This window comes from Lithobates pipiens, unplaced genomic scaffold, assembly GCF_037356315.1.
Source record: "Lithobates pipiens isolate NorthernLeopardFrog02 unplaced genomic scaffold, aLitPip1_a1.2 Scaffold_18, whole genome shotgun sequence".
NCBI classification, from domain to species: domain Eukaryota; kingdom Metazoa; phylum Chordata; class Amphibia; order Anura; family Ranidae; genus Lithobates; species Lithobates pipiens.
In genome coordinates, this window is record NW_027507758.1 from 586,776,787 (window position 1) to 586,848,875 (window position 72,089).

Here is a 72,089-nt window from a genome sequence, read left to right on the forward strand (position 1 = left end):
ATATGAAATACTGTACACTGCAGCTAACTGAATATCTGCCTGCCTGGTCAATCTAATTGACACTCTCTCTCCGTCCACACCGGCAATGACACACTACACGAGGCTGACGTGCAGTCAGCCATATAAAGTGTGGGCATGGACTTAGTCCCCCTGTGCCATGATTGGCGAAAGGCACCCTGCCTTTGGCCAATTATGACTCTCTTAGCTGAGGGCGCTGTGATTGGCCATGGTGCATGTTCGGGCCAATCATCATACAGCAATGCACTGCACTCCTGCAGTACATTATGGGCCATTACAAGCCCCTCAAATTTGGTGCGAACGGCCCATAATATTCGGTTTTCAACAAACGGGCAAACAGGCAATGTTCGAGTCGAACTCATGTTCGACCCGAACAGAAATCTCATCCCTACTAAATAGTCACTCTTTGGAAGTTTAGGGCATTAGTGCGTGAATGAACAATGTCAATGGTTGTTAAAGTGGTGACTGACAAATTTTTACAGTCCTTAAAGGCCCGATATGAATTATGGGAGACTCTTCACACTGTTTTGTTTGAGGAGGTTCCTCATTAACATTTAGCAAGACCCCCATCTAGGAAAAGGGTCTGGTATAGATGAAGGGAATCCATAGCCGCTTTGTTTACAAACAGAACAATGTGGTCAGGAACTATCATTTTGCTGGCAATTTAAACACACTTGATTCTTTGTAAATGTCAGCGTTACTGTAATGGGTTGTATACATTGTACAGATTTGCCACTTACATAGGGTCAGAGCATCCCCCAGCAATGTTATTTAATAGAGTTTTACATTTTTAGTGCTTCATTTTAAATATTATAAAAATTGTTGTTCTTTGCCAAGCGATAATAAAATTACCATTTGTTTTACATTACCTTGCCTATTTGCCTAGAAAATGCCCATTAGTGTTTATTAACATTCTTCTTCAATTGACTTCAATAAGGTTCGGATTAAGAATCCAAACTGATGTTTCTCTATCCCTGTTCAAACAGGCATGCCAAGCTCATCACTATCCATAATTCTATCATGCCGTGTACACACGGTCAGAATTTCGACCAGAAAAAGACTGATGAGAGCTTTTCATCGGAAAATGCGACCATGTATGCTCCATCGGAATTTTACTGGTCAAATTTCCGCCAGCAAAAGATTGAGAGCATGTTCTCAATTTTTCCGATGGAAAAAGTTTCTATCGGAAATTCAGATTGTGTGTATGCAATTCCAACATGCAAAAAAACACGCATGCTCAGAATTAAGTACGAGACGGAACCGCTTGGTCTTGTAAAACTAGCATTCGTAATGGAGATTGCACATTCATCACACAGATAATTTTTAAATCTTTCAATGCAGCGCATTCTCTTCTTCTTTATAATGCTAGAAGAATGAAATTGTTTTGCTGCTCATATTCACACAAAGTTCTTCATTATTTCTCATGATCTCATGAATAATATTTTTTTTTTAAACAGCCAGATCTCCATAATAATGTTTAGAATAATTATTTTTTTGTTATTTTTATTTTAATCAGGATCTCCTGTTGCTTTGTTTTTTTTGGGCAAACTATTTTATAGTGATCTCCACTTTTTTTTGTATGTCACGTTTCCACAACACCATTATTACCCTGTATTTGTAAATCTCAAGGAGGTTCCTTGGTGTTGGTGTCCCTTGTTAATTTGAGCTTGTATTTTTGAACTGTACCTGCCTACTCACAAACAAACTGTCCTTTTTGAAGAAAAACACATAGGCAAGTATTTCAGAAATAAAAATAGCCATTTATTCTGGGTCATAACAAAATAAAGAGGAAGGCAACGCTGGAGAAACTGGTGAAATTTGCAAAGCCTTTGTACCCCAGGGCACGCATCAATTATTTTACAGTCAAAAACACTTTTTTGTGGAAGTCAGAGGGGAGGGACCTGCGATTCTGGCAGGCTACTGGGCCTGGCCACCTCCTGGCTGCCACTTTCCTCGTCCTGGCTGAGGCTTTCCTGTGTATGAAAATGCTACATGGTTTTAGGGTTTTTGATCATCAGTCACACACAATTTTCAGCTCATGACTGTTGCAAATTGAATGTTAATAAATAGATAAGACTTTTATTCTGACCCAGCATTTTTCATTCTTGACACAATCATTTGTGGCCACTACTCTCTATTCATATGTAAAATGCTTTGTGAAATCAGAAATTAGTGATCAAAACTAACATATATTTCACATCATTAATTTGACAAACAGAAATATTTTGAAGAATGCTATACCTGACTCAAGCTGGGCTCCTCCACATGTTGCTGCCTAGAAGGCCTAGGTTGGGCATCTGAAGCCTCAGCTGGGGGGGGGGGGGGGGGAAGCCTTGAAGGAAGACTGGAGAGTGCTGGCCTGGGTTCAGTCTGGCCTGCCAGAAAATGCAGTCTGTCATAGTACCACAGCCTGGGTACATCTGCTGCAGCACCTGATCTCAGGGAATCCTGGAACTTCTTGTGCTCCCTATTATAAGTGCTCCTCAGGCCACCAATTAAGGACTTCAGATAGGGGATGTCTGCCGTGGGGATTTAAACAGTGCCATTTGAAAATATTCAGGCAGGCCCTTGCATTTCATGCTTTGGTGAACTCATACATTAATATTAACACAAAAGAGGTCAGTATAGTGTGTATGGGTATGACAAAGTCAGCAGATAAAGGATGGGTATCAGCTGACTTAGCGGTTGGGATAGAGGATTCCAAATGATTTTGGGCCCCCAAAAAAAGCCTCTGCCACTTCGCCTGAATTTAAGGACACAAATAACATTTGTACACATTTTAGAGGGTGTTTAGGGTAAATGACTACAATGGAGCTGACTAAATACATTGTTAAGTGATTAGACTAGGTGTATATGGGCCCAGGATAGGACAAAAAAGGAACTTTAAAAGCTTCCAGCATGCACGAGGATAAAGGGGACATTCACAGCATATTCCAATCATAGTAATTAGGGAATGATAAAAGGAACACAATAAATTATCAAACATTAAATACATATAATGTGATTTTAAAGGATACAACTTACCCTAATATAGTCCCTCTGCAGGACTTGAATGATAGCAGAGCAGGTCTCTGGAATAACGATCCCCAGAGCCTGGGAGGAGATGCCTGTTGAGAACTTGAGGTCCTGCAGGCTTCTCCCAGTCGCCAAGTACCGCAACGTGGCAACGAGCCTCTGCTCCGGAGTGATGGCTTGCTGTATGCAGGTATTCTACCTGCTGATATAAGGGGTGAGCAAAGCCAACAGATGGTGAAAAATGGGCTCCGTCATCTGGAGATAATTCCTGAAATGATCAGGATTATTCTCACGGATCTCACGAAGCAAAGGCATGTGAGAGAATTGGTCATGCTGGAGTAACCTATTCTTCATCCATGAACTCCTCCCCACCCTGTTCATGGACTGGGCTTGTGTCAAAGTAAGAACCCCAACACCAAGCCCCGCACAGCACGAGCACGTATCCGCAACATGGCTTCAAAACGGTCGGCTGGTCAGAAAGAGCTGAAAATCAGAAATTAGTGGACCAGAACGCAATGAAAATAAAATAATGTACTACTATAAATAGCACGCACTGACAAACAAATGTGAACTGACTACATGCACTAGAGAACAGATACAAACCCACAAGCACAAACTGAAGAGCAGCAATGATCTGAAAAACACGAGGCTGAAAAGCACAAATCCTCTCTCACCAAACTTCTACTAACACGAGATAAGCACAAGATTAGCAGAAGGAGCCCAAAGGGTGGCGCACTGGCTATTGAACTTGCCTTTTCTAGTCCCATCATATGTGGTGTACGTAACCGTGTTCTTGACAGTTGGAAATTGGTGTGATCATGTGTAGGCAAGACCCTTGAACGGAATTCGAGTCTGAACTCCGTCGGAAAAAACGTCAGAGTTTATTCCGATGGAAAAACCGATCGTGTGTACGCAGCATCAGTCTGTGTCTCCTCCTCTGCTCAATTGTAGAATTTTATAAAGTTTTAGAAAAATCTGCTTAAATATTTTCATGTTATTTCTTAAAAATTCACTGATTCACACAATTTGCAAATCTATTCATTCATCACAACTGACTGTCGTTAGACCAATTTTAAATGGTGTTTATCGCAATTGTACTATGGAATTCTGTCCAGCAAGGGTAAATGTTGTTCTGTGTTTGGGGATTAATATTTTATTCTCCTTAACAGGGAGATAACTCACAGTGGTTGTAAAAGATCCCCATGACTAGAATAATTAAAGGTGTCTGTTGATCGAATGTTGATTAATCTCTATGGTACATTTATCGGTTCCAATAAAATATATATATATACCTTCATGAAGAAAGAAGAGGATGGCTATATGTAAAGTGTGCATTGTGCTCTTAATTCATTGCCTATTTATTATCACTTGCTAACTGTGTGCAAAGTGTGTGCTGAAATTCTGGCAGTAATTTGCCATATGCTGGTCATTGGATATTTACAGGGATGATAAGAGGTAATCCATTGGATGATTTTAAAGGTTTTGTGCCATATTGTTCTCATTTTGTTTAAATAAAAATTAAGTATAATACTCTAGTTTAAGTTACTATTTAATGACACAATTAGACACGTATCTATAGAATTTAAGACGGCCTCTTATTTAGGAATGTACATATGACATTTTTTATGTGTAGATGCAATCCTAGGCAGCCAACTGACACAAAGCTATACAATCTTATTTAACCTTGGGTGAATAAGATTTTCATACAAAACACAGAGACACTAACACACAGCTTTAAATGTCTTCATGAATAAAATCCTGATGAGTGACATTATACAATTTTTTTTTTAAGTTTTCATGAGCTCAAGTTTAGTGACTTTTTCTAGGCTGATGCTTAGTCTGCTGCAGGCAAAAGGAAGCATATCCTCAGTCCCCTCAACCCCTGCAATATTTTAACTTTGTAGCAAGACACAAGGTTGTGGGTGCAACAGAAGATGATCTTCTGAACGCAGTCAAGAACTGCATAGGCACCAAGATTTACAGAACATGGAATCCTCAGCGCCTGTGTGGACCCACCTCTGGACAGCCAACACCATCCAGACGGTGGACAATCTGTCTCTGCAGTGAAGAAGAGAGAAGATTTCGGACCCAGAATGTCATGTGACTACAGATTTAGGCGAGTGAAAAGGGGCTATACGATTAGGATTCTCTATGTTTTGTTTACGTTAATCTTTGTTTCCTATAAAAAAAAATGCAGCGTAAAGGCCCATTGACACCACTCAGTGCCAAAGAAAACTCTTCAAAGGAATGATATTAACTACATTAAGCTAAATCTAGCTACTATGTTAAATGTGGTGAAATAAAATATCTTAATATTAATTGAGTCCGCAGCTACGATAAAAAGAATCCAAATAAAACTCATAAAACATTTAAAAAGTAAAACACATATTATGGCCTTTAAATGCCATAGCAGCGCTCATGTCAGTCCATCCACGTGACAAGCATTTATATGATTCCACATATAAGAGAAAAGGTGAAATGACTTCTTTAAGCAGGTGAAGCTCTCAATACAGTGATCCAAATTGTTATCACTTGGGCACCACATACCTAGAACCCCACCATAAAACACTCTCCTTAGGGTATACACTCACCAGATGTTAATATTAAATTTCATAATAATCCTTTGCTGTCACTTTAAAGGCAAATCATTCACTAATTCTGTCAGGGTGAAGGTGTAGATGGCTCCAATGCAGCAAGATCATATAGGAAAGTAAAAATGCCACATAGCGTAATCCTGCTTTTCAAAATTTTATTGCGGCCAAATGTGCCCCCCCATACAGAATATACATACTAGTTTGTAAAAACAATAGAGCAGGGATATGCAATTAGCGGACCTCCAGCTGTTCCAGAACTACAAGTCCCATGAGGCATAGCAAGACTCTGACAGCCACAAGCATGACACCCAGAGGCAGAGTCATGAATGGCACTTGTAGTTTTGCAACAGCTGGAGGTGCGCTAATTGCATATCCCTGCAATAGAGCAAAATATATAAAATGCAGAGTAGTCACCTTCCGCTGTGTAGGAAGCCATCTGTGTGATACGAGCAGTCGCAATGTTTCTTCCCAGTAATTCCCAGCTGACCATGACACGCAAACGTCACTTCCAGTCATCGTGGTGATCACCCACCTGAGCATGCCCTCAGTGTTGTGATCTCCGTGACAACCGGGAGTGACGTATTGTCTTGTGTCTTCACGTTGCTCTCTGGTAACATGGACTTTTTACATTGGCTTGCATTTTCTGACGGTGATGGCAAGGATGGAAGCCTTATATTTCTCTCATGTCAGTTTTTACATTTATTAGTAAATAACAATAATCCTCTTCTATTTGCTACCTTTGTATATCAGTACTGCTTGGACTGAGAATAAAGATGTAGACTAGGGGTCTCCAAACTTTAAAGACAAAGGGCCAGTTTACTGTCCTTCAAACTTTAGTGGGGTCGGATTATGGTCAGTGAGATAGAAAATGTCCTGAAATCAATGAAAATAAACAAGGCCTTAAGCCTGGTGGTCATTGGGAGTAAAAAAAAATAATATAGTCCCTGTGTAGGAGGAGGATTAAAATCCCATTATTGGTGTTTGTTACTAGCGAGTTAGTGTGTTCACTTATTGTGACTCCTAGTGTAGAGTGTTAGTGTAGTGTTAGCATAGTGTGTCAGTATATTGTAGTGTGTGAATATAGTGTGTCAGTATAGTGTAGTGTGGTAGTGTAGTGTTTAACACAGCATTACATAACATTCGGTGCTGTATACAGTGATATATACCCTTTTGTTTTCTTTATTTTTTTTGGTTTCTGTGTGTTTAAAATCTTTTTTGTCACCTTCCTGCCTCTTTTTTTTTTTAATTGTCAGCCACAGTTTTTATGACTGCAATGCTGGTTTTCCCCCTTTTTATTTATATTTCTTTTAATCCTCAGTTGAAGCTCACCAAACACTACTTTTCATTCAATAATGTGCATACATTCACACATTTATCAGTTTCTATTAAATTTGGGCAATGAGCCCCCCCCCCTCCCCATCATGTCTAGGAGGCCAACAAGAGAGGCAGACATTCCCATGCCACTATGAAGGGCCCTGCAGCATCTGTGTCCACAGACAAAGGTGGACATGATCCATAGGCAGGCAGGGCACATTTGACCCTGGTTAGTGATGTTGCCCGTGTTATCCAGCCACAGCATGCAGAGGAGGTGGTAGACTGGCTTTTTAACCACTTCCCACCCGGCCAATGCATATATACGGCCGGGTGGGAGCCGTCTACTCCTGATAGGCCGTTCAGGAACGTCCTTCAGAAGTAGCGGGATCGCGCGCGCGCGTGCCCGCGCAGCGGCGCGATCCCGATGTGCTCGTGTCACCCGGACACGGCACATCTCAGATCGGCAGGAGGGCTCTGTGATTGGCCCTCCTGATCACATGACGGCCGTGTCCAATCACGGCCGTCATGTGATGTAAACAAACAGCCGGTTGCTAGGCAATCGGCTCTCCTCTCCTCACACGGAAGTCATCGCTGAGGAGAGGAGAGCAGAACGCTGCAGCCGGCTGATGATCAGTGAGTATGAGCTGTTTTTTACAGCTTTTTACTCACTGATCATCAGTCTAGTGTCAACACACAACACACCACACAGTACAAACACAGTCCCCACATATGTCCCCAAAACACACATGTCCCCAAAACATACATGTCCCCAAATAATAAAAACACATGTCCCCAATAATAAAAACATGTCCCCCACATATGTCCCACTAAAATCACATGTCCCAATGATTATCTGCACACATATGTACGTGATCACTTGCACACATATGTACATGATCATTTGCGTACATATTTCCCTGATCACACAAACCAATTATTATACACTTAACGGAATTTTTTTTACCAAAAACATGTAGCAGAATACATTTTGGCTTAAATTTATGACAAAATTTGATTTTATTGGATTTCTTTTCAAATAGAAAAAAGAAAATATTGTTTTTTTTCCAAATTTCCGCTTTTTTTGCGCTTATATCGCAAAAAATAAAAAACGGAGTCGTGAATAAATAACACCAAAATAAAGCTCTATTTATGCGAACAAAATGATAACCATTTCATTTGGGTACAGTGTAGCATGACCGCGCAATTGTTATTGAAAGCGCTAGAGCGATGAAAGCTGAAAATTGGGCTGGGAGGGAAGGGGGTGAAAGTGCCCTGTATTGTAGTGGTTAAGCCATCCTCATCCTCCTCATTCTATATGGCCCTAGCAGACACTAGTGTGCAGTCCACCGCAGCTGCCAGAGCTGCTTATTCTGCCTCCTTGTCCAAAGTTACTCCTGCTATAGCTCCAGCATCATGCATGGAGAAGACAGCTGAATTATTGGAACACAGCATCAGCCACTTGCTTCTTCTTGGGGATGCACAGACATTACTTGATTCAGATGTTGGTTCTGAGGTAGAGGAAGGGAGTAACATGAGTCTACAGATAGGAGAGAATACTGATAAACAACAGTTTATTGCCAAGTGGTCCCCAGTGAGGATGAGGATGGAGGGTATGATGCAGATGAGGTCACTGACGTTAATTGGGTGCCAGATAGAGCAGAGGGGGAAACAACCTCAACAAGGCAGGATTTCCTTCAGAGGCAGCCATCATGGAAGAGTAGAGAGCAGTCACTCTATTCCATCAGATTGTGGAGATGTAATCTCCTGGCCCACTTCCCACAGCTCAGCTGTGTGGGCCATTTTAGAACATGTGCAGCCGAACACACTGTTGCAATTTGCAATATGTACTGCAAGAAGATCAAGCATGGCAAAAACACCAGCCATTTGGATATCACATGCTTGACAAGGCATTTAACCTCTCACCATTCAGCCCAATGGCAAGAGCACCTGAAAGCCACACACAAGGGACACAAAACTTCTCCTCCTTACTTCTCACCTTTCATGTCTACCCCCGCTATATCTCATGACCTTTCAGAAATAGACATGTGCATGACGAAAACATTTGTTTTGCTCTTTTTTGTTTATATTTGTAAATCTAGTTTAGTTAAATCTGGTTGATTCGTTCAATTCAAATTCGGGATTCATATTCGGAATTTATTTAATCTTTTTACAAATTTTCTTCAAATTTACAGATTTATTTCATTTTGAAACATTAGAAACAATAAATTTCAAATTGGTCAGTTTGAAAATGTTATATTTTTTTGATTCAAATGCAGCAAAGTAAATCACGTTTGGCTTAACAAAAACAGCATTATTTCGAAATGTTGCACTAATAAGGTGTTCTAATAATACACTTTGAGTTCAGAAATATTTTTATAGTTCAAATTCGAATGGAAATTGATGTAAAATTCTATTCAAATTTCATTTTGAATTCCGAAAATTCTGACCTATTTTTGTTTTCCTGGTGCCTCCATGGCAGCATACCTGTGACAAGCTCCGCCTTGGCTCCTCCCTCAGGACTAGTGAATATTATAAAAGAAAAGGTTAGTACGGCCCCCACATTCTCCTTTTTTTCCTCATACCTCATGGCAGTGAATTCTGGTCGGCGTCCTTACGTTCTGCATTCGGCAGCTTCCGTCTGGGTTCAAGCCTCTCCCGGACGCAGTTCCTTCTCTTGGGAAGCTAAATGCGCTTATAAGGTTGGAAGTCCCTTCTGAAGGATCTTTTGGGACAAGCAGTTTGTCTCTTAAGTAAGAGCTTTATCTGCAGTTTGGGTATTCAGGCTTCAGCTCATGGCAGCAGAGGTAGCAGCTATTTCTATTTTCCTTTTGTCTCTCTCTTCTCTCCTGTCCTCCTTATCTTTCCTTTTTCCCTTTATCTTTAGGCTTGCAATCTGTCTCTTGCCTCTCCTTTCCTCTTCCCTCTCTCTTTTCCTCTCCTCCCCAACTTTCTAGTTTCATTCCCCTGGCTTCCCATACCTCTTAGAGACCCCCCTCCCTTCCCCCCTCACCCCTGCCATCCTTCAGGCTCCCTAGGGGCCGCACGCGGCCAGCCGCCGGGTTTTTATTTACTGTTGGCGTTCCCCGCCGTCTTCTGCGCATGCGCCGGCGGGTTGGATTCGGAGGCTACAGCGGCCATTTTTGCTGAGGGCGGAGTGTCCACTTTGCCCTCAGAGCATCAGGGGTGGAGCACAGGCGTGCCCCCACCCCTCCTCCTCCTATTTATCTCCCTAATAGCCTCAGTGGGATGCCTGTGGCTGTGGGGAGAACTGCACTTTAGAGCTCCAGGGAAGTTATACCCATTCTTCTAAAGGTAGGCAAATGAATTGATGTATATATATTGTACTAAATAATATAAATGGATAATATATATATTAATTTATTTATATAAATGTAAATTAATAAATTGAATTAATTAATTAATTGATCATTTGCGGTTCATAAAAAATAAAAAATAAATAAATAAATAAATAAATAAATAAATAAATAAAAATAAATAAATAAAAGGGGGAAAGTCATTATTTATGCAGGTAAATTCCCTTTTTCCTTGTAAGTTAGGGCACAACCAGTTGACGCTTCTCCTCTGACTCTTTTCCTAGCCGTTGCCTCTGCTAAGCCGCCTAACATGAGGCTTTCGCCGCCTGCTCAAGATCATACTCTACTCCCTAGGTAAGGACCTACGTCCAGGTAAGTCTTAAAAAAAAAAAAAAAAAAAAGAGTGCACTGAGGATGGTACTTTTTGTATTTCAGTCCTGTACGCCAGAAGACGTCTAAGAGGACCTCAAGGCGATATGAAGGCGACGATGACTCTAGTCACAGTAGAGACAGGTCGCCCAGGCGTGGGGATTACAGAAGTGGCAGGAAAGCTTCGGCCAAGAAGTGCCGTCATTCACGCTCCCCGAGACCTAGACCCACTAGATGTCAGGCCTGTGGAGGTACCCCACTTCCAGACCAACTGATTTGTCGAAATTGTCTTAGAGACTATGCAGCGGACAGAGAATCTGAGGGCCTGCAAGTGGCGGATCTCCTTAAAAAGGCAGTAAAAGACTCCCTTGCGGAATTGGTAGCTACAGTGCCGACGCAACAACCAGCATCCCCTCCTCAGGAGCAGATGGCTGAGGCCTCCATTCCCGGGCCATCCATGAGTGGAATTTTTCGTCCGACGCCTGCATCTTCCTCTAAGCATCAAGATGAGATGGCCATTTCAGAGGAATCATCTGATGACCTAGATGCCTCTGGCTTTGCCTTTGCCATGGTCCAGCCTTATGTACAGGCGGTTAAACAAGCGATCGGCTGGGAAGAGTCTAACACGTAGGTTAAGAAGTCGAAATCATACTTCCCCTTTCTCAAGCGCCAGATCTCCTTTTTCCCTCTTATGGAAGAGATCAAGGAAGTGATCGAGGAAGAGTGGGGGAGGACAGAAAAGAGATTTTTCCACCAATCGCTTGGGAAAATTATACCCTCTCTCTGAGGCGGATTCCGCAATGCTGGAGGGCTCTTCAGTGGTCGATGCCGCAGTGGTAAGGCTGGCAAAGAATGTCACTTTGCCCCTGGAAGATTCAACTTCTTTCAAGGATCCTCTGGATAGAAGGATGGACCTTAACCTTAAGAAGGCTTATCAGATGGCAGGCAACGCCTGTAAACCTGCGATAGCCCTGACATCAGTGTCTAACGCATTACGTGTCTGGACAGATAATATAGAGTCGGCAATCCAACAGGACATCCCAAAGGAAGATATAATTAAGGCCTTAGATGAGCTGAAGCTCTCAGTGGACTTTATTGGAGAAGCCACCATTGACTCAATTCGTTGCTCCGCAAGGGCTATGCTCCATTCAGTAATGGCCAAACGGGCCCTGTGGCTGAAACCGTGGGCAGCGGACATTGCCTTGAAGCAGAACTGGTGCAAGATACCTTTTGACGGTAAAGCCTTGTTTGGGGAAAAGCTGGACAAGGCCATCTCTCGGGTCACTGGCGGAAAATCAGGCCTACTTCCCCAAGACAGGCGATCCAAACGCTCCAGGTCATTCGCACCCAGGTTCCAATACTTCAAAAATAAGGACTACCGACAGTCCAGGCAAGGGAAAGGCTTCAGGCACAATTGGAAAAGCACACAGTCTACGTTTCTCAGGACCCGGAGAGAGAGGCCAGTGCCTACCCCACAGGATTCAACGAAATCCTTTTGACGTCAGGTCAGCCCAAGTGATCCCTGTAGGGGCCAGGTTAAAACAGTTCTCAAAGATCTGGGAACAAAAGTGCAGGGATCCTTGGGTAGTTGCCACAGTCAAACACGCCCATTTCTGGTCTTTCCTAGACAAACCACCCAAGGACTTTTTCTCCCCGACAAGGGTGTCAAGGTCAAGCCAAAAATCGGAAGCGTTAAAGCAATTTCTTCTCTCCTTGCAGGAACAGCAAGCAGTAGTCCCAGTGCCTCTATCCGAGAGATTTTCGGGTTTTTACTCCACCCTGTTTCTAGTCCCCAAGAGAAACGGAGGGTGGAGACCCGTGATAGATCTAAAAAGACTAAATCGCTATATTTTTCTAGAAGAATTCAAGATGGAGTCACTACAGACGATTATTCGTGTAGTCCAACCAGGGGACTGGATGTTGTCAATAGACTTGCAGGACGCTTACCTGCATATACCCATACTCCCTCCTTTCCAGAAGTATCTGAGATTCGCGGTGTGGCAGGTACATCTCCAATTTCAGAGCCTTCCATTTGGCCTCTGCACGTCACCAAGAGTCTTCACAAAGACCATGATTGCCATCATAGCCCTTCTGAGAGAATTGGGGCTTCGGGTATATCACTACTTGGACGGCCTTCTACTCCTGGCGAAGGATCCCGCCCAGTTAGTGGAGCACAGGAGCATCCTTTTGACAACACTAACGGAATTCGGATGGAAGATAAACCAGGAGAAAAGTCACCTTTCTCCAACCCAGGAGATGGTCTATTTGGGCGCTCTGTTCAACACAAGGAACGGATCAGTGTCTCTCCCACCGCAGAAGGCAACTTCCATTATTCAGCAAATGAAGAGAGAGAGTACGAGATCCTACCTGACAGCCTCAAACTACTTGAGCCTGATAGGCCGGATGTCGTCATGTATCCCTATGGTCCCCTGGGCCCACTGGCATTTGAGACATTTCCAGCTGGAGTTCCTAAGACTGTGGAACAGACGATATCTATCCCGACCCATACACTTGACGACCCTAATGCTCAGGAGTCTACATTGGTGGATGAAGAAACAGACACTTCTGAAATCACGCCCGCTAGGGCATGTCGACTGGATCATAATTACTACCGATCCCAGTGCAGCTGGTTGGGGAGCACACTCCAACCAGACCTCAGTGCAAGGAAGATGGTCCTTCCATGCAGCAGGCATGGTGTCAAATGTCTTGGAGCTCAGAGCAGCCTACCTTGCACTACTAGCCCTAGAGTTCGAGATTTCGGGGAAACCAGTTCTCCTCAGGATGGACAACAGGGCCGCTGTATCTTATGTGCACCGACAAGGGGGGGGGGCGCGTAGCAGGTCCCTCCTGAACGAGGTGGAACCCATATTCCTCTGGGCGGAAAGGAATTTGAAGGACCTAAGGGCAGTCTATCTGCCCGGTCATCTCAACTCGAGGGCAGACAGCCTTTCCCGCAAGTTTGCGGATACCAACGAGTGGTCCCTACACCCGGAAATCTTCAACTGGATAGTGAACCAGTGGGGTCCCCTCGAGCTAGACCTCTTTGCGACAGCATTCAACACCAAGCTTCCAAGGTTTATCTCGAGGCTTCCTCCCCCCCAGGCGGAGGCAACAGATGCCCTCTCAGCCCCTTGGGCATGCAATCGGGCCTATGCCTTCCCTCCGCGGCCTCTCATTCCAAGATTCTTGTCAAGACTTGTGAGGAAAACCTCGACGGTGATAGCGGTCCTACCATATTGGCCAAGAAGGCCTTGGTTCCCCACAGCAATGGATCTGAGCACCCGACCTCCAGTCAAGGTTCCAATAATACCTCTTCTCCTGTCGCAGGGATGTCACACCCATCCAGATCCCCGCAGGCTGGACCTTCACATCTGGCAGCTGAAAGGAAAAGGTTCCAATCCCTAGGGTGCTCCGACAAAGTGATCGCAACCCTGCTCAAAGCAAGAAAAACATCCACAAATGACATATATGATAAAGTGTGGAACAAGTTCAGGGCCTTCATGCTTGACAGAAGCTGTGATACAGGTTCCCCATCATCCTCTCAAATTCTCGAGTTCTTGCAGACAGGCCTGGACCTAGGTCTTGCATTAGGTACACTAAAGGTGCAGGTATCAGCGATCTCAGCAGCAACCAGTAGAAGATGGGCAGAGGATCCATTATTAATCCAGTTCTTCAAAGCTGTCAGAAAGATCCGACCACCAACCAAACAATCTTTTCCCACTTGGGACCTTGTCGTCATCCTGGAGTCCTTGGCCAATCCACCCTTTGACCCTTCGGACTCGGCATCGCTCTGGAATCTAACCTTGAAGTTAGTCTTCCTGATAGCTATAACCTTTGGCAGACGGGTTTCGGAGCTCCAAGCTTTAGGAGCAGATCACGATCACATTATATTTTACCCAGACAGAGTGGAACTCAGAACAGTGCGAGGGTTTATTCCCAAGGTCGCATCATCCTTGAACATGTTGGAACCTTGGGCACTCCCAACATTTTCAGAACAGGACTCCAGTTCTCTTCATGAGCTAGACATCGCCTCCACTTTGAAATGCTATCTGCAGGCAACAGCATCATTCCGGGCTTCCATCAGGCTGTTTATAATTCCCTGGGGTAAAAACAAAGGAAAGGAGGCATCAGCAAGAACGATTGCCTCATGGATCGTTAAACTCATCCACAAGGTGTACAGGACGAAGGCACTGGAACCCCCTTCGGTGGTCAGGGCACACTCCACCAGAACAGTTTCTGCTTCTTGGACGGCAAGAGCGAATGTGTTGATCGAGACTATTTGTCGGGCAGCGACTTTGTCATCCCAACATACATTTCTGAAACATTACAGGGTGGACCCAGGAGCTTTCTCTTCGGTGGAGTTTGGCAGACAAGCAGTCACTTCGGCCTTCGCTTCTTCTAAATAATAATTTCTTTAAAATAAACTTCTAAGCATCCCACCCGTCTCAGCTAGTTATTTGTCACAGGTATGCTGCCATGGAGGCACCAGGAAAACAGAAAATTGTACCATACTTACCGTAATTTTCTTTTCCTGGTGCCTATCCATGGCAGCATACAATCCCACCCTCGGTATTCTATATTATGGAGAATGCGGGGGCCGTACTAATCATTTCTTTTATAATATTCACTAGTCCTGAGGGAGGAACCAAGGTGGAGCTTGTCACAGGTATGCTGCCATGGATAGGCACCAGGAAAAGAAAATTACAGTAAGTATGGTACAATTTTCTGCTTTTCAGAGCCCTTGTGAACTTAGTTTAAACTGTAATTCCAGTTTTTGGATATATCCAGATCTCGGAATAACAAAAGATTTGTCTGAATATTAATTTGAACTGCACATGTCTACTCAGAAGTCTGCACTGACAGGGATGATGGTATAGCAAAGGGTGCCACAGATCCGTGCAACACATCTAGCCGCAGCAGACCACCAACTGTAGAATCTAGCAGGCAAATGTCTCTGCTCCAGCTACTACATAAAAAAAAAAGTCAGGCTAAAAAGACGCCATGCAGTGCTTTAGCTGGTCTGTCTAGGGAACAGGAGCCACACCAGAGCAAAGATTCTTTCAGCTCTGCAGGGTCAGGCCCAGAGGTGATTCCCACCATGGAAGCTGGAGCCAGGAATGATGGTGCGGGAGGATAATAACAGTAAACTTTTGTCCGCCCTTTGACAGGGAAAGTGGACACATGTGCCATGCCTGGCACATGTCCTCAATTTGGTGGTGCTGAATTTCTTAAATAGGTGCCGGGTTTGCAAGATGCAGGCCAGAAGATTCTGTAGCCATTTCAGGTGGTGTCAGAGAATCACCAGACGTCAACATCGGCACTTCCCCGTGCGCCTGCGGGGAAGAGCTGCACAACGACGCATGCATATGCGACGTATGATACAATGTCGTACACGCATGTGCAAGCCTATGCACACGGCTATGGGCCTTACCTGATTGGCCTGACAGTCCTATAAAAGACATCAATGTGCTCTGTGTCTCTGCTGGTTTGTCTCCTCAGCTCACCTGTGTTCCTGTTTCCTGTTCCTGTTGATCACTTCCTGTTGTGACCCGGCTTGTTTGAAGACCACTCTGCTTCTCTCCTGATCTGACCCCTGGCTTGTTTATACGGACTTTCTGCACTTAGCCTTGCTGGCTCACGGACTGATACCTGTACTTGACCCTCGGCCTGCCTCCGGAATATCCTTTATCTCACGGACTGATACCTGTGCTTGACCCTCGGCCTGCCTCTGGAATATCCTTTATCTCACGGACAGATACCTGTGCTTGACCCTCGGCCTGCCTCTGGAATATCCTTTGTCTCACGGACTGTACCTGTGTTTGACCCTCGGCCTTCACTCCAGGTGTTGGAACCCCTGGCAGGCGTTTACCTCTACCAGTTCCAAGATCTTCTGCACGGGCATCTCTTCCTTCAGTAGACCTGCTGCATTCCAGTCACCTGCTGGCAACCCGTGCCTCTCTGTGCCCTGTACCCACTGTTCCATCCTCAGGGGTACTGTGCACCCAGCTGCAAGGGAAGCCGCTCTCAGCACTTCGGCTTTGGTGAGTACCTGACAGTACAAACCAGCCATGTCAGAAGCCGACAGGGCTGGCTCACCTTTGGAGGCTCTCTGCCAGCAGGTTGCAGCCCTCACCCAGGCCGTACAGCGACTCCAAGATGGCTTCATCCAGATTGAGGGTCGCCTTCAGCACTTGGCAGTCGCTCCCAGTCTACCAGATTCTTCATCGTCCACAGCCAGCAGCCCTTCTGCTTCGCAAGCCCAAGGCGATGCAACACCTGCGGTACTCATGACCCTTCCGGAACCCAGGGTCCCTACTCCTGAGCGTTTTTTCGGGCAGCCGGAAGAAGTTTAGGTCATTTAAAAACGCATGCCTCCTGTATTTGGCTTTGCAGCCCAGGACCTTCCATTCTGAGTCGGTAAAGGTGGGTTTCATCATTTCCCTGCTATCCGATGAGCCACAGTCCTGGGCCCATAACCTCCTAGAACAGAAGAGCCCCCTTCTTGATTCAGTAGAGACTTTTTTTGAAGCTATGTCACAACTATATGACGATCCCCAGCGCACCGCTACGGCTGAAGCCATCCTGCATTCCCTAACCCAGGGAAAGAGACCAGTAGAGGATTACAGTGTGGAATTTCGGAAATGGTCTGGGGACACTAACTGGAATGAGGCTGCCCTTAAGTATCAGTTCCGTCTGGGCCTGTCTGAGACCTTAAAAGATGAACTAGCCCGAGTAGACACCCCTACATCCCTAGAAGATCTGGTCCAGTTGGCTACCAAACTTGATCGACGTCTACGGGAGCGTCGCTCCGAACGCCTCCAGTCACCTAGACCCACGTGGATGCTACCCCGGGTACCCCCGGTACCCGCACCTGTTCCAGCTCCCACCTCCTCTACTGATGGCGAACCCATGCAGCTGGGCTTGGTCCGGGCTCCACTCACCCCTGACGAGAGACTCTGTCGGCGTCAAGCCAACCTTTGTCTATATTGTGGTGAAGCGGGCCATTTCCTACGCAGCTGCCCTGTGAGACCCAGTAAGTGCCAACCTCGTGTTGCTGTGAATTCCCAGATTGCGGTTTCCACCCGGTCTCACCTTGTCTTCCCGGTTTTATTACAGGTGGCGGAAGAGGAGGTTCGGCTGGGAGCCATCATTGACTCCGGGGCCTGCAGTTGCTTTATGGACATAACCCTAGCTCGGAGCCTGCACGTTCCCCTCTGCTCTAAAAAACAACACCTTCAGATTCATCTGGCCGATGGCTCCCTACCCTGCTCCGGTCCTGTGACCCAGGAAACAGGACCAATCTTGACATCCACAGACTCTGGTCACTGCGAATTTCTTCGCTTTGACTTATCCACTCTCCTATGTTCCCAATCATTCTGGGTTTCCCTTGGTTACAAGCCCACGACCCACAGATCAACTGGAACAAGAAAGAAGTACTCTTTTCATCTGCCTATTGTTCACAGCACTGTCACCTGCCGACCTCCCACAAGTCCACCTCCTGCCTAACCATACAGACCATTCCTGATAACCTGCAACATGTCCCTTCAGCCTATCATAACTTTTTGGACATCTTTGACAAGAAGAAGGCTGATACTCTGCCACCCCATCGGCCCTATGATTGCCCGATAGACTTGCTACCCGGTTTCCGAAATTCCGTTTGGTCGGATCTTTCCATTATCAGAGACTGAACTAGAAGCCCTACGCTCTTACATAGATGAAAACTTGGAAAAGGGATTCATCCGACCATCCTCTTCTCCAGCTGGTGCAGGCATCTTTTTTGTCGAAAAAAAGGACGGTTCTCTCAGGCCTTGCGTGGACTACAGGGAACTTAATAAAATTACCATTAAGAACAGGTACCCGCTTCCACTCATCCCTGAACTTTTTCAACGCCTAAGAACTGCCAAGATATTTACTAAACTAGATCTTCGGGGAGCATATAACTTAGTCTGAATCCGTGATGGGGATGAGTGGAAGACGGCTTTTAGGTCTAGATTCGGGCATTTTGAATATCTAGTGATGCCCTTCGGGCTCTGCAATGCCCCAGCCACATTCCAGCATCTGGTCAACGACATATTCCGTGAGTATCTAGACAACTTCGTGATAGTATATCTTGACGATATTCAGATTTTTTCCAATTCCTTAGAACTGCACCGTACTCACGTCAGGAAGGTCCTCCTTGTCCTCAGAGAACATGGGCTCTACCTAAAGGGAGAAAAGTGTGAATTTGAGAGAGACACCATCCAGTTCCTTGGATTTATCATCTCCACAGGAGGAATCTCAATGGATCCAAAGAAGATCAAAGCTATTCAAGAATGGCCGGCACCTTCAGACAAAAGGTCTGTACAGCGATTCGTTGGCTTTGCCAATTTTTATCGCAGGTTCATCCAGGGCTTCTCCACGATTATTTCCCCCATCACCCAACTAACCCGCCAGCAGGTCAAATTTCAATGGTCTCCACAAGCACAGGAAGCCTTCGATGAATTAAAGAGACTCTTTATATCAGCTCCTATCCTCCTACATCCAGATCCAAGCCTTCCCTATGTGTTGGAGGTGGACGCCTCTGAATTCGCATTAGGTGCTATCCTCTCCCAAAGAAGTGGGCCGAAGGCTCTCCTTCATCCAGTTGCCTTCGCCTCTCGGAAACTCAGTCCTCCGGAGAGGAATTACGATGTCGGAGATCGAGAACTTCTCGCTATAAAGTTTGCACTGGAAGAATGGAGGTACCTGCTGGAGGGTGCGTCCCAACCCATCATGATCTTTACAGATCACAGGAACCTGGAGTACCTCAGGGCTGCTAAACGCCTCCGACCCCGACAAGCACGCTGGGCTCTCTTTTTCTCCAGGTTCAATTTCCATATCACCTTCCGTCCCGGTTCCAAGAATGGGAAAGCAGACGCACTCTCCCGAATGTTTCCAGAAGCCGAAGAACCACCTGAACCCACAACTATTCTGTCTCCACACAACTTCCTCCAAATTATCCAGCCCAATCTAGAAACTGCCATCAAACAAGCCACTAACCAACTCTCCAAAACTACAGCATCCTCCCTGGAAAGGAAACACGGTTTGCTATGGGCACACAACAAGGTATTCATTCCTCCTTCAGTAAGACCTCAGATTTTGCAAACCTTTCATGACCACAAGATGGCAGGACATTTTGGGATCCAGAAGACTGCCGATTTAATCAGTCGTTCGTACTGGTGGCCGGGTTGGAGAAGGGACTGCAAGAACTGTGTCCAATCCTGTATCACTTGCCAGCGTAACAAGGGGGCAAACACCAAGGCCTGGGGACTTTTGAGGTCCTTACCTGTTCCCGAACGCCCTTGGAGAGAGATCTCTATGGATTTTATTGTTGACTTACCACCTTCTGACCAGTTCACTACAATCCTAGTAGTGGTAGATCGTCTCTCGAAGATGGCACATTTTCTACCTATGTATGGCACCCCTTCTGCTTCAGCTACAGCAAGTATCTTTATCAAGGAAGTCGTGAGGCTACATGGCGTCCCTTCCAACATCGTGTCTGATAGGGGGATCCAAATCACCTCCAAATTCTGGAAAGACCTCTGCAAAGCACTAGAAATCAAGACCTCACTATCCTCCGCATACCACCCGCAAAGCAACGGGCAAACAGAAAGAACAAATCAGACATTAGAACAATACCTTCGTTGCTTCTGCTCCTGCTCTCAAGACAATTGGTCCTCTCTCCTGCCCTGCGCGGAATTTGCGTATAATAACTCTGTACATTCCGCCATCAACCAAACTCCATTTTGGGTGAACTATGGCTACCACCCTTCTTTCTTGCCAGATTCCGTCCCTGAAGTCTCCGCTCCTGCAGTCCAAGAACGGGTAAAGTCAATTCAGGACAATTTCCTACAGATTCAGGAGGCCATGAAGAAGGCTCAAAGAGACTATGAGGGGTACTACAATAGAGGAAGAAGAAGTTGCCCAAGTTTCAAGATCGGGGATAAGGTTTGGTTATCTTCTGCCAACCTGAGATTGCCATACCCATCACGGAAGCTCGGTCCCAAGTTCATTGGCCCCTTTGGAATCAAAAGGGTGGTAAACCCAGTAGCTTTTGAACTGGCGCTACCTAGTTCCTACAAAATTCACCCGGTGTTCCATGCATCCCTATTAAAACCAGTGATTCCAAGCTCCTTCACCGGAAGACAAGTGGCACCACCTCCACCCGTCCAAGTCGAAGGTGAGGAAGAATTCGAGGTTGAAGCCATAATGGACTGTCGAAAAAGGGGAAGACAGACCCAATACCTGGTAAAATGGAAAGGGTATCCCCCTGAAGACAGTTCTTGGGAACCCTCCAGTAACATCCACGCTCCTCGCCTGATACGGGATTTTTACCGGAGACACCCCAAGCTACCAGCCAGATTGGGCATCCGGAGGCTGCCCCTTGGGGGGGGCACTGTCAGAGAATCACCAGACGTCAACATCGGCACTTCCCCGTGCGCCTGCGGGGAAGAGCTGCACAACGACGCATGCATATGCGTCGTACGATACAATGTCATACACGCATGTGCAAGCCTATGCACACGGCTATGGGCCTTACCTGATTGGCCTGACAGTCCTATAAAAGACATCAATGTACTCTGTGTCTCTGCTGGTTTGTCTCCTCAGCTCACCTGTGTTCCTGTTTCCTGTTCCTGTTCCTGTTGACCATTTCCTGTTGTGACCCGGCTTGTTTGAAGACCACTCTGCTTCTCTCCTGATCTGACCCCTGGCTTGTTTATACGGACTTTCTGCACTTAGCCTTGCTGGCTCATGGACTGATACCTGTGCTTGACCCTCGGCCTGCCTCTGGAATATCCTTTATCTCACGGACTGATACCTGTGCTTGACCCTCGGCCTGCCTCTGGAATATCCTTTGTCTCACGGACTGTACCTGTGTTTGACCCTCGGCCTTCACTCCAGGTGTTGGAACCCCTGGCAGGCGTTTACCTCTACCAGTTCCAAGATCTTCTGCACGGGCATCTCTTCCTTCAGTAGACCTGCTGCATTCCAGTCACCTGCTGGCAACCCGTGCCTCTCTGTGCCCTGTACCCACTGTTCCATCCTCAGGGGTACTGTGCACCCAGCTGCAAGGGAAGCCGCTCTCAGCACTTCGGCTTTGGTGAGTACCTGACAGGTGGTCATACACAGCCAGTGTTCAGTTGGCTTAAATTCAGCCCCATAAACCACCTGATTTGTTACATGCCCACCAGGTGGAACTCAACTTTGGCAATGCTGCGGCAACTGGACATGCAGCAGAGTGTCGTTAATCAGTACCTATGTGAAAATGGCATAAGGACGGGCTCAGGCCAGAGCTGGTTTTTTTCCCCAAACCAATGGTTGCTAATAAAGGATGCTTGCACTGTACTGTCACCATTTTAGGAGGCAACAAGGATGGTGAGCTGTGACAATGCATGCATCAGTGACACAATCCCTCTTGTGTTCCTGATGAAGCATACTCTGCATGTCATTATGGGCAGGGCACTCGTTGCAGAGCAGCGGAAGGAAGAGGGGGACTTCCTTTCCTCTCAAGGCCTTCTTTATGCAGACACCATTCTTGCGATGCCACAGAATGCACAGAAGGAGAGGGAGGAAGGGGATTCTTGCAATTTTGGAGGCATAGAAGTAGAGGAAGACATACGTCAAACCTTAAAGCCCCGTACACACGAGCGGACTTTTCAACATCCAAAGTCTGACGGACTGATTCCGTCAGACTATTCGATCGTGTGTGGGCTGCAACGGACTTTTGACTCGCCAAAGTCCGAAGGACTTTAGAATATGGAACATGCTTCAAATTTTTCCGAAGGAACTCCGCCGGACCCGGTCCCTTCGAAAAATTCGCTCGTGTGTATGCTATTCCGACGGACTAAAACCGACGCTAGGGCAGCTATTGGCTACTGGCTATGAACTTCCTTATTCGAATCCAGTCGTACGTCATCACGTTTGAATCCGTCGGAGTTTAGTGTGATTGTGTGTGGCCAAGTCCGCTCAGCCGAAAAGTCCGTCAGAACTCCGTCGGAACTCCGGCAGAACTCCGACGGAACTCCTTCGGAAGTCTGTCGGACATAAGTCCTCTCGTGTGTACGGGGCTTAACAGATGTTTTTTAGTCCCAAGAAACCTTGGGAGTAGTATGTGGCTGGGAGGAGGCAGTTACAGATACTGTAACCTTCAGTGACTTCAAGGACCCTGTTTTTCATGCCTCCGCAAACTTGTAGGACCCGAGAATTTGTGGCATCAAGGAGAAGGATCATTATTGGTTGGAAGCCCTCCTTGACCACCATTACATGGGGGAAAATCTCATAACTCATCCTGCCCTCACAGAGGGAGCACAGGAAGAAATATCTTGAGGACATCTAATGCCGCGTACACACGATCGGAATTTCGGCCAGAAAAAGACCAATGAGAGCTTTTCATCAGAAAATGCGACAGTGTGTATGCTCCATCGGAATTTAGCTATCCGAATTTCCTCCAGCCATAAATTGATAGCATGTTCTCAATTTTCCCGACGGAAAAACTTTCTAACGGTAATTCTGATCGTATGTATGCAATTCCGACATGCCAAAAATCACGCATGCTCAGATTCAACTACGAGACAGAAGCTATTGGCTACTGGCTATTGAACTTCTTTTTTCTAGTCACGTCGTACATGTTATACGTGTCACCCCATTATAAATGATCGGAATTTGATGTGACCATGTGTAGGCAAGACAGCTTGAGCCGAATTCCATCGGAATTCCGTCGGGAAATCCATCAGAGCTTTTTCCGACGAGAATTCCGATCGTGTGTACGCGGCATAAGACAGGAGTTTATGTAACCCCTTTCCAGACTCTGGTAGGTTACAGTCTCATGGAAAAGATAGCTTTAAGGCTTCTGTTGGTCAAAGGAGGAGCGGCGGAGAAGGGGGCCGTCTCAGTGATGCATGCAAAAAGATTTTTTGTACTTGGCTGTTAGCTTCAAGATCCCATTGGTCGATCCCATCATATGGTGGAAGATTATCTAGGGGCAAAAACAGACTTGGAGAGCTTTCCAGTAGACAATCCACTGGGTTTCTGGGTCATTAGAATAGACCACTGGCCAGAACTTGCCCAGCATGCAATTGAGCTGTTGGGCTGCCCTGCATCCAGTGTTCTTTCCAAACAGGCATTCAGTGCTGCCAGAGGATTTGTGACAGATAAAAAGAGTGTGTCTGTCCACTGGATTAGCAGCAGCTATTAAGTCCCTGATGTCACTGATTACATGTTATTGGGATCTCGAATCTCTGCAAGACTGTCTAGGCTGCCTAGCTTTCTGAGTGTTAATTTTATCTTGAAATAATTTTGTGGTATAGGTTTCATGGGCACAATTAACATCCAAGGACTAATTTTTCCACACCTATTTGATAGGTGCATTAAATTTAAATTTTTTACAGCATGGCCAATTCTTGCCTTCATCAAGAGTACCTCTAGAAGGTTATGGGGTGAAGGCACCACCAACACCCAAAGGCCAATTTTTCCGCAACTGTTTCACTGGGGCATTCAATTTCAATTTTCTACAGCAAGGCCAATTTTTGCTTTCATCAAGACTACCTCTATAGGATTATGGTTGGAAGGGACCGCCAACACCCAAAGCCCAATTTTTCTGCAGCTGTTACTTCGATCCAAAGTCTGTAAAAGAGACACTGGACTTTAACTAAAATAAATTGGTAATCTTGGCATGAATGTACTATAATTTGGCTTCTTCACATAAGGCTTGCTCACTGTGGTGCAAAACTTTTAAAAATACAAGTCCCGACATCCTCTGTAGCTGTCAGCTTGCAGTTTTCAATGAACTACCCCAGCACTGTGGACTGCTGTGGTAGTTAATTGAGCCTTCCTGTCAAATTGTGTCTGCTTGCCCGTACATTGTACAGGCACATAGATACACTGACAGGTCTGCAGGAGACTGAAAGGTCTGACAGGTATGCAGGTCTGCAAAGCTTTAGAGGTTCCAGAAACAAAATAATAATAAATGCAAATTTTTTTTGCTTGAAAAAATGTGCATTTATTGTTTTTTGTCAAAAGGTGAACTTATCCTTTAACCACTTGCCGACCGCCGCTTGTACATTTATGTTGGCAGAATGGCACGACTGGGCAATTGGGCGTACCTGTACGTCCCTTTGAATTTACCGCCGTGCTGGCATGTGTGCCCCCGTCGTGTGCTCCGTGATCGCGCCCGCAGCTCCCGGTGATCGTGTCACGGAGAGGTAGAACGGGGAGATGCTTTTGTGCAAAGCATTCCCCGTTCTGTCTAGTAACAGGACAGTGGTCTACTGCTCTCTGCCATCAAGCGCAGTGATCACTGTCCTGTGTGTTCAAGCCTATCCCCCCACAGTTTGAATCACTCCCTAGGACACACTTAACCCCTTCACCGCCCTAGTGGTTAACCCCTTCACTGCCAGTGTCATTTACACAGTAATCAATGCATTTTTATCGCACTGATCACTGTATAAATGACAATGGTCTCAAAATAGTGTTAAAAATGTCCGAAGTGTCTGCCATAATTTCGCAGTCATGATCGCCATTACTAATAAAAAAATAAATAAAAATGCCATAAAACTATCCTCTATTTTGTAGACGCTATAAATTTTGCGCAAGCCAATCAATATATGCTTATTGCATTTTTTTTTACCAAAAATATGTAGAAGAATACATATCGGCCTAAACTGAGGGAAAAAAATGTTTATGTATATTTATGTTTAATGTATATTTAATGTATATTGTATATTTATTACAGCAAAAAGTAAAAAATATAGGTTTTTTTTTCAAAATTGGCACACTTTTTTGTTTATAGCACAACAAATAAAAATCGCAGAGATTATCAAATACCGCCAAAAGAAAGCTCTATTTTTGGGAAAAAAAGGACATCAAATTTGTTTGGGTACAATGTTGCAGGACTGCACAATTGTCAGTTAAAGCGACGCAAAGCCAAATCACAAAAAGTGCTCTGGTCAGGAAGGGGGTAAAATCTTCCAAGGCTGAAGTGGTTAAGGATTGGTAAGCTACAATATATAGATTTTTTGGGTTTAATGCCACTTTAGGCACAATGAAAGGTTCTATGATTGCGTTTTTTTTAAAAGGATAAAGCACAAGGAAATGTACATAGTTACATAGTTGGTGAGTAGATTGCATTCATATTTTTGCCACCCATATGCATTATTATACATTTTTCTACATTAACCCTCATTTGCCATGTAGTTGTCCACCCCATTAATTTGTTCTGATCTTCTTGCAAGGTTTCAACATCCTGCAGAGAAATGATTGCTCTGCTTAGCTTAGTATCGTCTGCAAAAACCGAGATTGAGCTGTTAAACCCATCCTCCAGGTTGTTTATGAATAAATTAAATAAGCACAGAACCATGGGTGACCCCACTTTCCACACCGGACCATTCCGAGTCTTCCCCATTTATCACTACCATCTGAACTCAACCCTGTAGTCAGTTTTCAATCCATGTACTCGTCTGTTGGTCCATGCTGACAGACCTTAGTTTGTACAGTAAATGTTTGCCTTTGCAAAATCCAGATACACCACATCCATGGGCCTTCCTTTATCTAGATGGCTGCTCACCTCCCCATAGAAGGTTAATAGATTGGTCTGGCAAGAAGGATTCTTCATGAATCCATGCTGATTACTTCTAATGATATATTGTATTGCAGGTATTGAAGAGATGTATTGCTAATTCATTTTTATATTTTGCCTTTACATATTTTTTAATGTAATAAAAATGTGAAAAGCAATGCTCAATCCAGGAGGAAAGACTGCCCACTGCTGCCACTAACGAAGAAGAGAAGAAGAGGCAGGACCTGCTTCATCACAACACTTGCCTGAGGACTACAAAAAAAAAGAAAACGAAAAGTATGTTATTTTATTTAGAGAATTCTGCATCAAGTATAAAATACATTATAATTTCAAATTAAAAATGTAAACATATTATTTTTTACTATAAATCCTCTTTTAACCTTTAGTTAGGTTGACCAAAGTCTTATTAATGGGCAAGTGTTATCAACATTCTTTAATTGTATATGTTGCAGGATATCGAAATAGCTTTTTTTCTACACACAATGTTTTCACATTTCCTAGCTTAAAACATGGAGCTCCAGAATCAAACATTCCTGAAAGAATTTGTTTTAATTGGATTTTCTCAGAACATGCAAGTGTGTGTATTATTTTTTGTTGTATTATTATTGATTTATATTTTTAAAATTTTTGGAAATATTTTTCTTATCGCTGCTGTTTTTGTCAGCCCTAAACTTCACCTGCCTATGTACTTTTTCCTCTGCAATCTATCAATCATAGATTTGTCCTTTTCTTCCAGCTCTATCCCAAAGGTATTCATAGATATATTTTCTGTTAGAAGGACAATCTCCGTCACAGGCTGCATTGTGCAAATGAACATCGGCATGTTTTTAGGGAGCACTGAGTCATTGCTACTAGCAGTGATGGCGTATGATCGTTATGTAGCTATAGCTTTCCCCTTGTATTATAACGTCATTATGAACTGGAGAATCTGTAGAATTATAGTAATATTGGTGTGGCCTGGAAATTTCTTCATCTCAGTTGTCCCAGTCATTTCAAGGCCTTTGATATTTTGTATGGAAAACAAACTGGACCATTTTGTTTGTGAGATACTGGCAGTTTTAGAGCTAGCCTGCGGAAACCTCACTTTTTTTAAAGTAGCTCTTTTTGCTGAGAGTTTGTTTACCCTCGTGCTACCACTTATGTTCATTGTGGTGTCTTACATTTGCATCATATCTTCAATATTAAAGATCCAGTCTAATGATGGAAGATCCAAGGCATTTTCAACTTGTGCCTCTCACTTGACCGTTGTGTCTATGTTTTATGGGACAACTATAAGCATGTATGTTGGGCAGAAGAAACATTTTTACTCAAATCTGAAATACATTTCTCTTGTTTACGGTGTTATTACTCCAGTGTTAAATCCTTTGATATATAGCTTGAGAAATAATGATGTGAAAGAGGCATTTAAGAAGATATTTGCAAAGGTTGTCCACTAGCTTAAACACCATGGACTCTGCTGCAGCAAAGCTACTATTCAATACACTCTATTAGCATGACCCAGTGCCCAGGTTTTTCAATGTACTACAGTAGGAAAAGTAGGAAAAGAACAAACCACTCTAAGACGCAAGGAGCAACTTAATCTATTTAAGGGCGGGATGGGGCAAAAGGTACCACATTCGTAAATGCACAAAAGTCTTTACCCAAATATATAGGCTGTACTTTTAGGGTACCACACATACCACTATATTTAAAAAAATATGTATTTTTATTTTCCCTACCCAGTTAAAGTCATATGAAAGCAATTTCATCATCTTGTGAAAGTCATCAACAGATGGCCTCCATATATTACTATTCAAGATATGATTGACCAGATATTCCTTTTACAACCTACATATTGCTAAACAGTATGTTATTTTATATATCAATTCTTTAAAGTGCAAGTTCACCTTTACAGAAAAATCTGGTCCCCCTCCTCGCCCCTCACTGGTCCCGCTGACCTGGACCGCGGCAATCTCCAGTTCTAAGCCCTGATATATCCACGTCAGGAGCCCAGGGCTTAGAAACCCCCTCTCCATCTTCATGTCTTCTCCTTCTGATTGGTCGGTGCTGCCCATGTGACAATGCTGACCAATTAGAATGCTCCAAAACGTCCCTCTTGACGAGGGATGTTTTGGAAATTCAGCTCAAGGGATTGCTAAACCCTGGACTCCTGGTGTGGATATATAAGGGCTTAGAGTCAGAGATTGCCATGGTCCAGGTCAGCGGGATGGGGGGGGGGGGGGCGAGGAAGGGGTCCTGTGTAAGTTCACTTTACAGAATTTTCTGTTAAGTGGAACTTACCCTTTGAGCTTGTTCTTCAGTGGGATAGAACTAATGTGACACATTTTCAGTCCTTTTCACTACCTTAAAAGCCGTCACAGGTCAGACAAAGGCTCACAGAGTAAAGAACTTGCCTAAGTAAAGATCCCCTTAGATGGCTTGAATGTTGGTCTTCTAAATCTGCCAGGATTACAGCCATAGGTGGTCCTGCAAAAACCTGACTCAACAAAAGTAAATTTAAAAAGTGAGATACAATACCTGTAAGTGGAAATTCCTCTATTCACACAAGCAGAAGTCTATAAATACAGCCTGGCATTAACCATTTCTTGCCCACCCACAGTAGTTTTACTGTGGGTGGGAGGAAGATAAAAGCTTCTACACAGGCAGATTGCACAGGCACAGATATGCACAGGCAGATTACACACAGTTTCAAGGAATCTTTTTTTTTTAAATGCAGAGGAGTTATGAAAAGAAATCAAAATTGTGATGGAATAGGATCGTTTTGGAAAAATATATGAAGAATGTCATTTGAAGAATGAATAAAGCTTTGGAGGTATAGCACTAACCCCCAAAGGAGCTGCTGGTTTTATTTGGGATTACCGTTACCTCTTCCGCTCGCCTTTTCATCATGAGGGGGTCCCGCGGAAAGTAGCCCAAATGAAGATGTATAAGACACGTGGTCCTTTTTTTAAGATTTATTTAGGGATAACATCAAGAAAGACACAAGAAACAGTCCTTCAACAGAGGATTAGAGGATAAGGGGGAGTTCAGGCACCTGGTAATTGCGGGTTAGAGGTATCAATCAGATCCAGAGGACAAACAGCTCCACAGACTGTATCCAGCAGTCACCGGATAGGCCTCTCTCACTTGACCTAGCAGCCGATGGTATGCCAAACAAAGTCTCTGCCACAGACTTGTTAAATGAACTTAGTGGTTCTTGAAAGTAGGTGCGCAACAAAGTCTCTGCCACAGACTTGTTAATTAAACTTAGAGATTCTTGAGAGTTTTTAGGAAGAACTACCACACAGTACCTGATTCTTTCAGCTGACCCAATGATACTGTAAGGATATTGATCCGGGATGCATCCTCAAACTGAGTTTCCAGGCTCCTCCAGAGACACCAGCCTTGCGCTCGGTCCTCCACTGGAAAAGTCCTCCCCTGGATCCTTCAGCTCTCCTCGGGTTCTCCTTGCAGGCGAGACAGCACAGGACCACCCCTGGATCAGTAGGCCCCAAGACATTCCTGGGCTTACACTCTCAGTTGCAGAGCCTCGGGCCAGCAGGCCCTAAGGCGCAGGACCATGCGTCACAGACCCCATGCCAGGAGGGCCCTGGGGTTGGGATCACGGACCCCAGGAAACAACGAACCACCTAGAAAAATGGTGGCAGTACCTTAAATACCCTCCCCCAGACTGCACAGCAGGGAAACCACACCCACTGAACGATTTCTAAGCAAGAATACATCCAGCCTGCTGCTGTTCCACACCCACTGACGGTGACAGTGACACCTACGTTCAGGTGGGAATCAGTACAACCCAGCTGAACAGAAACCAGAAGTTTAGAGAAATTAATCTGAGCCAAACTACAGCTTCAGATAATTAAATGTAAAAAAAACAATAGCGTCTGCTCATACAGAGGTATACAAGGACACATACATTTTTGTGCAGACCCACAACAACTTATCAGCATATATTGGGAAATTTAACCATAAACATATCAACAAAAAGAAGGCCGAATTATAAAGGGATAGGTAGATATAAAGTCATATAAATGTAGAAGGATTAAGAGTGGGAGGAGTCATATATGGGGGGAGCTTATCCCAGTAGTTTAAGCACAGGGGGGATAGGGCACAGGGGAAATGCATGGGTGACCACATGATTGGAAGGCTCCCGTTTGCAAGTAGTGATCGGGAGCTTTTCCGCTAGCTGCTGGTAGCTGTGCCAGCAGCATGCAGGGCATGGGCTCTTGGCACAGCTTTATTTACACTAATGTACGCAAATATGCAGCTGCTCTGCGCCAAGGCCCTCCTGCCAAGAAACCACATATTTGCATGCAGCCGGCACCAAGGGGTTAAGCAAATTCAGAATAAAAAGAGCTCACCACTAATGCCGCGTACACACGACCAGAGTTTCTGGCAGACTAGGTCCAATGGAATCATTCCGTCTGACAATCGGATTGTGTGTGGGCTAATCCAATCGTTTTTCATTTTAAAAAAATCCGATGGACCTAGAAATAGAACATGTCTCAATCTGTCCGATGGACTCGATACCTGTCGGGAAAACAATTCGTCTGTATGCTGTTCTGACAGACCAAATACAATGCAAGGGAAGCTATTGGCTACTATGTCATCACGTTCAAAATAATGTGTGAAAGTCCGTCAGGAAGACAGACGGATCTAGTCTGTTAGAAAGTCAGTTTGTGTCTACGTGGCATTAGAGGCACTTTAACCAGTTAGTGACAGGCCCATTGTAGCTTTACTGCTACAGGATGGCCACTCTGAGCAGAATCACCTATATATACGTGATTCTGCATTCTGTGATTTGTCCCAGCAGATGACAATCCCCAGGTGCTGGCCAGTGTTTGACCACTAGCACCCCATGATCAGTTTAGGATATGTTAATAGCAGAAAGTAAAAAAAAAATGTTTTTTTCAGAATTGTCAGTCTTTTTTCTTTTAAATAATAAAAAGTGAAAAATCAAATAGTGCCATGCTTAGTCATATGAATGGAGACAGTAATAATACCTTATCACGCTTAGTCATATGAATGGAGACAGTAATAATACCTATCATTCACCAGTTAGTCGCTGACTCACCAAAAATGAATTAGTGTGATCAAAGTAACTCAAAAAGGCATCAGAAAAAAGGTTAGGGTAAACAAAACCCAAAAAGGACATTACATATTGGACCAAACAGCATTACCTAACAAAGCTTTCTTGAAAAATTCAGTAATAGTCTGTTCACCACTGCAGTTGCTCACACAGGCTATACTATACTATATAATTCATAAACACTTTCTATGATGCATTAACTATGGAAGATGGATTAAAGAGCCTATTATGAGCTGCCTAACAGCTGGAGCATAATGCAGGTGAGGAGTCACCTATTGTAAGTAGTACTGGCGTAATCAACTTCACTTCTATGTCAGACGGTCTCTACTAAGGTCTAATGTGAGTCATTGGTGACGAATTATGTGGTGAAGTTTTAGCCCACGACCATCAGCCATAAATACGGATAGTAGGAAATTTCCAGGTGAACTCTCCACTCAAACCAAATGGTAAATATAAAGACAGAGTATAATCTGTTCCAATATGGTAGGAAGTGCATAAGAAGGCCAATGTCACTTCAGCTCCATGAACAACACAATAGGGAGGCACTTCAGCAAACTGCCAACAGTTTGTGCAGAGCTTTACAACATGAGGACAGACAGTATGGTAACAATACAATTCAATACAGGAGGAATCAGAGGGCCCTGCTCATTAGAGCTTACAATCTGGGACAATGTGGGTAGCATATGCTTCTCTGAAGAAGAGGGTTTTCCGTGATTGTCTAAAAGCTAATAGAGTAGGAGATAAATGGACAGATTGGGGTAATGAGTTCCATAGGATTGGAGAGGCTCTGGAATAGGGATGAGCCGAACACCCCCCTGTTCAGTTCGCACCAGAACCTGCGAACAGACCTAAACTTTGTGTGAACTTTAGAACCCTATTAAAGTCTATGGGACTCGAACGTTCACAATCTAAAGTGCTAATTTTAAAGGCTAATATGCAAGTTACTGTCCTAAAAAATGTTTGGGGACCCGGGTCCTGCCCCAGGGGACATGTATCAATGCAAAAAAAAGTTTTAAAAACGGCCGTTTTTTCAGGAGCAGTGATTTTAATAATGATTAAAGTGAAACAATAAAAGTGTAATATTCCTTTAAATGTGGTACCTGGGGGTTGTCTATAGTATGCCTGTGAAGGGGCGCATCTTTCCCGTGCTTAGAACTGTCCCTGCACAAAGTCTCATTTGTGCAGGAAAAAAAGTCTTTTAAAATCACTTGGGGCTATATTGTCAGCCCCCGTAATACAGAGAACACTCAATGAGTGTTCTCTGTATTAGCCGACAATTCATTCATTCATTGATAAAAAAAAAAAAAAAAAAAGCATGGGGGTTCCCCTAAATTCAATTACCAGGCCCTTCAGGTCTGATATGGATATTAAGGGGAACCCCGTGTCAAATTTTTGAAAAAAAAATGACGTGGGGGTCCCCCTAAATATCCATACCAGCCCCAGGTGACGGGTGGCCCCGCCCTCCTAATATAAGAAACGTCAGCGCTGGGATCCCCGCAGTGTCTCCGCACTGGAGACAGAAGACAGATGTATGGACAGTGCTGGACTGAGAGATCCCCCGTTGCTGGATATGATCATCCATCGCTGGATAGCAAGAGTGGATTAGCACCGCTGGAATTTTTTTTTATTTTTAATAAAGGAATTTTTCAAAAGTGTGTTTGTCTTATTTAAACATTTTTACACTTTCTTTGTGAAATGGTAGGGGTACTTTTGTACCCCCTTACCATTTCAAACAGGGGGGGGGCGGGATCTGGGGGTCCCCTTGTTAAAGGGGGCTTCCAGATTCTAAAAAGCCCCCCGCCCGCAGACCCCCACAACCACCGCTCAGGGTTGTGGGGATGAGACCCTTGTCCCCATCAACATGGGGACATGGTGCTTTGAGGGGTCACAGACCCCCAAAGCATCCTCCCAATGTTGAGGGCATGTGGCCTGGTACGGTTCAGGAGGGAGGGGGGGCTGCTTTCTCGTCTCCCCCTCTTTTCCTGAGGCCTGCCAGGTTGCGTGCTCGGATAAAGGGTCTGGTATGGATTTTTAGGGGGACCCCCACGTCAAATTTTTTTTAAAATTTGATGCAGGGTTCCCCTTAATATCCATACCAGACCTGAAGGGTCTGGTATGGATATTTAGGGGGACCCCCACGTCATTTTTTTTTCAAAAATTTGACACGGGGTTCCCCTTAATATCCATATCAGACCTGAAGGGCCTGGTAATTGAATTTAGGGGAACCCCCAAGCTTTTTTTTTTTTTTTTTTTTATCAATGAATGAATGAATTGTCGGCTAATACAGAGAACACTCATTGAGTGTTCTCTGTATTACGGGAGCCGACAATATAGCCCCAAGTGATTTTAAAAGACTTTTTTTCCTGCACAAATGACACTTTGTGCAGGGACAGTTCTAAGCACGGGAAAGATGCGCCCCTTCACAGGCATACTATAGACACCCCCCAGGTACCACATTTAAAGGAATATTACACTTTTATTGTTTCCCTTTAATCATTATTAAAATCACTGCTCCTGAAAAAACGGCCATTTTTAAAACTTTTTTTGCATTGATCCATGTCCCCTGGGGCAGGACCCAGGTACCCAAACACTTTTTAGGACAGTAACCTGCATATTACCCTTTAAAATGAGCACTTTAGATTTCTCCCATAGACTTGTATAGGGTGTTCCGGCTTTTCGAATTTGCCGCAAACAGCCCAAATTGTTCACTGTTTGCTGAACAGGCGAACAGGCAATGTTCGAGTCGAACATGAGTTCGACTCGAACTCGAAGCTCATCCCTACTCTGGAAAAGTCCTGGAGGCCAGCATCGGTGGAGGTGGCAAGTGAGCTAGAGAGCAGGAGGTTTTGAGAAGAACGAAGAGAACAATTAGGTTGGTATTTTGAGACTAGGCTAATGATGTAGCTGGGGGCTAAGTTGTGGATGGTTTTGTAAGTAGTTGTCAGTATTTAGAATGTTATTAGTTGGGGGAGTGGTTCAGCGTATACAGCAAGCCTGGATCATTGCACTCTCACAGCTTACATGTAAAGAGAGGAAACCATGTATAAATGTGTGCAAAGGGATACAACCTGCCACTCACCCAGATCAGTGGATACTGCTGTCTTCCATCGTATTCAGCTGGGGGATGCCAACTTGCACTATACCTCCACAGCTTGTGAGATAGTTAGTTTATGCTGCTTGGTCCAATGTGTACCATTCTTTTGGGTTTTTATTTACCCTAACCTTTTTTCTGAGGGAAAATATCCTCCCTGACCCAGTTTGCAAGCAATGTGTTGGGTCAGCTAGACTATCTCTATAGCTCTCACTGGGAATAACCTCCTTTCCTTCAACCAAAAAAAGTGTCCTTCAGTCTTTTGCTGTGACTTTAAAGTAAACAATTTTATACTGGTCTATTATATATTATGTTTTAGGCATTTAGGTATTTGAAAGTGATCATATTTCCTCTTCATCATTTTTTTTCAAAGATGAAATTACATTTTTAATTAAAATGTAGTTAATCATTCATCATAGAGGCTCCTTTTATGCCCTTTATTAATGTATTTTTTCCATTTCTGAACTTTTTCTGTACATCATTTTGTAAATTGGTGCATCAAATCTAAACTTTAGGGTAGTTATTATTTTTGCCTAATATCAGCTTATGTTTGTTAGGGGATTACAAATATTGGAATTGTGAAATAAAGTTTTGTCCAAAAAAAGGATAAACATTGTTCTGCGCTAGGGATTAGTGATGAGCCGAACACCCCCCGGTTTGGTTCGCAACAGAACATGGGAACAGGCAAAAGATTTGTACAAACACCGTTAAAATTTATGGGAAGCAAACTTGAAAAATCAAAAGTGCTCATTTTAAAGGCTTATATGCAAGTTATTTACATAAAAAGTGTTTGGGGACCCGAGTCCTGCCCCAGGGGACATGTATCAATGCAAAAAAAAGTTTTAAAAAATAAAAAATTTTCAGGAGCAGTGATATTAATAATGCTTAAAGTGAAACGATAAAAATGAAATATTCCTTTAAATATTGTGCCTGGGGGTTGTCCTTAGTATGCATGTAAAGTAACGCATCTTTCCCATGTTTATAACAGTGCCACAGCAAAATTACATTTATAAAGGAAAAAAAGGCATTTAAAACTGCTCGCGGCTGCAATGTATTGTCGGATCCTGGATAAAGATAAAAATACTAGACATGTGCACTCGTTTTCGTCCGAATGCATTTTCGTACGAATTTCGGGTATTTTCATTATCGTTTTCACAAACGATAACAAACATGCAGAATCCAAAAACCAAAAGATCCGACATAAACAAATGCTTTATTTTTGTTTTCGTTGCAACAGTTCGATATAGATAGGAGATTTGACATGACGCTGACAATAGCGATCTGTGTCCATCGAACCTGTGGTCTAATGTGCCTAACCTTAGCTTTATTAGTTCAAGAATATTCTAGATAGAGAGAAAATATTTGACATAGAGAGAAAACATTCAACATTATAGAGACAATAGCAAAAAAGGTTGAATGTGCACACCTAACTCTATTAGTCCAAGATTATTCGACATAGAGAGAAAAGATTAGACATAAAGATTCAACGAAGCAGTCGCCTCGAGCTGACATTTGTGGTCAAACGCTCTGCTAATAGGCTATAGAAGAATTCTAATGTTGGTTGACTAGTAATAATAGTGTCATACAAGATTAGAATTCTACTATAGCTTGTATGCGGAACATTCGACCGGAAATGTACGATTGTGGCACCGTACAGCTTAGCTGTTCCGTTGAATCTTCTTAGAACATTTGACAGACACCAACCGCATTTTTGAAACAAAATAAATAAAAACTAATTTAGGGATTAACTCAATAAATGTATTTTTCAGACGAAAACAAAATTCCGAAGCAAAATATTTTGGTGTGCACATATGTAAAAAATACCAAAACTACCAAAAAGAAATTGCGTGGATGTCCCCCCAAAATCCATACCAGGCCCTTCAGGTCTGGTATGGATATTATATAATATATTTCTTAATTACAAACAAAACATACAGAGAAACGATAAACCATCATACAAAGAATATAGTGATACCCTTTCTGAAATCTGATATTTGAATTATTAATCCAAAATTAAAGTAGAAAAATAGATAAGAAGCAAAACAAATTGCAATAGACAATAATTCTCCCACCAATAGCCTCAGACATTTCTCACATAGGAGCATGCATATTATACATCCTAGCCCCCATTGACGATCTATACTGTGCATGACTTGTCCAGCCACTTTGCCCACACTTTGTTGTACTTGCTAGGGCAACCCCTATTCATGCAGGTATCTCTATACAATGGTAGTTTATTATCTACCAATTGCTTCCAATATGAAAGCGTGGGGGGACTAGGTTTCTTCCAATGCAATGCAATAGCTTTTCTTGCATAAAATAGTGCTATATTAGCAAAGGTTTGCTCAGACATTATTGGAAAAATAGTCTCTACCAGACCCAATAGACAAACAGACACTGAAACCGGTAGAGGAGCGGAAGTGAGAGAGTTCAGTAAGATATGTGTAAAATCCCTCTGTATTGCTCCGCAACACCAACACTCTGAGTAGTAAAGAGGATTTATCTTTTTATGTCTGTATGGCGTAATATATGCTCTATGTACCAGTTTATATTGGATAATACGATCTCTCAAGGTTAACAAAGATCGGAAAGGATTACCACACACAGCCCTCCAATCCTCCACATCTAAATCTGGTATATCCTGCACCCATTTATCTCTAAGATCCTCTAGTGGTAGGATAGAAATGAATGTAAGATGTGAGTATCGTCTTGAAGTAGACTTATCCAGGCATTCAGATCTAAGCACTGATTGTAACATAGATTGCCTAATCATTAAACTATTTTGTGGAAATTGGGCATGAAAGGTATGGAGAAGCTGAAAATATCTAAATAGATAGCCTGGAATATTAAAAGTCGAGGTAAGTGCAGAGAAAGTAGATAGTTTCTGATCTGTGATCACTTGGGAGAGTAGTTTAATGTTATATTTTGTCCATGCGATGGGCTCTGGTACTTTAAAAAATGGAGGAAGAGTAGGATTATGCCATAGCGGAGCACTTGGAGAGAATGCATCCTTAGAATAATGCTCACATCTAAGACTGGCCTCCCAGGCACGAACAGTAGTGAGTATTGAAAGATTCAGCTGATATGGTGCTTTACGGCCCCTAAATAAAAGGGCCTTAAGAGCATCTACAGTAGGTGCCGCCGATATTGTGTTTCCAGCGCGATACTGTCGCGCTGGTTCCCGGCGACAGGCTTCTCTAACCAGCGCGATATCCCATTGCGCTGGTTCTCGCACTGGCTGCAATAGGAAAATGTAATTTTCCTATAGTAGCGAGAGCGAGACAGCGGCGATAATGTCGCCTCACTCATGAAGCCTGCATTCCTTCTCGGGGGCATACCAGGCCCTTAGGTCCGGTAGGGATTTTAAGGGGAATCCCCTACGCTGAAAAAAACGGCGTGGGGTTCCCCCCCAAAATCCATACCAGACCCCTATCCGAGCACGCAGCCTGGCCGGTCAGGAAAGGGGGATGGGGACGAGTAAGTGCCCCCCCTCCTGAGCCATACCAGGCCGCGTGTCCCGGAGGATGCTGGGACTGTGACATCGTAAGGGGGCGGGGTCACCATGTGACATCAACCGGTGACCCGCATCCCTGGCATTGCGGCCGGAGAGAGCGTCGAGTCAACATCTCCAGAAGAAGTAGAAGAAGAAGAAGAGCGGAAGGTGACGGCAGCGACAGAAGACCGGGCCACCGCTAGTAAAAGAGCTGGAAGAAGAAACGGTGGCCCGGCAAGAAGAACCGAAGAGGGGGACAAGACCCTCGAAGTCGGAAGAAGAGGGCGGCGACGAAGAAGAAAGCCGGGCTCCTCCGCTAGTAAAAGAGCTAGCAGAAGATAGCGGAGGAGTCCGGCGAGAAGACCCCCGAAGATGGAAGACCCCCGGAGATGTGCAATAAACTATTTTAACCCTTGTGTGTTGTTTTTTTTTTACATTTTTTTCACAGGTGAATGGGTAGGGGTACATTGTACCCCATACTCATTCACATAGGGTGGGGGGCCACTATCCGGGGGCCCCCTTATTAAAGGGGGCTCCCGCATTCCGATAAGCCCCCCGCCCGCAGACCCCGACAACCAACGACCAGGGTTGTCGGGAAGAGGCCCTTGTCCTCATCAACAAGGGGACAAGGTGCTTTGGGGTGGGGGGCCGCGCGGCCCCCCTTCCCCAAGGTACCCCCCATGTTGAGGGCATGCGGCCTGGTACGGCTCAGGAGGGCGCTCACTCGTCCCCACCCCCTTTCCTGACCGGCTGGGCTGCGTGCTCAGATAGGGGTCTGGTATGGATTTTGGGGGGAACCCCACGCCCTTTTTTTCAGCGTAGGGGATTCCCCTTAAAATCCCTACCGGACCTAAGGGCCTGGTATGCCTCCCAAGGGGGAACCAATGCTGTTTTTTTTTTAAATTTGGCATGGAGTTCTCCCTTAGGATTCATACCAAACACAGTGCCTGGTATTGGCGGGAATCCAATTCGGATCCCCGCACCAGTGTCAACCCGGCCAGCGATGCTTTAACGTTCAGCGCTGGCTCACGCAACGGGGCTCGTAGGGTGTCAATCTCACCGATAGAAGCGGCGAGATTGACACAATATCGTAGTCACCTACTGTATAGAACCTACTATTGCCGCTGCCAGCCGGGTTGAGGAATTATATATATAAGGATTTAGCCACCATGTGGCCGTAACCCGCGGAGTGGCTAGAAAATATTTATATAGGTCTGGAAAAGCTAATCCTCCTTGATCACAAAGTGGTTAATTTTATATCTGGGGTTCTTCGAACTCCATAAAAAGGATGAAAAAAGTTGATTTATTTTTTTAAAGAAGGACATAGGGAGCCACTGAGGGGACTGTCTAAATAAGTACTTACATTTTGGTATAATGTTCATTTTCAAAAGATTAATACGCCCCAATAAAGACAACGGTAAGGACTTCCATGCCTTCAATTTCAATCCGATATCTCCCAGAATCTGGGTCAGATTCAGGGGAATAAATTCAAAAACTTGACGGGAAATAACTCCTAAATATTTAAAGTTCTCCACCCACTGCAATGGGACATCATTAGAAGCCATACTTTTGGCCTCTATATCTATTGGAAGCAACACAGATTTGCTCCAGTTTACCTTCAGCCCTGTGGCCGTTGAAAAGAGTCCAATATCTTCAAAGCCCCTTGGAGAGAGGGTCCAGCATCATTTAAGAATAGTAAAAGGTCTTCGGTGTACAGGGCCACCCTCTCCTCCAGCCAACCAATCCACAATCCCTTAATGTTAGGGGAAGTGCACAGCGCCTCTGCCACAGGCTCCATGGCAATGGCAAAAAGGATCGGAGAGAGAGGAAAATCCTGCCGAGTTCCCCTAAACAATGAGAAAGCAGTTGACAATCCACCCCCCATCTTTACTACAGCTGTTGGATTTCTATATAAGACTATATAAACTGTCAGAAACCATGAAACAGACTGAGACAGAAGTACAATCAAATCACACTTGTTTATTAATAAAAATAAAAAGGTAAATATAAAAAAGCGTAGTCAAGCATAGCCAGAGTCCTGTCATATCGGGTAGTCAGCCAGTCCAAAGTTCATTAACCAGATCAGGTAATCAGCCAGGCTGGAAGTCAGGGATCCAAGGAGAGCAACCCCAAGCAGGATAAGAAGCCAGGTGGGATGTCAGCAAGCCAGTCTTGAAACAAACAGCAGGAGATGGTTCCCTGTGATGTGACCAACACGAAGGCAAATGAAAAAGTGAGCAGGAAGGCTTTAAATAGGCAGGTCAGATGAGCATCATCTGGAACAGCTGGTAACTGTGGAAAGAGAAGAGAGCTGGCAATTAGCCGACAGCTGAGCGGCCAGCCCAGAGGAGGAAGGGCTAAGCCAGCCCTGACATAAACACAGTTGGAAAGCCCATTTTACTGAGAGCTTCCCACAAAAAGGGCCACTACAGCGTATCAAAGGCCTTCTCTATATCTAGTGAGACAATTACCCTAGAGCATATATTAAGATGTGAGGCATGAATATTGGTATACAATCTCCTTAGATTTACATCGGTAGTCCTACCAGACATAAATCCCGTCTGATCTGATTGAATAATATTAGACAACAAGGGTTGTATTCGCCTAGACATGAGCTTGGTCAAAATCTTAAAGTCTAAGTTCAATAAAGCAATAGGCCTATATGAAGTGCAGATGGATCTTTTGGGTGCTTGTGAATTAGAACTATATGGGCATGGCTCATTGATTCCGGTAGAGCTCCTTCCTTCAAACATTCAGAATAAAAAGAGGCCAATAGAGGTGCTAAAAGCACTCCATTATAGAATTCAATGGGAAGGCCATCTGGTCCAGGGGACTTCCCCAAAGGAAAGGAACCGATCACTGAAAGGACCTCATCCGGTGTTATTGAAACATACTAGCTTCTCCCAGGCCAATGAAACCAAATCCAGCCAAGCTGCCAATTCCATTGCGTAGAAATCAGGGTGCAACTGAGATGTATACAGTGTCTGATAAAATTGCCGAAAGATCTCCAAAATTTTAGGCTATTTAATAACCATATCTCCAGAAGCAGTACGTATTTCTGATATCGGAACACTAGTTTGATCTTGTTTGGCCTTTATGGCCAGAAAGCTATCATTACTATGTCCTTGCTCATAGAGCTTCTGTTTACTTTGGTATAGATCCAACCCTGTGGTCTCCGCCATATGTAAGTTAAGTGCCTGTTTATCATGGAGTAAAGCATTAAAATGTAACTCGGAGGGATCTGCAGCATATTGACGTAATTTTTCCTCAACTATACGTTTTAAAGCTTCACTCCTTATTTGCCAAGCCTTATTGACCACTTTGATAGCAGATATATACTGTCTCCTTGTATAAGCCTTGAAGGCGTCCCATGTCATTGCTAAAGTAGATGACCCTGCATTAATTTCCCAATACTCTTTAAGGAAGATTCAGAATTTTAGTGGTCACATCTGGATTTGAAATCCAGTAGGTTCCCAATCTCAATGTGCTGCATCACGAAAATGCTGCATGCGGAGTGTGAGCATAAGCAGAGCATTATCAGATAGCCCACTTGGCAGGTATTTGATGTCCTCTATATCCGCCAGTATCACCGAATGAACAAACCCTAAATCTATACAAGAGGCGGTCTTATAAGAAATTGAGAAACATGAATATCCTCTGATTAATGGATGTTTCCACCACCAAGCTTCTACCAGATCTACCATCTTAGCCCAGTAATTAAGTTCTCCCGAAAAATATTTAGGGGGATTTGGTTTATCCAAAACAGGATCAAGTATAGCATTAAAGTCTCCCATTATCAATAATTTAGCTGGACCGTACAAGGATATCTTTTCCATAACACTATACAGAAGAGTCCCCACAAAAGGAGGTGGTATATATACACACCCAACAATATATCTCTGACCCCACGTAAGAAACACAAAAAAAACATATTTACCCTGGGGGTCAGAAAATATATCCCCCACCATACATGGCAATGATTTACTAATCAGTATTGAAACTCCTCTAGAAAACGTGGAATATGTAGCATATGCATCCTGTACCCAGGGCCTCTTAAGGGTCTGAAGCTTACTCCCTGTGGAAGATAACCTTTCAGATAACTAAATAGCAATGCCCTTTTAAATTTAGAATTGAGACCCCGAAACTTCCATGACAGAATAGAAAAACCCTCTTTATCAAGTGCCATCTAAAAAATAAAAAATATGAAGCATAAATCTCAAAAACTGCAAATCTTTGGAACAACAGATTTTGAAAAAGAAAAAAGAGAAACCCAATGTGTATGAACAAACTGAACATTGAAAAGGCTTTGTCCCAAAAAAAATATAGAAAAAAAGAGATAGGCAACAATACCGAATTGAACTATATCTAATTGACCTATAAGCTAAAACAATAAGCACAATCCCCCCCTCAAAAAACAAACAAAAAAAAACGGGAAGAGTAGTGGGGAAGGAAAGGGAAAAGGGACCAGGGGAAAGGAAACGGGAAAAAAAAAATCTTTTGGTGGTTTTAATAAATAAAAAGTATTATGTCCCAATGAAAAATGTGCGATCGGACCATGTTGTTGGAAAATCCGACCGTGTGTGGGCTTCACTGGACTTTTTCCGTCTGATTTTCCGACGCAAGTTTGAGAGCAGGATCTAAAATTTTCTGACAACAAAATCCGATAGCATAAATTCTGATCGTGTGTAGACAATTCCGACGGACAAACTGCCACGCATGCTCAGAATAAACTAACAGACGAAAGCTATTGGCTACTAGCCCGTTTATAGTCCAGAAGTACGTGTTTGACGTCATCCTCGTTCAGAACGATCGGATTTTCCTACAACTTTGTGCGACTGTGTGTATGCAACACAAGTTTCGTCCAAAATCCATTGGAAAAAATCAGACAAATTTTGTGGCCGGAATGTCCGACCGTGTGTATGGGGAATAACACTTACAATTGGATGAAAAAAAAAATGCAGTATAAACTCTGAGCCGGCCAGGCTCTCGATTGCAGGGCATTACTCTTGCGTGAACGTGGTGATGTCAGAATATGGCTCCTCCCTACGCATTTTGTCACAACTGACATCGTCCAGGGGTACGGACGGCGTGTTGACTCACCGCCTTATATTCATCCAACAATCCACAAAAAAACCATCCTGCTCTGAGCTTTGAATGACACTTCACCTAGTCTGCCATCTCGGATATTTCGACGGAAACAGTCCGATGGAGACCACACACAGTCGGAATATCCGACAAAACGATCCAATAGGACACATTCCGTCGGAATCTCCGACCGTGTGTACAAGGGCTAAGACACATTCACAGTGTTATAAGGAACTTCCTGTTATTAAGGGATATTGTTTATCACTAATTTTAAAAATTTTTAATGGATATTTTTGATTACAGAGCCACAAAGGTAGTTAATACTGATGTAGTTTTTCAGACTTTGACTGAACCAGAGAGAGATCTAGGTGGATTGTTTATTAGACTAAAAAATGTAACCATTTTGGAGATTCATACACAATGGGATGTGGCTTTTTTAGAAACCTATATTAAACTCAGTATGGTTCTTAGAAGCCTTAGGTGGGAGGTATGTCCCCAAAAAGGTGAACTAGAGCTAGAAGAGTGGTTAAGATACTTCAATGAGGCAGTCGTAAACTTTCTTAGATTTCATTGTTTCCAGGAAAAATAGTAAACTAGCATGCCTAGATGGGGAGATTAAGTCTCTTAAGCAGAGGTCTCAAACTGGTGGCCCTCCAGCTGTTGCGGAACTACAAGTCCCATCATGCGTCTGCCTGAGGGTGTAATGCTTGTAATGGTCCGCCTTGCAATGCCTCATGGGAGTTGTGGTTTTGCAACAGCTGGAGGGCCACCAGTTTGAGACTCCTGCTCGTAAGGATAGTTTGCTTCCACACAAAGAGAATGAGGACTATAAGGATAAAACCAACAATCTATTAAAGATTTTAGATAAAGAGGAGACGGAGCAAAAAATAAAAAAGAGGAAGAACTGCAATAGAGATTATGGTGATTATCAGACTAGTAGTGTGTTTGAATGGCAGAAAAAACTGGCTGTCGAACAACTAGCGAAACCCGATTAAAAAATGGAGGCTTTCACCCAGGGTGATGACTCAAGGTCTGGTGCTATTTCAAAGGTTCAACACTTCCCTGTACAGAGTGAACCACATAGATCAGCTATCAGAACATCTCAGAACCCTGGAAAACCCCAAAAAGAGGCAGACGCCCTCACATCAATCCCCCTATAGGACAACAGGGATGAATAGGGGAGGACAACACTCAAGGAATCCAGGATAGAATCATCTGCCCCCCCAGACAAAGTTCAAACTATGACCAAGGATATGGTTACCAGTTTAATCAGGGCCAGTATCCACCATATGGGAGAGACTCTCCCTTTGTAGCAAGAGAATCGGATACACTGAGGTAGGGCAATAACAGTTATGGATCACAGTATCACTGTGGCCCTAATCAATATAATAGGAGCCAGCAGGATAGGGGGAGAAACGATTCGGGATATGATTATAATATAGACACCCAGAACCATTTTTTCCCCCTCCGTGATAGGGGGGGGCCCTAATGGTTTAGGTCCGATAGAATATGGTCAGACAGACACACACTATGAGACTCACAACTCTAGGCTGGATCCAGTGAGGGATCAACCCAAAAGACCCAATGATAGGAATCAGGAACAAGGAAATTTGGGTTTTTCCAGGTCCAATCAGTGAGAAAAAATACCTATTGAAGGCAAAGAGGAACCAGAGGGGGGAGGAGAGTGCAATCAAAAAAAGATTATGAAAGATGATGGAATTTTTTATATGAGATCAAAAACCCTATCAGACTCAGAGATATCTTATATCTTAAAATTTGTACCACCAAAGAAGTTAAATAAGTTTCAAACATATATAGGCGTATATAGGTATGTATGCAAATTAAGCATTAAACTACATTTTGCATTAGTTTCCACTAGGGAAACGGGCACATTCAACCTGAATATCAGAGTTCTGGATGGGCAAATGCCTACCTATTTAATCTTCCAAAGTTTTCAGAGATGTGGTCTTGAGAGATCTGGAATCTATAAAAGTCAAAAACTGTAAAATGATTAGGAATTTAGAAGAGGGACTGGATTCACTGTGTTATAACAAAGATCTAGTCATCCGCCCTGCTGATATTTTGGGGGGACAGTAGTATTAGACAGGTGTGACTACTAGGGATGAGCTTGGTGTTCGAGTCGAACTCATGTTCAACTCGAACACCGACTGTTCGCATGTTCGGCGAATACCGAACTTTATGGGCTGTTCACACCAAATTCGCGTGGCGCTCACGGCCCACAATGCACTGCACCATAGCAGTGCATTGCTGGCTCATGATTGGCCAAGCATGCACTGTGACCCCGCATGCTCGCCGGCTGCGAGGAGAGCCTGTGGCCAATTATAGCTCAGGGGGTTCAGTACACGCCCCACACTATATAAGGCCGCCAGCGCAGCGCCCTTGTGTAGTGTGTTCCGGCGTGCAGGGAAAGAGCAAGATAGGCAGGGACAGTGTGTTCTTTTCTCAGGCATCTGCAGGAGTTAAAGTGGGTGTTGTGTGCCTCCAGCACAGTATACACCTGTATCTACCCTTTGTTGCTGTTGTTCTCTAATACAGGCATCTGCAGGAGTTAGTGGGTGTTGTGTGCCTCCAGCACAATATACACTACCCAATTGCTGGTTTTCCCATCTCCCTGCAAGCCATTACTATGCCTGGAAGGCCAACAAGGAGAGGCAGACAGTCAGTCATGAGCCAATAAAAGAGGGCAAGCAGGCTCTGTGTCTACAGACAACAGTGCTGGTCGTGGATGCGATGCATCATCATCAGCACGTGGCAATGGGACACGCTTGTCCTTATTTTCGGCAGCTGGACGTGTTGAGCTGCATCATGCCGAAGACTTGGTAGAGTGGATAACCAAGCCCTCCTCATCCTCCTCATCCTCTCTCACCCAGGCTCAGGGTACTAGCAAAGCAGCTGCCAACGCATCCTCTTCCCTCGTCTCAATGTCATCAGTCACGCCTTCCCTAGACCCACCATGTCCTCCTGAGGAGTCCTCCGAACTGTTTGAGCACAGTGTTGGGTACATGCTCCAGGAGGATGCCCAGCATTTTGAAGGCTCTGATGATGATACCCAGCTAGAGGAAGGCAGTAGCATGAGCGCAGAGAGCGGGGATGCTCAAGAAGGACAGCAATCTGGCAGTCATGTTACACCAGCTGTTGTGCAACGCTTTCCCAGAGACTGGGAGGTTACAAACTCCTGGTCCTGCACAACGTGTTGCTGAGGCTTCGGTCAGTCACAGAAGGAGCGATGGAGAAGGTGGCCGTCTGACCGATGCGTTCAGACAATTTTTTAGTCCGCAGCCCCAAGGTATGATCGGTTTCAGCAACCATCGCCAGCGTCTGATTTACATGGTGCAGGAATACCTAGGGGCAAGGTCAGACTTGGATAACTTTCCCACCGAAAATCCTCTGACTTACTGGGTCTTGAGGATGGATCACTGGCCAGAGCTTGCACAGTATGCAATTGAGCTACTGGCCTGTGCTGCATCCAGCGTTCTTTCGGAAGGCACCTTCAGTGCTGCTGGAGGCTTTGTAACCAATCACAGGGTGCACCTGTCCACCGACTCGGTTGATCGACTGACCTTCATAAAGATGAATCAATCTTGGATCACCACCAGCTACAAAGCACCTGAAGCTGATGTAATTGATACATTTTTTTTGAAATGTCAAGTATATGAGTATATGGGAGAGGTGGAGAGGTCCAGGAGGACGTAAGGTATTACAAAACATGTTGGGCTGTTTATGCTGATACCACCACGTTTATGTTATCCCCTTGCACGGGTGTATATTTGCTTTTATTTAACTGTTTTTTTTTTATTCGTTTTGTGCAATAGTTTTTTGTATTATGGCCATGGTGGTTAATACCACAGGTCTTACCGTATTTTAATAAATAAATAGCCCTTTTTTTCAAACGGTACAGTCACGATTGGAGCCCGTTTGTTTCCCCCCTTTCACTCGTGGCCTGGCGGCCCGAGTGTTTGTTTTCTGTCACAGGTTCGCTGACTGGAGAGCCTCCAAGCGCAGCTCCACATCGGAGAGTGTTTCTGATCCTAACAGGAAGATACGTGAAAATTGGCAGGGATTGGCTGGTCGGCCTGTCCATCTTCCTTGCAACGCTGTTGACCGAGTGAGGAGGACCGGTTGTCTCCGGAAATCATTGGCCACATTCGGGATTTCTCGTGCTGTCCGTACACGAGGACGCTTTGCTGGCTTAAAGGATATCGGTGGAACGTGCGCCTGGGAACGATACGCTTATCCCCGCAGAAGGTTATTTCTGCCTGTGTTACTGACTCCATTAGTTTGGGAGTCCATCAGCTCTGGTAAGGGTCCATACTTACTTGTGTTGTCTGCAAGCCTTAACGGTTCAGGATACAGGAACATCATTGTGATTTAACCTAGAGAAAAGGATTGAATGCTGATTTTTGAATTTTTTCACGGTTTATATATGTATTTGTGTATCACTTTTTGAATAATTACATACACGGGACTATTATTTGGTATATACAGATCAAAGCCCTCATTTGATCTTTTGGGCCAGATATATTGACAATGTCCTCCTGCTGTGGGAGGGCATGAGCCCCCAATTAGAGGAGTTTTTTCCTCCATTAATAATAACAATAGGGGGATTAGGTTAATTTATGAGGCAAGTCAAAAGGAAATCAACTTTTTGGACCTGGCCATTTCCAAGGGAGGAGATGGTTTTGATACCATCACCCACGTTAAGATGATAGATAGAAATGCCTTTATACCTCTGGATAGTTGCCACCATGACTCTTGGCTCAAATCAGTACCTAAAAGCCAATTTTTAAGAATGAGATGCAACTGCAGAAAGCTAGGAGATTACAGGGCCCAGGCAGAGGTCTTGAAAGGTAGACTTGTGGAAAGGGGTTATAATGCAGAATCCTTACAAAGCATTATTGAACAGGTTGGTGTAATTGATAGATCAGATCAAGCCTGCTAGGAGAGAAAACATGGAAACCGGATAGGGGAGGGACACCGTCAGTGCCATTTATTACCACTTTCTCTACCCAACACCATCAAATAAAAAAATACCATCCGCAAACACTGGCACCTGTGGGGAAATGATCAGGCTATAAATACTTTTTTGCCAGCAAATCCACAGGTGATCTTTAGAGGTGTCCCTTCACTTAGGGATAAGGTTGCCCCTAATGTGTTTGATCCCCCTATTAAAAAATTGCCATTTTTTTCCAAAAAATCTGACAGGGTATCATCAATACCGAAAAAGGCAAGTATGTTCCTTGAATAAAAGTAAGAACAGGAAAATGGAAGTTTTTGTTTCAACAAGCACCTCTGTTGAGCACCGGATTGAACCATTTATTACCTGCTCCACGACGGGTGTTGTCTACTTGCTGCAATATCCTTGTGGGTAGCAGTTCGTGGGTAGGACCAAACGTACTATGCAGATACGCCTTGCGAACATATTACTAACACCAGAAATTATTTTAAATACCATTCAGTTTCAAAACACTACACTACACATCATAATATAGATCCAGCTAATACCCTGTTTGTGGGCATAGAGAGATTCAGTGCCCATTGGAGGGGTAGTGCCTTAGTTAGAGAAATGTCCCAGTTAGAAATGGCATAGATATATAGAGTATGATGCTATACCCTATTTGGTCTCAATATAGATGTGGATGTCAATGCGTTCATAGATAATTCTTGAACATATAGATTGTCTTTGTTGTAAACCTGATCTGAGTTTTGGGATGACAACATTTATCATTATAACAATAACAAAATGACATCTAGTTAATTTTTCTTCTATTTTTCAATTTTTTCCAATCCTTTTGAATAACAATTTTAGGTAGTTAATGATATTGTAAATCAGTTCTAATTACCACCACTAGAGGTTGTTGTACTTCTGATTGAGCACCCATAATAGATGGTTCTTTTTGTTTTTGGCCTTTTGCTTCCTTTGTTCTACCATTAGGGGCCACTAGTTTTCTGAGTCCGGAGTCTTCAGGGAAATGTTTTAGTGCATTTTCATTTTGATTTAACTATTCCCTGGCCTGTTTTTTTAATGAATTGTATAACTAGGGGCCACTAGAACTTTGGGTCAGTTGTCCCCAGAGAAATTATTCAGTTTACTTCCACATTGATTGAACTGCTCCCTGATCTATTTTTATGGATTCAAAAATAGTACTTCTATACATATAGAGATTTTTTTAGATGTGCTTTCATTCAATAGTTTGGTAACACTCTTGTAGATAGTTCACTCCTGACTTGAATGGTGAATTATGATTGGAACACCCTAACTTTTAGGACCATGTTAGAGGTTGTACGGTAAATTATTTTACTGACATGTATACTTTTTCATACATTTTTTTATATATGTATTTTGGCATAATTTCAAGTTGTTATTCCTGCACTCTTGATATTGCCTCGACTGGAAAGAGGATGGGATGGGACTTTTTTATCCAGTTTTATAATAAAGCTAATTCCGTGTTTGGGCATCAGCCCTTTGTTGAAATGGCAGACTCGGTGAAGCGTCACTCAAAGCTCAGCGTGAGGTGTGTTTTTTTTGGATTGTTAGGATATAAGACGGGCATGTTGCCTGTGCCCCTGGACGATGTCAGTTGTGACGAAAGACATAGGGAGGAGCAACATGCTAACGTTACCGCATTTGCGCAAGCCCTGGAGTAATGGGCTGCAATTGAGAACTGTCCGGCTTGGAGTTTATACTGTATTTTTTGTTTGCCTAATTGTAAGTGCAATACTTTTTATTTATAAAAACCACCAAAAGATTTTACACTATGGAAGTTTTTATTTTCTCATGGGGACCATCTGGCACCTTTGAGTTATAACATCTGAAAAGATGTTGGGACCATTGCTTCATATCTTAAAGGCCTGGGCTGAGTATTAAGCCAAAAGAATAATAGGAAATCAATAGGAGTCTGTAAGTAGCAGTGTATGTAAAGGTGGAAGTTGCATCTTTTCTCGCCACAAATTCCTGGGTGTATTGTGTGTCAATTTCACATTAGAGAATTATCACCAACTGAATGGACTATTTATAATGTGTTAATCAATTTTATTTTTAGCACAATAAATTTATATTGCACAGATTCACTTTATATGGAAATTTTAGTGCAACTTAGTATTGTTGTTGATTAATGTGTGTATCTCACAGGAAGTTGCAGCTTGTTTTTCCATACTAATTTCCCCTCCCTCCCCATCATTGGAATAAATTTGGCAGTATGGGGAACATGACTTCCAGTTTATTGTCCTTCTGTGGCACCCCCTCTGTCTAGGCTCACGTTACTCCCATCCTCAACCTGTGAAGCAACATCGGAGCCTTAAAATCTCTGCGCATCCTCCAGCAGCACATAACCGACACTGTGGTCAAATAGTTCTGGGGACTCCTCTGTGCATGATGGGCGGGCTAGGGAAGGAGTGACTGTGAAAAAGTAGCCTGTGGAATAGGCAGCTTTGGCAGCTGTGTTGGAAGGCAATCTACTCTGAGCCTGGGTGACAGAGGATGAGGAGTATGAGGATGGCTTCGTTATCCACTCCACCAACCCTTTTGCATGCTGTGGCTCAATAACACTGCCAACGGCAGCAAAAAAGTACAAGCGTGCCCCAAGGCCACCTGCAAAGGATGCACCATGTCCACAACCACCACTGTTGACTGTAGACACAGAGGCTGCTTGCCCTCTTTTAGTGGCCTGTGAGCATTTGCCTCTCCTTGGTGGCCTTCCAGACATTATGTATTTTTGTTTTACAACAGCACACTACACTGTCTTAGATACTGTGTACACCACCTGAAGTGTATTAGAAAGTGTACAACGACTCCACTGTATTGTATACTGTGTACACCGCCAGAAGTGTAGTAGAAACTGTACACACTGTATTAGATACTGTTTACACTGCCTGTACTGTATTAGAAACTGTACAATGGCTGCTCTCTATTGTATACCGTGTACACCACCAGAAGTGTAGTAGAAACTGTACACACTGTATTAGTTACTGTGTACACCGCCTCAAATGTATTAGAAAGTATACACCACCGAATGCCCTTTATATATAGGCTACACTGTATGTAGAGTGTATATATATATATATATATATATATATATATATATATATATATATATATATATATATATATATATATATATATTGTGGCAGTACAGTCCTAGTCCTGTCCTAGTACTTGTCACCCAGGTTTCTCAAATAGGCAAGTTGAGGAGCTCCATGGGTATTTAATGTGGAGGAATCTGTTTTATCAGTTTCCTCCAAAGTTTGTAAAATCCAGTGGGGGACCTGGAGCCGGAGATTCTATAGCATTATGGGTGGGACGGAATCTCCAATCCTGGGACCGGGTTTTGGGAACAGCCAGGAGTCTGGTTGGTTGATTGAGCAGGTGGGTCATGAGCTTATAGCATAGTCAGGATTAGGGTTCTGGGCTCCACCCAGAGAGACAGGAGGCCTCCAGGAGTCCAAAGAGTGCAGGTGTGCGCTAGTGAAAGCCAGAGACCCAAGTCTGAGGATCACAGCAGTGTGGGTCTGCTTTCTAGATAGATGCTGTGTGCATTGAAGCTGTGTGCATCTAAGGAGACAGATGAGAGCCTGAAGTGGAAGGCCTGAGCAGCAAGGAACCCTGTTATATCGCCAAGAGGGCTGAAGCATAAATCCTAAGTGGCAGCACTGCTGAAGAGAGCCAGTTGGTTTGGTATTTTTCATTTATTGTTTTTTTGGAGAAGAACCCCTGTGTGGGCAACCAAGTGCATGTATGAACATTGTTTGGTTCCTCAATAAAGTGGGCTATCAAGCCCTCAAACTAAAGTTCCTGTTCGCTGTGAACTTACTGAAAAGGCATCTACCACTGAGTTAAACATCCCCCAATGTCACAATAGATATACTAGACTGCGTGTATATATATATATATATATATATATATATATATATATATATATATATATATATAGACTGTATATATATATATTTATATTTATTAATGCATTGTCTGACATCTATTAGAAACTGTACACACTGTATTAGATTAGGTGAAAACCGGTTAGTACTTAGACTCTGCACCTCAGGTGAGCCTGTGGCATCTGCCAGGGTGACTGCCTATGTACCTATCCTGCTGGTTAGTGCGAGTCCTACAACTGCTATAGCAATTGGTCTTCGAGCCTGACCCCTAATCGTGACAGACTATTCTGTCCAATAGCATGGAGGCCGCTATATCAAATGCTGTGGCTCCGTTCAGGTAGCAAATTGCAGAGCTGCAAGAGTGCGGTGTCACTTACCAAGAAAAATTCTCCGTACTGGAAGGTGTGGTGAAGGAGCAGCACAAAGAGCTCTGACAAAACAATTGCTGGATCTACATTCCCGAGATGATACTAACGCACATATTCCTCACCCACCCAAGTTTAATGGCGACCGCCACCATTACAGAGGTTTTCTTAACCAGTGTCACATTTTTTTTCAAAATGCGACCCACTGCATTCATTTCTGAAAGACAGAAGGTAATGGTTATCAACCTCCTGACTGGGGAAACTCTAGCATGGGCCTCCCCCTATATCGAACAAGACAGTACCATGCTGAATAATTTCCAGACTTTCGAGGATGCAATGAATCATTTTTGATGATCCCAACCGCTGTGCTATGGCTGAAGCAAAGTTGCATAGTTTACGGCAGGGTAAACGCTCTGTTGCTGAGTACACAGCTGAATTCAGATGCTGGATGGCAGAAACCACTTGGAACCCAGCAGCTCAAAAAAGTCAGTTCCGCCAAGGGCTTTCTGAACAGGTAAAGATGAGCTTGCCAGAGTAGAGACTCCTAATGATCTTGAAGCCTTCATTCAACTATGTATCCAAATCGATCAGAGGCTTACAGAAAGGAGGAAGGAGAGGCTGGGTTTGGAAGTAATGGTGGCATGCGTTTCTCTGCTAGTCAATTTGCTCAGAAGGATCCAAGAGTTTCTCCAGATTCTGACAAAGCTGAACCTATGTAGGGTGATGCAATTAAGAGATCCATTTCTTTTCAGGAAAAAGAAAGAAGACGTTCGGAGAACCTCTGTCTATATTGTGGTGACTCTGGGCATTACGCAGTTAACTGTCCTAACAAGGTTAGAAGAACAATTGCGGCGACTGATGTGATCCTGCCTGAACAAATCAACTCTATTACCAAGTCTATCTCCCCATTGATTGCCAAAGAAAATAAAGTAAATTCTCCACTGTCTCATTTTGTCATCTCTATTAAGCTTATTTCTGAGGGCCGTGAAATCCCCTGCTCTGCTATGGTGGACTCTGGGGCTGGAGGAAACTTTATGGACATAGAGTTTGCTCACCGCAATAACATTCAAGCCAGAAATACATCTGCTCCTATTGAGATGGAGACGGTTGATGGTTCACCCTTATCCTCAGGACTTGTTGCCCATAAAACAGTTCCTCTGGTAACCCAATTTAAGGCTGACCATCGTGAGACCATCAGCTTTCAGTTGATCACATCACCCAAATTTCCTGTCATTTTGGGCATTCCTTGGTTCTCCACTCACAATCCCTCTATCAACTGGGGAACACGGACCATAGATTTCACATCTTCCCACTGCAAGGAACACTGTAGGGAATCTTACCAAACAAGTTCTCCACTGGTCAAGGAATTGCAAGTTGGTGTGGTAACCACCCAGTCATATCACAACTTGCCTCCACAATGCCATGCGTTCCAGGATGTCTGTGATAAGAAAAATGCAGATCGATTACCTCCTCACCACCCATACGATTGCCCCATTGAGCTGCTCCCAGGGGCTGAAATACCTTTCGGCCGCCATTTTTAATCTGTCAGAACCTGAATTAAAAGTGCTCAGGGAGTGGCTTGATGAAAATTTAGAGAAGGGTTTTATTAGACACTCAACATCTCCTGCAGAAGCAGCCCTATTCTTTGTTGAAAAGAGACTCCACCTTGCTTCCCTGCATTGATTACAGGCACATAAATAAGGTCACCATTAAAAACCGTTATCCACTCACCTCGATCTCGGAAATGTTGGAAAGACTTCGTTCTGCCAAAGTGTTTACAAAACTTGACCTATGGGGGGCATATAACCTGGTCTGTATTTGTCCAGGAGACGAATGGAAAACCGCCTGTAGAACCAGATGGACATTTTGAGTCATTGGTCGTGTCTTTTGGTCTCTGCAATGCCCCTGAGACCTTTCAACACTTCATAAACAATGTTTTTCGAGATCTGTTGGACCAATTTGTCATTTCTTATCTGGATGACATCCTTATCTTTTCCGATAACCTGGAAGAGCACCGCAAGCATATTTGCACTGTCTTTGAAAGATTAAGGCAGAATCGACTTTACATCAAACTGGAGAAGTGTGAGGTTGAACAAGCCCAGAACCAGTTCTTAGGGTATATTATTTCTCCATATGGAGTGAGCATGGATCCCGTGAAGATTAAAGCAGTGGTAGATTGGCTTGCCCCTGGAAAAATTAAGGAAATTCAACGGTTTGTCGGGTATGCCAACTTTTACAGAAAATTCATACAGAACTTCTCTAAGGTGATAACTAACAAAGAAAGGGGTGCCGTTTGTGTGGTCAGCTGAGGCACAAGCTGCTTTTGGAAAGTTAAAAACTCTTTTAACTACTTCACCAGTATTGGTACAGCCCAATCCTGAATTTCCTTTAATAGTGGAAGTGGATGCTTCGGACTCTGCTGTGGGAGCTATCAACGACGTGGTGAAAAGATGCAGCTTCATCCTTGCGATTACCTCTCTTGTTTTAATGTCTTCAGCCGAAAGAAATTATGATATTGGGAATAAGGAGTTACTGGCAATTAAGGAAGAATTTTCTGAATGGAGGCATTTGCTGGAAAGCGCTAAGCATCCTGTGACCGTTCTCACAGATCATAAGAATCTGGAATTCATTTGTTCTGCCAAGAGATTGTCTGTCTTCTAGGCAAGCACGTTGGTCATTGTTCTTTTCCAGGTTCAATTTTATTATCTCATATTGACCTGGGTCAAGAAATGGTAAGGCTGATGCCTTATCGCGAATGTTGTCTGGGCCTCTCCAGGAAAACAACTCTGAATACACAGTCCTGCCTCAAAAGAACTTTCTAGGTGCCACAAGTTCTAAAGCACTCTTGAGTCCCCTCAAGGAAGGATATGAAAATGACCCACTCCTCAAAAATCCTCCTATGGACATCATCCTTGAGTACAAAAATGGCTTCTGGACGCAAGCACATCGCCTCTACAGTGGTGTGAAAAAGTGTTTGCCCCCTTCCTCATTTCCTGTTCCTTTGCATGTTTGTCACACTTAAGTGTTTCGGAACATCAAACCAATTTAAACAATAGTCAAGGACAACACAAGTAAACACAAAATGCAATTTGTAAATGAAGGTGTTTATTATTAAAGGTGAAAAAAAATCCAAACCATCATGGCCCTGTGTGAAAAAGTGATTGCCCCCTAAACCTACTAACTGGTTGGGCCCCCCTTAGCAGCAACAACTGCAACCAAGCGTTTGCGATAACGTGCAATGAGGCTTTTACAGCGTCCTGGAGGAATTTTGGCCCACTCATCTTTGCAGAATTGTCCTAATTCAGTTACATTACAGGGTTTTCGAGCATGAACGGCCTTTTTAAGGTCATACCACAACATCTCAATAGGATTCAGGTCAGGACTTTGACTAGGCCACTCCAAAGTCTTCATTTTGTTTTTCTTCAGCCATTCGGTGGTGGACTTTAGTGTGTTTAGGATCATTGTCTTGCTGCAGAACCCAAGTTCGTTTCAGCTTGAGTACACGAACAGATGGTCAGACATTCTCCTTCAGGATATCTTGGTAGACAGCAGAATTCATAGTTCCTTTTATCACGGCAAGTCTTCCAGGTCCTGAAGCAGCAAAACAGCCCCAGACCATCACACTACCACCACCATATTTTACTGTTGGTATAATGTTCTTTTTATGAAATGTAGTGTTCCTTCTACGCCAGATATACTTGGACACACACCTTCCAAAGAGTTCCACTTTTGTCTCATCGGTCCACAGAATGTTGTCCCAAAAGTCTTGGGGATCATCAAGATGTGTTGTGGAGAAATTGAGACGAGCTTTGATGTTCTTTTTGCTCAGCAGTGGTTTTCTCCTTGGAACTCTGCCATGCAGGCCATTTTTGCCCAGTCTTTTCCTGATGGTGGAGGCATGAATGCTGACCTTAACTGAGGCAAGTGAGGCCTGCAGTTCCTTGGACGTTGTTGTGGGGTCTTTTGTGACCTCTTGGATGAGTCGTCGCTGCGCTCTTGGGGTAATTTTGGGCGGCCGGCCACTCCTGGGAAGGTTCACCACTGTTCCATGTCTTCGCCATTTGTGGATAATGGCTCTCACTGTGGTTCGCTGGGTTCCCAAAGCTTTGGAAATGGCTTTATAACCCTTTCCAGACTTATAGATCTCAATTACTTTCTTTCTCAATTGTTCCTGAATTTCTTTGGGTCTCGGCATGATGTGTAGCTTTTAAGGATCTTCTGGTGGACCTTACTGTGTCAAGCAGCTCCTATTTAAGTGATGCCTTGATTGTGAACAGGTGTGGCAATAATCAGGCCTGGGTGTGGCTAGAGAAATTGAACTCAGGTGTGGACAACCACAGTTATAGTATGTTTTAACAAGGGGGGCAATCCCTTTTTCACACAGGGCCATGATGGTTTGGATTTTTTTCACCTTTAATAATAAACACCTTCATTTACAAATTGCATTTTGTGTTTACTTGTGTTGTCCTTGACTATTGTTTAAATTGGTTTGATGTTCCGAAACACTTAAGTGTGACAAACATGCAAAGGAACAGGAAATGAGGAAGGGGGCAAACACTTTTTCACACCACTGTATGTACCTAAAGTTGCTCAGGTTGAAGTCCTCAAGTTGGTTCATGACTCCAAACTTGCTGGACATTTTGGAGTTTCTAAGACAGGGGAACTTTTATCTCGTTCCTTTTGGTGGCTTGGGTACAAAAAAGATGTCAAAGGTTATGTAGCCTCGTGCCTGGTCTGTGCTCGCAATAAGACACCTGAGCTTCTCCTTTGGGGTTGTTCTAGCCACTCCCTGTCCCATCAAGACCATGGGGATCAATTTCTATGGACTTTGAAGTCGATTTACCCCCCCTCTAAAGAAATGACCACTATCTAGGTTGTTGTTGACTGCTTCATGAAGATGGCTCACTTTATACCGGTCAAGGAGTACCCTCTGCAGAACAAAATGCTGAGTTGATGGTTCGAGAAATCTTTAGACTACATGGAATTCCAGAAGATGTAGTTTCTGACAGAGGAGTAGAGTTCACTTCAAAATTTTGGAAAAGCTTTTGCTCAGCTCTAGGAGTAACAATTAATACATCGTCTGCTTTTCATCCTCAGTCTAATAGTCAGACTGAGAGGACCAATCAAACATTAGAGCAGTACCTTTTGATGTTGTTAATTATCTTCAGGATGACTGGGTGGACTATCTTCCTACAGCGGAGTTTGCTTATAACAATTCTAAACATGGCTCCACCTCTCAGACCCCTTTTTTCCTAAATACCGGGCATCATCCAGCTTTTATCCCTGATCTCCCTATCTCGACTCCGATTTCTGCTGTTACCAACAGATTAACTGCTTTACAGGAGATCCAGGAGAAATTGATCTAGACTTTGAGGGAAGCTCAGGAAAGTTACAAGAAGGCTGCAGATAGACATCGCAGAGATTTCCTACCTTTCATGTGGGTGATCAAGTTTGGCTATCTACTAAAAATCTGAAGGTTCATGTTCCATCTGCAAAGTTGGGACAAAAGTTTGTTGGACCTTTCCAGATCTCAGCCCAGATCAACCCAGTCGCCTTTCGCCTAAAACTTCCAGCCAGTATGAAGATTCACCCTGTGTTTCACATATCACTACTCAAACCTTTTCACGAAAATACTTTTTCGGAAAGAATTCTTCTACCCCCTCCACCTGTTAAGGTACAGGGTGAAGAAGAATATGTGGTGGAGAAAATTCTTGATTCCAGGATCTATAGGAAAAAATTGAAATATCTGGTTCAATAGGAAGGATATGGGCCAGAAGAAAATTCTTGGGAGCCTGAGCAGAATGTTCATGCACCAAGATTAACAAAAGAATTCCACCAGAGAAGCCCTCACAAACTGGGCCCTAGGACATCCGCTGGACGGCCTGGGAGGAGGAGAGTACTGTCAGGACCTGGACTTAAACCTGGGACCTCAGCTGTGTCTGGCAATGAATCTTATCACTGAGCTATCGGAGATGCTGGACAGTGACTTGTCAGATCCTTTAGACAACCCTGCCTTGTACCTTGATTTCAGCTGAACCTTGAACTCTTTGCTCCTCCCATGAACTTCCTGATATAAGCCATGTCTCTGTACTTCCTCCTTGCCAGAATATTGTGCTATCTCCAGCCTGTATCTTGCGCCTGTCGTCCCTGCTGCAGTTTATATTTGCTACTGCTCTTTATTGACCCTTGGCTTGTTCCACGACTATACTTCTGCCTGATCCCAATCTGCAACAACTTGTTACCGACCTTTTGGCTTGCTTACTGACCATGCTTCTGTTTGATCCTTACCTGTTCATCTGCTACTGAACCCCGGCTTGCTCACCTCCTGGTGGGGCAAACCTGAGGACCGCGACCTGGTACTAACATGCAGCTAAATCCAACTCCACCATCCGGAGCTCTGGTGAAAACCGGTTAGTACTTAGACTCCGCATCTCAGGTGAGCCTATGTCATCTGCCAGGGTGAATGTCTGTGTACCTATCCTGCTGGTTATTGGTAGTGCTGCAACTGCTATAGCAATTGGTCTTCGAGCCTGACCCCTGATCATGACATACTGTGTATACCGCCTGCACTGTATTAGCAACTGTACAACAGCTGTATTGTATACTGTGTACACCACCAGAAGTGTAGTAGAAACTGTACACACTGTATTAGTTACTGTGTGTACACCACCTTAAGTGTATTAGAAATAGTACACCACAGAATGCACACTTCATGAAGTAGTAGTATATATATATATATACTAGTGTGTGTGTGTGTGTGTGTGTGTGTGTGTGTGTGTGTGTGTGTGTGTATATATATATATATATATATATATATATATATATATATATATTATACACACCGCCTGCAGTGTATCAGAAACAGCACACCACGGAATGCACTATAGATATAAGCTACACTGAATGCAGAGTGTGTGTATATATAATATTATTATTATTATTATTATTATTATTATTATTATTCTTCATGATTTATATAGCGCAAACAGTTTACGAAGCCATTTACAATGTATAAGGAGGACAACACAATTACAGTACAATACAAAAGGTACAGGAGGGCCCTGCTCATAGAGCTTACATTCTAAAGGGAGGGGGTGGTGGTACAAAAGCTAATAGCTGCAGAGAATGATTTGATGGGGGGTGGCTTGGGGACAGTTAGGTGGGTGTGGGATAGGCTTTCCTGAATAAATGAGTTTTCAGGGAACTCCTAAAGGTGGACAGGGCAGGGGCTGATCGGACAGACTGGGGCAGGAAGTTCCAGAGGATGGGAGAGGCTCTGGAGAAGTCTTGAAGGCGAGCATGAGAAGAGGTAACAAGGGAACTAGAAAGCAGGAGGTCCTCAGAGGAGCGGACGGGACAATTTGGGTGATATCTGCAGATGAGGTTGGTGATGTAGATGGGAGCAATATTGTGGATGGCTTTGTATGTTATGGTTAGCATTTTGAATTTTACACGGTGGGGTAGGGGAAGCCAGTGAAGGGCTTGGCAGAGAGGGGCAGCAGTCACGGAACGATTAGTGAGGTGTATTAGTCTAGTAGCAGCATTCATAATAGACTGAAGGGGGATAGCCTGCTTAAGGGTAGGCCATTAAGGAGAGAGTTGCAGTAGTCAAGGCGGGAAATAATCAAGGAGTGAACGAGTTGTTTTGTAGTGTCATTAGTCAGGAAGGGTCGAATTCTGGAGATGTTGCGGAGGTGAAGGTAGCAGGATTTAGCCAGTGATTGGACTACACCCAGGACCCTGGCATGTGTGGAGGGACCAATGGTTGTGTTGTTGATATTAATGGTGAAGTCACAGGGGGGGGGATGGATTGTGAAGGAAGAAATATAACAATCTCAGTTTTAGAAAGATTGAGTGTGTGTGTGTGTGTGTATGTATGTATGTATGTATGTATATATATCACTAACTGAATATAAAGTAAACACTGAATATATAGTCTATGCTAAATGCAGAGTATATACACTCTATACACTCACAAAAGTGAATACACCCCTCACATTTTTCTAAATATTTTATCTTTTCATGTGACAACACTGAAGAAATTACACTTTGCTACAATATACAGTGGTGTGAAAAAGTGTTTGCCCCCTTCCTCATTTCCTGTTCCTTTGCATGTTTGTCACACTTAAGTGTTTCGGAACATCACACCAATTTAAACAATAGTCAAGGACAACACAAGTAAACACAAAATGCAATTTGTAAATGAAGGTGTTTATTATTAAAGGTGAAAAAAATCCAAACCATCATGGTCCTGTGTGAAAAAGTGATTGCCCCCCTTGTTAAAACATACTATAACTGTGGTTGTCCACACCTGAGTTCAATTTCTCTAGCCACACCCAGGCCTGATTATTGCCACACCTGTTCACAATCAAGGCATCACTTAAATAGGAGCTGCTTGACACAGTAAGGTCCACCAGAAGATCCTTAAAAGCTACACATCATGCCGAGACCCAAAGAAATTCAGGAACAATTGAGAAAGAAAGTAATTGAGATCTATCAGTCTGGAAAGGGTTATAAAGCCATTTCCAAAGCTTTGGGAATCCAGCGAACCACAGTGAGAGCCATTATCCACAAATGGCGAAGACATGGAACAGTGGTGAACCTTCCCAGGAGTGGCCGGCCGCCCAAAATTACCCCAAGAGCGCAGCGACGACTCATCCAAGAGGTCACAAAAGACCCCACAACAATGTCCAAGGAACTGCAGGCCTCACTTGCCTCAGTTAAGGTCAGCGTTCATGCCTCCACCATCAGGAAAAGACTGGGCAAAAATGGCCTGCATGGCAGAGTTCCAAGGAGAAAACCACTGCTGAGCAAAAAGAACATCAAAGCTCGTCTCAATTTCTCCACAACACATCTTGATGATCCCCAAGACTTTTGGGACAACATTCTGTGGACCGATGAGACAAAAGTCGAACTCTTTGGAAGGTGTGTGTCCAAGTATATCTGGCGTAGAAGGAACACTGCATTTCATAAAAATAACATTATACCAACAGTAAAATATGGTGGTGGTAGTGTGATGGTCTGGGGCTGTTTTGCTGCTTCAGGACCTGGAAGACTTGCCGTGATAAAAGGAACTATGAATTCTGCTGTCTACCAAGAGATCCTGAAGGAGAATGTCCGACCATCTGTTCGTGTACTCAAGCTGAAACGAACTTGGGTTCTGCAGCAGGACAATGATCCTAAACACACCAGCAAGTCCACCACCGAATGGCTGAAGAAAAACAAAATAAAGACTTTGGAGTGGCCTAGCCAAAGTCCTGACCTGAATCCTATTGAGATGTTGTGATATGACCTTAAAAAGGCCGTTCATGCTCGAAAACCCTCTAATGTAACTGAATTAGGACAATTCTGCAAAGATGAGTGGGCCAAAATTCCTCCAGGACGCTGTAAAAGCCTTATTGCACGTTATCGCAAACGCTTGGTTGCAGTTGTTGCTGCTAAGGGTGGCCCAACCAGTTATTAGGTTTAGGGGGCAATCACTTTTTCACACAGGGCCATGATGGTTTGGATTTTTTTTCACCTTTAATAATAAACACCTTCATTTACAAATTGCATTTTGTGTTTACTTGTGTTGTCTTTGACTATTGTTTAAATTGGTTTGATGTTCCGAAACACTTAAGTGTGACAAACATGCAAAGGAACAGGAAATGAGGAAGGGGGCAAACACTTTTTCACACCACTGTAATATCTGCTACTATATTTTCTACAATATATTTTGACCTAAACATCTAGCTCATCCCTGCTAGGGATCATTATCTTTTTCTTTCATTTATTTTCATCAAAGAGGTAATAATTTACACCAAATCATTTTACTAAAAAAAAAAAAAAAAAAAAAGTGTGGCTTGTGTATTGATTAAGCTCCCTTGTGCTTTATCCGTTGTGGTTAAAACATTATATATAGTCATAGAGAAAGGAAACCGATGGATGCTTAATTGTATTCCCTGCTCTCCCTATGTATTATTATCAGCAATTCTGGAGTACGCACTTTAATCCACAGTGATATACAGCAGGCTCTTGACAGATCAATAGAGGTAATCCATCTGAAGTCTGAAAACAGATTCCTTGCTTCTATTCTTTCTTGAATACTTGTCATTATGTAGAGCAAAAATCATATAAATTATTATTTTAATCTTTCTCCACAATAATCTAATCTAATAATTAAATATGGTAAAGAGTTTATGCACTTTAATGGCAGTTTAACACAACAACAGGAATGTATTGGTATATAGTTAAAGGAACTTAATATGGCAAACCGAAAATGAATTCCAATGCAGAGAAATTATTAAGTGTGATTTAATATGTATTAAGCAATATAATCACAGTATTAAATACACAAACAGTGAGATATAGAAGACATAGGACAAACATATATACAAGTGCCAGGGATATATTAAATAATTACAACTGAAATGTGCATGATGGGGCCCATTCTGGTGTTCTGCTGGTCCAAAAAACATCTGCCATTGTTTCCCATCAATTGTCTAGATCAGTGAACCTTGACACTCTGGATATTTTGTAACTACATTTCCCAGGATGCTCAACTAACCTGCAGAGTGCATGAGCATCCTAGGAAATGTAGTCCCAAAACATTTGGGGTGCCATAACTGGTCTAAATCTTTATAGACCTAGTTTCTATAGACTTGGGCTGGCCATAGATCATGCAATTTTCTTTCCTTCAACCATGGGTTGAAGGAAATAAAATTGCATGTTGCTCCATCAACGCAGTCAGTGTTACGGACAGCACTGGAGGGGGACTGCCAGAAGATAAGAAAAGTGACTTTTCCATGTAACAGCGCAGGTAAGTAGAACCTCTTTTTTATTTAATTGCTTTTAGTATCAATTTAAATTTTCATTTCATAGTGATAAAGATTATCACATCTTTTTCTGTGTGACAGTTTTCAGCTGTCTTTATTGGCCAGTGCAGGGGGACATCCCATACACAAGAGCCTGTCATTCCAGCACACAGAGATCAGAGTGCTGTAAGCTGAGCTGCTCATGATGAGTAGCTCACTTTACATTGCTGGAGAAGACAGTAGGCAGGCATGTCTCTTCTGCAATAAAAAGTGTGCATGCTCACTGTTTGTTACAGCAGAACATTAAAACATTCAGTAGTTGTGACGTGGTACATTTATGGGAATTTAAGAGATTGTGGTTATTTTTTAAGGCCTCAAGGAATAAAAAAAAACTCCACATTTTTTGTACATAGTCAATATTCATTTGGAAAACCACTGTGTGTTATAAACAATTTTATTTTTTCAATAAAATATTTGGTTTCTCCTTTTTTTTAATAGTTTGTTTTACCCTACACCTACATGCACTCCCACAATGGCTTTTTTTTATGGTGACAACAGTGGGCAAAGCTTGCATATTGCATGCTAAAATGTTAACTGGTAGTGTTCATAGGTGACAATGCAGGAGCACAGTTAGGCAGTTAGGAGACAGTTACAGAATATTTTCATACTGTAAGGGGAAGTGCCTGAAACAAGGACCTTCATTGCAGGATCACCAGGTATTATTCAATGATAGTGATGAGCTGAATGTTCCTGGTCTTCAGGGCAGGACTTAGGGTGGTGGGGGCCCCTGGGCTTGAGTTACTTTCAGGCCCTACCTTCTATGCATTACCGTATTTATCGGTGTAAAAACACATGCTGGCGTATAACATGCACCCCAAGTTTAGGAGGGAATTTTAAAGAGAAAAACTTTTAGGAGGGAAGTTTAACGAAAAAAACTTACATTTAAATGCCCATCAGCCTTATCAGTGTCCATCTGCAGCCTTGTCCAGTGTCGCAGCAGCCTTGTCAGTGTCATTTGCAGCCTTGTCAGTGTAGCCTTGTCATTTGCAGCCTTGCCCCAGTGTCATTTGCAGTCTTGAAGTTTAAAAATGGTGAGTCCTGTGTATCTTGGCGGCTCTCGGGTCCTCTTGGCGACTCTCGGGTCCTTTCGCAGTCCTGAGCGGAGCCGAGAGTAGCCGAGTGTGCTCGGCTCACGGTCATGCCCAGTCCCTGTGTTATGTCCATCATAGGGCAGGACTGAGCGTGACTGTGAGTGGAGCTGAGATGAGTACACTCGGCTATGTATCTCGGCAGGACCCATGGGCTTGAGCCCAGTCAAGCCCAATGCTAAGACTGGCCCTGCTGGTCTCGGTAAACATTACTAACGTTCAGGTGCTGAATCCAAACTCTATTGATGTCAATGGAGGGGCCAAATGATAAAAAAAAATTATGTATAGGATAAAAATCAAGGGGTTGTCAAACAAATGGCATGGGGAGATGGTGTGCTGTGCAATGTCCTGGGGAACATGCACCAAGGCAAAGCTCGTTTTTTTTTTTTTTTTTTCATTTCAAATGCTAATTTGAGGGCCAATTCTGACATAAATTGACATTATTTAAATTTTAGTCAAGTTAAGCATAAAATCTAAAATCAGTCTGAAGACATTTTAATAGAACGCTGTGGATTCTTAATTATAATAACATAGCATCTACAAGCAAAGTTAATTTGACAAAATATCTTCAAATTTAAGGAAAAGTTGTAATATTAAAACTCATGGCTCTACTGCAATATTAAAGAGAGATATGTCTAGTATCTCTGTATACAGTAGTTTATTTTATTTGACTTTGCTTCAGATGAAAACAAATCTGGCTTGAGTTAAGATTATAAGATGATGATGATGTTAATATGATAACAACATTACATAACTTTAATTGAGAAAGCACTAGTGGGATTTTTTAGGTACCAAAAGGAAAATTGTTTTCTTAAAAAAAAAAAAAATATATATATATATATATATATATATATATATATATATATATATATATATGTATATATATGTATGTGTGTGTGTATATATATATATATATATATATATATATATATATATATATATATATGTATGTATATATGTATATATATATATATATATATATGTATGTGTATATATATATATATATATATATAATTATACAAAGTTTCTTTTAAGATGACAATAAATGTTCATAGGGGTATAGAATCAATGCAGTCTTCTTTTACCAAGTTTAGGGAATAGGATGTAGTGCTAGGGCACCTGACATAAATACACAGCTGATGATAATCGCTGCACTAGAGCAGGGCTCAAAGATAGGCCTGTAGTTCTACTGTTGCCAGGTCTGTCTGTATGGAAAAACAGCTCCTGCAACAAAATGAAAAAACAATGTATCTATTTACTTTTTGTTTTAGAGGACAAAAAGCAAAACGTTAATTGTTCCCAACTTAAAATGGGGGCCAGTATTCAGGGGTCAGTTTTGAGGGGGAGACATCAGTGGCCAAGTTGGTGATGCTCTCACCTATCCTGCATAAACAGGTAACTAATCATCCAAGGCGCCATAAACCCCCATAGTGAAAATGAGTCCCTAAAAAGAGAGGGAAGATAAAAGTACTTATGTATATCAAAAAAGAATTCCAAATAATGAGGAGCTGAGGAGAGACACAATCCTGCAAGCTCTCACGTATATGCCCCCTGTCAGTATGAAGCAGCGAACCGCTGCTATTTAACCCCCTTGCACCCCGTCGACTCCTGGCGTACTCGGCAGGACGTGGGCACGTTTACATCGCTACTGTGCATGTCTGGATTCCAACGGTGATATGACCTCACACGTCATTGGAAAAATCCACAATTGTCAGATCACCAAAGTCGACGAGTGGATTTAAGCTCCACTCTGCCCCCAATGAGGCAGGCAGTATGAAGTAGTTGTACATGCTATTTGAAATGATATGTGACTTCTATGAACATTTTTGGTCATTTTAAAAGAAAATTTGCATAATAAACATTTAATCTATTTGTCCATTTGGTACTGAAATGGATATTTTGATGATAGGCAACTCCTATCCTCATATTGATTAGTGGTTCCAAATTAATAACTACTGCAGTAGGGAACAGACACAAAAGATACGCTCAGCATCTTTCCAAATAACCGTTCTCCTTTATTATGACGCATTTGAAGGCTTTTATACACATGATTACGTAGGTATCACATTAATATTACAATTGTACGTTTATGGTAACAAGGGGCGTTACATAGGCAGGCTAATTCTAATCAGAACTCGAAAGAATGCAAAACATGTACTGAAAACATTATTAGTGCTGTGTGCACAGTGAGGGCATTGTGCAATACATATAAAATAGAATACAATTATATACAGAACCTACAAATTTCCATTACAGTCTCCTCTCTTTTGATCAATATTTTGATCACTAACCATACCTGCTATCACCTTTAACCTGGAACCTCCACACGCTTAGGTGGAGGTAATCCTGGCCAAAGAGGCAAAAACTCCATTGTGGAGAAAATAATAGCTGAGCAGCTTTTTTCATTACAAAATGACATTTCACTGTGAAAAACAAATGATTGATAAGACATATTTACAGAGTACTGGCTGTACACTCCTGTGGCCAGAATGGCCTTCTAGCTTAATTGCTGGTATGCTGACTTATCAGCACATGTAAACACAGACAATTCTACATAAAATGGAAGAGGTACAAAAGACAAATATGACTTCAACATGGCTAAACTACTTTTCAAATATATATATCCCTTACAATTAAAGTAATTGAATCAAAAAATACCCTAGACTGTTATCGCAAGAGGGAAACAAATCAAACACAGAGATTTCTTTCATTTAGTCATTTTTGCAGTGTCTGGTGTGGATCCAGGTCACTTTTCCTTCAAGTTTTGCAAAACTGTACATGAAATAGATGCTGTATTGAGTCTCCAAACATTTCCTTATATATAAATGTCTCTTAACAATCCACAAGTCAACTGGCTTTAGTTTTAGATCCTTCCAAACTTTTAGGATCTGAAATTGGGGAGAAAACACATAAATGAGTTTGTCAAAAACCCTAAAAAATCAGCACCATTCTCTGTGAGATCCGAATGGAGGACTTCAGCTGCTGAGACAAAATATAAGCAAGTGAGCAACACACTCCCAAACCAAATCCCATAGGGAGAGAGTCCAACATCCCCCTACAGGCTTGATAAAATATAATAAAACATTCAGGCAAAAGTTTTCTAGTGTCTTACTCTACTTTGTCCGCTACATTGTAGACAGTAGGGGGTGTAAAAATAAAACCTCAAAACTTCTAATAAGGACTCTCCTATAAAAATGATTTCCTCTGTTACTCTCTGTCTCTGTACTTACAAACTACTTCTGATAACACTTTTTTACTGTGGGCTTTGCAGTAGCATTTGCCACTGGACATCTATAAAACATGTCCATACAAACAAAATACATACTCGTAGGATCCTGACTTGGGCATTTGGATATAGCTTTTTGCTATCTCTGGAAGGGATGTTCAGCTTTTGGTAACACCTTTGGTAACAGGTAAAACAAGAAGTGGTATGTTATAAAAACAACTGTGGAGAACCCTGGCTCTATCCCACGCTCATTTACTAAGGCAGCCATAGCTACTTGTGACTGATGACACGGTCCACGTGTCAAGCTGAAGGGAAAAGAGTGTCTGGCAGACACATGATCACCTTTTCCAAAGTCCTGTTTCGTAAGAAGTTGCCCTCTGTGGACCACTTGTGCTTCTCGTTCTGGGGTCCTTAAAGTTGAATTATTAATCCCAGCTATACTGGGCCAGAACTAGGGTGGAATCTGTGAGTTGCACAGACCCAGCAAGTGTCCGGGGCTGTAAATGCAGCATCCTTAGAGTCGCCTGGTCTGCTTCCATATGTGAGTTTTACTGTTAGTATGGCTACCTCAGCAAGAACCTGGAAGGCTGAAAACAGCCGATTAAATTAACTTGGCATGCTTGGTTGGTTTACCTGCCGAAGTAAAAACAAACTTCTGGCCCTTCAAATGGAACCAAAAGCTCTCTATATCTTGACTATCTATATAAATATATGCTCGTTTTATAGCTCACAGGCTTTTCTAAAACATGGAGCTCTGCTTCTTGAGATGGGGGAAAAGAATCCCAGGACTCTGAATACAGGGAATCCTTCTGGGTGATAAACTTCATCCTCGGTATAAAACCAGGGATAACACTACAAAAAAGTAAATACTCGGGTCTTCAGGGAGTGTGTCCTACACTGGGCTCACAGCAGCTGATTCCCACATCATCAATTGAACATGTGTTTTTTCTTTGTCTCCAACCTCCTCCAATAGAGGCAATAAGGTGGCTGGATTCAAATGTACACATTTCTCATTGTTAGATTTGTACATAAACACACAAAACAAATTCATATTTTGAACCTTTCATTAGACAAACACTTAGCTATATATTTGCTGTGCAGAATGTCGGACTATTAAAAATTAAATATTCAACCAAAATAATATCTGTAACTTTGTCTAATAGCAACTTTGCATAAAGCTACAGCTCTGATATATCGGGGTGAACCCTTCATTACTGGGTCCAGCTTGCATAAATATAACAATAGCTTTTTCCTATCATGCTGTTTGTGTAAGAACTCCTGTTTCATGTTTCAAAAAGACAACTTTTTCCTAGCAATATTATAATAAATGATAAGAATACCCTGCAGTCATACAGAGATGTCCATAAACCCTAAGTATTCTTCTACTTATACCCACTGCACTTACAAGGAAAAGGGGCACATCATTTCACAATCCACACATTCTGCGTTGGATTTCAAAAATAAAAATACATAAAAACAAAAGGACCAACAATATGTATGACGGACCAGAAAGCACTCGGCCATCAAAAACTATAAACCAACTGGCTGCAGGCAGCAGCTATCCTAACAGGGTGTGTGGACTTGATGTGATGGGTCTGTTATATTTAAATGTTATTATTACTCTCACATCATGGACGGCACATCAAGTTATTATCAGACTTTAAGATTTCATTTCTGTAGAAAAACTTCCTTATGTATCCCATCCATCTTGGCTTTGTTAAACATTATTGCAGCTGTATTCAAATTAACAACCTCATCTTAATTTTTTCTCTTTCCACTCAATAAATATAAAATTACAAAATTGTTATCTTAAACTAAACTAATTCCATTTTTACCAATTTCCCCATTAACCTGGATTTCATTTCCAACCAAAGTTTGTCTAAACCAGTTTCAATATATCTATATTTATTAATAAAATTGTTAAACTCATATTAGAAATTAATACTCATATGATAATTTCAATATCACACACTAATATATATGCACAGATAAATGTCCTTAAAGGGGGACATATTACTTAATTTTACTCAATTTCTCTCTTTTTTTTTTAAATGCACTGTTTCCACTATCAAAAGATATTCAATTAGTGTAAGACATGGTTAAATGTAACCTTGATTTTACCATGTTTGGAAAACAGATTAAAAAATAATTGTGATCACATTGTTTATCATTAGATTCGTTAACCCGGCACATTTTGTTATAAATGTTTTGTCTAAAAAACTGAAATTGGCATGGTGTCCTCCAGCTTATCACCAATCTCTCATGTCAGCCACATTCTTTCAGGAGAGCACAAAGGAGGGGGTCACATCTGCGTTCATGACACAAGCGAGCGAACTAAAGGTTCCAGCATTCACAAACATACTCAAATATATCTCTAAAATTGCTTACATTATTCCCATTTGCACACAACACATGCATATCATTCTCTCACTTTCCTTTAACGCTTTTTAATACTTCCTTGCTTACATTTCTGCTTTCTTTATTTTGTTCTGATATCCTTTGCATCCAATGTATTGTAATACCATACTTCACTTACTCTACCTTCTATGATCAGACGGGCAGCCATAGTGCTCATCCCATCTTCCCTCTCTGACAACATATAAAGCATTCTGTTTTAACTCTCATTACTGTTTCTTGACTTTACTAGTTGTAGTGCCTGACCCCAAATTCATCCCACAACTTAACATCAAAAAGTCCCTTTCTGTCTAGTGTTAATGTCACTCTTGATCCATCCTGCTCACATAAATAGCTGTTTCTCTAGCTGTATACTCTGCATGATTCTTTGTCCCTGTGGACTTTGGTGGTAACCCAGTTACCCTTTGTGGATCCCTGTCCACTTTAACCATTAATCTAGGGGCTCAGTATAGGCGGAACCACATCTTCGGTTCATATATAGCGCTCCTCTTGCGCTGGGCATTTTTGAGGGTCTCTTACCCATCATTCCCTTACTTAATTTAATGCCCATAATGACTGGCCAGTCTTCTCTACGTGTGCCTATACCCTCTTGCCTCTAAACTACTTTATCTAGCAGATGTACTACATTATACTCTGTGAACAGCACTATTCTTCTCTTTCTCTATAACGCTCTGATGGACAGTAGACAGTGACAACATAACATATAACCACTAATCAATACAGTTCGATTAAGGGGAGTAAAATAGGTACCCTTTGTCCCGAAAATGCCTTACCGATCAAGGAAGTCTGATAACTCAAATTTAAGCAAAAGGCTTACCTCAGCCGGCTGATTATCAGAAATTCCCGGATCGTCTCAAGCTCCTCGTTTCGGATACTCAGGGTCACCTGATAACCCCTGCTGGGCTGGCTTCGCCACCTGAAATGGATATTTTGATGATAGGCAACTCCTATCCTCATATTGATTAGTGGTTCCAAATTAATAACTACTGCAGTAGGGAACAGACACAAAAGATACGCTCAGCATCTTTCCAAATAACCGTTCTCCTTTATTATGACGCATTTGAAGGCTTTTATACACATGATTACGTAGGTATCACATTAATATTACAATTGTACGTTTATGGTAACAAGGGGCGTTACATAGGCAGGCTTATTCTAATCAGAACTCGAAAGAATGCAAAACATGTACTGAAAACATTATTAGTGCTGTGTGCACAGTGAGGGCATTGTGCAATACATATAAAATAGAATACAATTATATACAGAACCTACAAATTTCCAAATTTAAAAAAAAAAAAAAAAAAAAATCCCACTAGTGCTTTCTCAATTAAAATTATATTCATTGGGATGTGGTACCTTTTGAACTCCCATTGCCTGGTTTCATAATTCTCTATTCAAAAGGTGTAACCACCCAGTTCTATCAGGACAAGGGGAGCTCATAATATTGGATTTATACTTAAAAGTAAATGTATTTTCTATATATGGCTTTGGGGAGCTTTGCACAGGTGCAGTGGATTTAGTATTCATCATGCAATTACAATTTTTATATTACAGAATCATTCATTTGTAAACAAACTCTTTACCTATTTAAGTCAATGGCGAACTATTGTGGCAGCACGTTCAGTGGACTGATGGACAAGATCCATCGTGCCCAAAATGCAGATAGTGGCGGATTCTCAATGAAGAGTTTCTTTCTACGACTCCATGGAATGATGGAAAAGAAATCCAGAATTTACTGTAACCAATGGTATTTTACCAAATATATGGAAGAAAGGGTCTCACTTTGGGGACTAAGGATACTATTATTCCCAAATCTGAACAAGTTATAAATAGATTTCAGTTCAAGTTGGGAGGAGAACCTACAGAGCTGCTCCATCTGCATAATGGATCTGCTCTGACAGCAGTTCTGTCTTGAACTGGAATCTTTAGCTAAAGAAATAGAAGTGTTGTATCAAGCTAATGAGAACATAATATTGGATCCCCCTTTTTTTTTTTCATGAGAATTCATTTTAAAAAGCCACTTGGAGACTTTTGTCTCCAAGATTCTAAAAACTAAAGAGAAGAAAAATTATGCGTGATAAATTGGCATATGACAATAGTACTGCCTATAACAGGACTAATGTTAGAAATAGAAGACATAATAAAACCTTAGCACCTAAATATAATAATGATCCTAATGACGCTGATGCCTCGTTATGTTCTGTATCTTCTTCACAGATTCACGATTACATGTGCACCGGTAAAACTAAGGGTCCACAAAAAAGTAAGCAAGATAT

At 42.8% G+C, this 72,089-nt stretch overlaps 2 long non-coding RNA genes across 2 annotated transcripts in view; both read left to right on the forward strand.

Moving 5' to 3' along the window:
* The first annotated feature begins 4,354 nt into the window (after positions 1-4,354).
* On the forward strand, positions 4,355-28,383 carry LOC143989126 (uncharacterized). Its single transcript, XR_013276981.1, has 3 exons — positions 4,355-4,488; positions 26,372-26,492; positions 26,669-28,383. It is a non-coding gene; the product is annotated as an uncharacterized LOC143989126 (long non-coding RNA).
* Positions 28,384-62,152: 33,769 nt separating this feature from the next.
* The window catches only part of LOC143989124 (uncharacterized), a 17,396-nt gene continuing 7,459 nt past the window's right edge, over positions 62,153-72,089 (forward strand). The window contains exons 1-2 of the long non-coding RNA XR_013276980.1: positions 62,153-62,262; positions 72,031-72,089. The exon at positions 72,031-72,089 is cut by the window's right edge and continues 161 nt beyond it. This is a non-coding gene — a long non-coding RNA (uncharacterized LOC143989124). The remainder of the gene's footprint in view (positions 62,263-72,030) is intronic.